General features: G+C 35.3%; 3 protein-coding genes and 3 long non-coding RNA genes across 6 annotated transcripts in view; 4 read left to right on the top strand and 2 right to left on the bottom strand.

Moving 5' to 3' along the window:
• LOC146916157 (uncharacterized) overlaps positions 1-442 on the top strand; it is a 5,531-nt gene extending 5,089 nt beyond the window's left edge. The window contains exon 5 of the long non-coding RNA XR_015014898.1: positions 140-442. This is a non-coding gene — a long non-coding RNA (uncharacterized LOC146916157). The remainder of the gene's footprint in view (positions 1-139) is intronic.
• A 3,248-nt stretch (positions 443-3,690) lies between these two features.
• LOC146916158 (uncharacterized) lies at positions 3,691-7,008 on the bottom strand. Its single transcript, XR_015014899.1, has 4 exons — positions 6,564-7,008; positions 5,720-5,913; positions 5,270-5,572; positions 3,691-4,090 (listed from the first exon to the last, which is right to left on the bottom strand). It is a non-coding gene; the product is annotated as an uncharacterized LOC146916158 (long non-coding RNA).
• Positions 7,009-7,510: 502 nt separating this feature from the next.
• LOC146916159 (nucleolar complex-associated protein 2-like) lies at positions 7,511-10,357 on the top strand. The gene is made up of 6 exons (XM_085718318.1): positions 7,511-7,693; positions 8,158-8,181; positions 8,439-8,492; positions 8,836-8,927; positions 9,028-9,171; positions 10,043-10,357. The coding sequence occupies exons 3-6, from the start codon at positions 8,442-8,444 to the stop codon at positions 10,104-10,106; spliced, it is 351 nt and encodes a 116-aa protein (XP_085574444.1). The 5' UTR covers positions 7,511-7,693; positions 8,158-8,181; positions 8,439-8,441; the 3' UTR covers positions 10,107-10,357.
• Positions 10,358-17,588: 7,231 nt separating this feature from the next.
• Positions 17,589-21,515, top strand: LOC146916160 (vesicle-associated membrane protein 722-like). The gene is made up of 5 exons (XM_085718319.1): positions 17,589-19,087; positions 19,761-19,944; positions 20,453-20,549; positions 20,625-20,675; positions 21,066-21,515. The coding sequence occupies exons 1-5, from the start codon at positions 18,892-18,894 to the stop codon at positions 21,186-21,188; spliced, it is 651 nt and encodes a 216-aa protein (XP_085574445.1). The 5' UTR covers positions 17,589-18,891; the 3' UTR covers positions 21,189-21,515.
• Positions 21,516-22,859: 1,344 nt separating this feature from the next.
• Positions 22,860-26,580, bottom strand: LOC146916161 (uncharacterized). Its single transcript, XR_015013743.1, has 2 exons — positions 26,234-26,580; positions 22,860-23,268 (listed from the first exon to the last, which is right to left on the bottom strand). It is a non-coding gene; the product is annotated as an uncharacterized LOC146916161 (long non-coding RNA).
• An 18,992-nt stretch (positions 26,581-45,572) lies between these two features.
• Positions 45,573-46,366, top strand: LOC146916162 (uncharacterized). The gene is made up of 2 exons (XM_085718320.1): positions 45,573-45,809; positions 45,885-46,366. Exons 1-2 carry the CDS (start codon positions 45,704-45,706, stop codon positions 46,232-46,234), a joined length of 456 nt encoding a protein of 151 aa, XP_085574446.1. The 5' UTR covers positions 45,573-45,703; the 3' UTR covers positions 46,235-46,366.
• Positions 46,367-72,089: the final 25,723 nt, after the last annotated feature.

Below are 72,089 nucleotides of genomic sequence, written 5' to 3' on the forward strand. Positions count from 1 at the left end.
ATTATTTTAGACATGGTTAATTGGGATGGTATTTGTTCACTCTTGAACGTTAATTTTGGTTCGGATTTTATTGGAGCTTAAAAAATTATTTATTGGTTATCTTTTTTCTAACTCGCAATTCATATTTGATTTTTTTCAGTTGTGGTATGAAAATATGACGGCAACACAGAAGACAATGGTTCTAGGTATCATGTTTTCTATGATTCCGGTTTTTGTTGTTGCTACATGTCCCGGTTTCAATTGTGGATGTTAAGAGCAGAAAGGATGATCGTGAGGTCACACAATCTCTCGTTTTTTTCTTGGGAAATTAATATTTTTCAGTATTTTCTTGTTCTTATGCACACTATCAGGTGGATTTTTGTTTTCTTGAGAAACTAAAATAATTTTTTGTGGTGAATTCTGTTTAATTTTGTTGTGTGGAATTATTTGTATCCGTTTTTTATTTTCGTCTCTTTGCTGAATTCTGCCTACTTCATAATTTAATTGGGATCATAAAGATTAAATGTTATTAAGCATTCGGATTCCTATGAATTACTAGTGCACATTGCGTGTTGATTTTATGCATAATACTTGAATGTATAATTGTTAAGATGTAACTTTCTATGGTCAAATTACTTTGCCACCATCTATGATACCTCATTTCATAAAGTGTAGAACAAAAGCAACAACTCTTAGTTATGTTCGACATCTCACATTGTGAAGGTGTACGTACCTTTTTCTTTATGAATAAGTCTTAGTGTTTTCTTAATAACACTATAACATTTTTTCTAGTCTTTTATTTGGACTATAAAGATAAGGCTCAAGAGAATATACTTTTATAACACACTGCTTTTTTATAATTCTGCCCAAACTTTATAAAACACTACACCCAACACAGTGAAGGTGTTGGATGCTGCAATGAAGACAACCCAAATAACGCACTTAGACAAATAGGGGCGGACCACAATGAAGGTAGAATTTCCAACACACAAGCTTGTTTCCGTCATTTGATCAATAAGTGTTATCATTCGATCATTATGTAATTTATTGATCCAAATGGTAGAGAACAACGATTGTTCATGGTAACTGACTAATTTACTTGTCCACATAAAAGAATGCTTATAGACATCTACATTTTTTTTAGGAAACATAGAAATATCTACTTGATGTGATTTAATTGGATGTATATGTAAAAAATATAAAATTATTCTATAGGTGCATAGAAATCAATCTCGGTTTCATTTCAATATGTTTTATAATATTTAAAAACATATTTTTTTTTCATTGGAAGTTCACTGTAGGTTGCACTTTATTAATTTATGAATCTAAGCCATTGAATCTAAACCAAAAATTCTTAATTTTGCTACAAATTTGTTGGAATACAAATTTAATATATAATTAAGCAATAGGTTCATTTGCCCTTTGTCTATGTACATAAGGCAGCAAATGGAACATATCAAATTGAAATACCTAGACTGATCACTACAAGAAATTTGCCATTTACCAACGGCAAAAATCTGTCGGTAAAAGCATAGAAACCTGTGGTATAGGTCTTAAAAGCTATACCAATGGACATTTGCATCCGTCAACTTTTATTCGCTGTTGAAACAAAAAAAATCGTCGCAAAAGATTTTGGCAACAATAGTTTTCACCCGAAAATGGTTTGCAATATAACATTCAAATCTTCCCAAAATTATCGATTTTCTACAAATTATCACCCTTTAAATAAATACCAACAAAATGTGAAGATTAGACTAAATCAAGATTGTCAAAATCGGGATTTTGCTTCAGGTCGAAAGGGAATAGAAAAATCGCAAATCGTAATATCGCAATCAAAATCGAAGGATTTTACACAAGGACATATGTAAAATCGATATAGGTTAGAAAAATCGCAATCAAAATCAAGGATTCTACCAAAACAAAAATAATGCTAAATAAATGTGTTATAAATTGCATATAGTCATAAATGACTCAAAGTTCAAAGTTAACAAAATACATATACATAAATGACTCAGCCTAGATGCCAAATATTATTTGGTAGTCATAATAATGCTAACCACTACTAAAAAAAGTTGAAATACCGACGGAATTTAGAGACGGAATTATGTTTGTCTCTAATAGAGATGGAATTGGAGACGGAAAAAAACATTGAGAGACGGAAATTATAATTTATGTATCTGTGACGGTTTTAGAGACGGAAATTTCAGTCTCAAAAATTTTCCGTCTCTGAGGCTAATGTATTCCGTCTCTGTGTCCGTCTCCAAATGGTCAAGTAGTTATTAAAATAGTCAAACTTTTCTTAGAGACGGAAATTATCCGTCTCTGACAATTTCCGTCTCTGAATTCCGTCTCTAATAAAACTTTTCATTATTTCCCAACTATTTCATTGTCGTCCACTTCTTTTAAAGGAGACCGCGATTTTGGTTTGCTCTTTTTCTTTAATAATATAATAATAAGAATAAAAATAATAGTAATAAAGATTATCTCTTATAAACACTTCACTTCCACCACTCTTTTACATTTACGTTCTCTCTTCTCCCTTTTCACTACAAGAAAACATCAAACGGAGACGGAATTTCGGGACGGAATTATTTTCCGTCCCAAAATAGTTAAATTGGGACGGAATTTGCGGCGCTATTATGACACAAATATTTTATTAAATATATCTGAATTGTTTTGGACGGAATTGAAATTATGTCTCAAATTTGAGACAGATTGTTGTTTCTGTCTCAAAATTGGAACGAAATTGTCATTTCCATCCCATATTTGAGTCAAAATTTATATTTTAGTTCAAAATTTTGCGAAAAATGAGGGCAGGAATTTTGTCATTTATTTTGTAAGATATTAAATTATTTTAAGAATTAATTTTATTATTTTTAAATTAAAATTCTTGGTAAAAAAAGTAAATTAAAATTCATAGTAGTTTTAATTTTATAGTAAATAAATTAAGTTTTTGCATATAGGAAAATTTTAAATATTTATAAGATATTGTAAAAAAAATTATGTACTTTCTTTTTTTGAAGGAGAAAAAATTATGCACTTTCGAAAAAAGAAAAGAAAATAATATATAAAACTTAAAAAAAATAGTGAAGAAAACCTTTTTTCTTGGTTGAAGAAAGTTTAGGTGGATTCGGCTCCGGTCACCACCAGGGTCCGGGCAGGCCTTCGGACCCAAAGGACACTTACAGAGGTACTTACAGATTATATCACTACAAGAAATGTTGCATTTTGCCAGGGGCAGAAGCCCTGGCAAAATGCAGAAATCCTTGGCAAATGGACGTTTGCCAGGAGTTTTGCCAGCCCAGCAAATCTGCTCATCGCAAATGACCCTGCCAGGGCTTTAGCTCCTGGCAAATTGTGTGGGGCCCATTCCCTGGTACAACCCCTGGCAACTTTTCTGACGCGTTCTGAACCACTTTTCAGAGATCAAATCAAACGCTGACAGGGGATCTGTGAGGGGTTAACCCCTGGCAAAATGCGTACGAATTTTAAAAAAAAAAACATTTTTTAATTGTTTAAAAAATCAAAATATTAAAATTTAATAATTAAAATAATTTTATAAAACATTTTAAATTATTTTTACGAAACATAATTAAATTAAATTATTAAAATAAGTTTAATAAACGTTTTTAAATTGTTTTTTATTTATTTGTTTTAGAAAAAGTATTTAACAATGCAAATTAAAGTAATAGCACACATAATTCAGGCACATTTAATACACGGATAAATTTGCAAATTAAACATCAATTTGATCAAAAACAACTTAACATAATATTCTTTAAAAATTAAACACAAGCTTTCTAATTCATAAATTACTAAAATCATCTGAATTTGGCATATTTAAAATCATCAATCAAACAAACACTACATGCTTAATTTGATGGCTTCTTCAAAAATCAGAAAATATATAAAAGTCCTAAAAAATAAAATACCGAGCATACTACTTGTGTCTTCTTCATTTGAAATTACTTGAGGTTGTTTCAGACAAAGAATAAATTCCACTGTACTTTATCGGTGTTTGAACCACCAGCTGCATCTGTCTTCAACCTTTTAGCCATGGGCATGCTGCTTGAACTGGCTACTTCATCCTTGAAGTTTTGATCACTGACCTCTAACATGCCAAATAAAAAGAAAATATTATAAATATCACAACCTTATTCATGGGCAAAAAACTATCACTATAATAAAAAGAAAAACAATTGAACAACCTAAAACATCAGCTACAAAGAAATAGCAGCAGCCTGAAGCGACTAAGGCGATATCAGAAGCTACTCCAAACTAAAGAGGAACCAGAGTGCAGTTCCACTAACAGAGAAAACCCCATAAACACTGCAGAACCAAAAATACCGGCCAACCCAAAAACCAACTGGGTAGTAAACCAAGTCAATAGATCCACAACAAAGTGATTTCAAGATAGAAAACGATTCATTTTCAACTTTGCAGTTCTTCTAACAATAAGTAGTTTCCCATCTGAAGATAACATATCCCATATAAGAGTTTGAAAATTTAAGTATTACAACTTTGGAGTTCTTCTAATGGTTCACGGATCCTTAGCTAAGTTCACAAATGACTAAACTGGCATCTAAATGTTCCAAGTGTTTGAAGCAAAGATATGAAAGGCAATTACCTATAACAAGTTTTGTTCTAAATTCACATTTCTCTATATAGTCAACACTAAAATCAAATGCTACTGAAAGACTTCAAAGATGTGTGCTATTTTAATCCATTTAACAGAAATGCAGCCACTGTCAACCTAATCTATATCAACCAAATTAAATGCAACATGCAAGTATTTGATTCCACTACTTCAGTTCAGACTGCCATGTTAACATAATTATACATTATAATTGCACGGTCCCCATGGATATACAAATAAATACTTAGACAAACTGTTCTTATTAAAAAGAAATATTTCATTACATTCTTTAATGCTAGAATTCCCACTTAAGATATAATAACACATCACCACATGAATAAAGACTAGAAAAGGACATGCAAAACTACAGGACATCAAGGCCAAGTTACAGTTTGAGTCAAGATACCATATGATAAAAAAACTAATATTTCATGTTTCAAATCTTTGTAGGATACATGTATTTCTGAATTGAGATAACAAAACAACTAGAATTGTATGTCTAAAATCTAATAACATGCAAACAGAAGTAAACTCAAATTGATTCTTAGAGTTAAAAATAACGCATTCAATTTATCAAAGATCACACAAAAACTTGAGAGCACAATTAAACAGGAGCGAGCTAACAATATTCAAGGAAATGAAGAGGAGACTTACTAATATATCCATCTCTGAGGCCACCAAACTTCTCCTATCCGGCAGTATCCCAACAGGAGAAGCGAATCTTGCAGTAGTTTGTGAAGACAGCCAATGGATGCACTTCCACACCAATGTTTGTTGCTTACCACCAAATCAAAACAACAAATACATCACTTGAATGAGATTGAATTAAGAAAGAGTATAATCACTTAAACGTGTGTATATGCATATATTACACTAAATTAAATTAAAAATAAATCTTACGTTCATATTTCTTCTCAAACTCCTCAATAAGATACCTTTCCACGGAGGTTGTTTTTTCTGAAAATGTTCAATACACGATACAGTTCAAATCTTAATCTATGATGAGCTAGATCGTTGCGAATGAAATTCACTTTTAGGATCTTAATCGATTAAAATATGTGTCAAAAATAAATAAACAAACAGGGCATCACTTAGCTAGAGTACCTCAAATGGTACTGGCTTTTCCTTCATCATTCATACCGTCTCCAAGAGAATAGAACGCAGGAGGCAGTGCCTTTCCAATACGCGTAAAACTTGAGAAGTTGAACTCATACGGATTGATTTCTCAATCACCCTTGTTAGGCAACAATGCTGGAACTGCCCTGAATCAAAATAACTCCCGTTTTGGTCCTGCATCACTGTCAAACCTATATATTATTACAGTAACTTGAACCATATCCTGTTAATAGTAATTTTATTAATTTTTGTTCACAAGCCATCTTGTTAAAAAAACAATGTTACAATGGACGAGCAAAGAACTTGTAAGTTAAAATGATGCCTTAACAACATGAACCTCACTATCTCATCAAAACTGAATCTCTTTATATCTCTAATCAATCAAAACTATTTGTTAAAAAAACCCAAAAAGTTTAATCTTATAGATCTATAGCCCAAAATTAAGTATAGTTGTCACAAATTAACTTGAAAAATCAACATGGTGCAATGATACTGCATGAATGTCGTCATATAAAGATTATAGGAAACTTCAATGAGAAAAATGTCATCACATCTTCACGTGGTTACAAGAAATGAAATAAACCCAATTTAATTACTATATATTTTAATCCTTTACCACAGTGTATAGATCAATTATGAACACAAATCTTTCAATAACTTAAACATTCAGAATTAGGGTTTGGGAAATCAAAATTGGGGATATTAAACATTTCTTCAACCCATTAACAGACATTAGCAGCAGTAGAATCGAATTAGACATACAATTGAACAAAATAGAACAAAGATGAAAGATATGAAAACCTAGAGAGTGGAAAGGAGAAGGAATTAAAACCTGACAGAACTTCAGAAGTTGAACCCAGCCCGGTGAGGAGGAGAACCAGAGAAGGTTGGTTGGGGTCAGGCAGCGATGGAGGAAAGGAAGAAGAGAAAGGTTTTGCTGTTCATACCGTGTTGGATGAAAAAATGTGTGAAGACGAAATTGTTCAAATCACGAAATCATTCAGATCAGTAGAAAGCTTAGGTGATAAGGATTTCAAAAGTGGTCTTTGTTTTTTCGATCGGTGTTTGTGGCGGCCGAAAATGGCATCTGAAGGAGGAGAGTGGGGCGAAGGTATTTGAGGAGGAAGAAAGATAGTACGCTTCTCTTTCTTTTTCCTTTGGATAGAATTATTAAAACAAAAAAAATGATATTTGGGTGAGGATAATAAAGAAAAGGGCAAAAAGTAAGTGGGCCCTTTCAATTTGCCAGGGGTAATGGCAGGTTGCTCCTGTCAAATGCAAGCCAGGGGTTATGCCAAGGTCTTGCTCCTGGCAAATTTGCCAGGGATGTTTGCCCCTGGCATAGTTTCCTGGCTAACTGCATGATTTCTTGTAGTTTACCCACCAACACCGTTCTCACATCGGCAGCGGGAATCGAACACACAACCAAATGTCAAATGCCAAACATACTTACTATATAATTTTTATGCAAAAACATACATCAATGAGCAGCTTGTATAGAAAATAAAATCTAAATATAATTATGGCTGGTTATCTTATTAGCGTTAGATATAAATTATCTAAATAATGTTATTGAAATAGATTCCTCTAGGTGCTATTTTTTTCCTATTTTTTTATTATTATTTTTTTAAGTTCTTTGTGAATGAACTCAGCTTTGAAAGGAAAATATTTTTTTATCTTATAATCTATTTTATTTTCCCATGAAAATTAAACAACTCACTTAACAATATTATTGTAAAAAAAAAAAAAACTCACTTAACAATATCAAAATAACATATATCAAACTCACTTAATAATACTCGTGATGATAATTATCTTTGTGTGTTCTTAACCGAACTCAGTTCTATCCTTTTTTCTTTCTCCTTTTTCCATCTCTCTCCACTGCTTCTTCTCTTCCCCCAACAATCACCACCGAGTAAAGACTCCCCGATCTTTCGATCCCAGTTCGTCTTAGTTTATGAGGTATCAATTGTTTTCTCTTATTATTATTGTATATTTTTTAATTTTTTCATTTGGTTTATTGTTTTTTCGATTTACGCCGTGTTTATGCAATTCTTTCAGAATTTCCCATTCGATTTTGCGAAAAAACGATTTTTTTTGTTGATTTTCAGTCATGGGTATCTTAGATCTATAGAGGTATGGCTAATTAGGTTTTCTTAGATCCAGAATCGCCCCCTTTCGTTATTTAGGTTTTCTTGATTCGAAAAAATTATTCTTTTTATGATTTATAAATAATGTCATGACTGGTTTCAATAGATTTACATTTCAGTTCATGAGATATTTTTGTTCAATTTAATTTAGTTTAATTTATTGTTTATATTGATATTATTTTTTGAATTCTGTTTAATTAGCAATCCTTTTTGTTTATATTGTTTGATTTTTAATTTTTCATAATCAATTTCTAATCTTTGTTGTGTTTCTTGCAGCTCCAAGGAGAAACCCACTCTCGGGTAAGATTTTTACTCCACCGTCCTCTTTTAGCTGTTCTTTATAAACTATTTTTATTGAGTTTTATGTTAATTAGATTTGAAAGCTGATAGTTTTGCACTCATAGATTTTTACTTAACTCAATTATTTCTCTTACATAGGGAACCCACTTAATTAATTTATTCTCTGTGAAGGGCTTATGTATATAATTTTGCACCATTTTATGCAAATTGTAGATGACGTTTTTTCACCATAGCTAACTATTATTCTCTGTGAAAAGCGCATGTCGATTTCCTTTCTACCTAATGATCCTGCGGCATCATCTTTTCTTGAGGTTTGCTCAGATTTTCTCTTTACTTTTGAGGAATGAGTGAGAGTATTGATTGTTTCCTTGTTGGATGAACACTATCGTATGGTGGGAATTGAGTGAAGTCATTTTATTGATGTTTAATGTTTTTGTGTTGTCATTTTCTTTTCCTTTATTTTATTATATCGAGTGTGTATAGATTATCGTCCCACTTATTTCACGCCTCAATGTCAACAACAACAACAACCAAGCCTTATCCCACTAAGTGGGGTCGGCACTTTACTTTAAATTACGCCTCAATGTCACTTTACTTTAAATTAAATGCTCATTTATATTTGAGAATTGTAAACAGTCAACTTGATTTTGATAGGATGAGAAGTCAGCCTCTAGTGCACTATCAAAGTATGTTATAACACTCCGCCAGAGAGCAAAACAAAAAAACGACTCATTAAAGGAATCCAGGTTTGAATTTTAAAATCACCTCCATTCACATGGATTACTGTGTCCAACATGCATACATCATTATCATATAGGTTTCTTATATAACTTAAAAAATTTCTAGTGTTCTTGTTGGAGAAGAATCCTCTATTTTTGGTGATGAAGAATCAACAAGTGATGAGGAGGATACCAAAGAGAACGAGGATGCCAAAGAGAACGTGGATGGAACTGCTGCATTTAGCACATCCTGGTTACCCGGAAATGACAAGTATTGCTCTTTTTCTTTGTTCATCTTACACTGACAAACCCAGCTGCATACACAAACACACGTACATTCGTGCACATACTACACGATGACATTAACACAGATTTCTTTTTACTTTTTATCTGAGGAATGCTTTGCTTTCGTAAACCTCTAGGTAATTTCAATGGAATCTTATTACATTTCTGCTACTTTTGTTACAGTTTTATGTTTTTGATTTTTGTTATTTACTCATTAATCAAAGAAGAAGATCATTTATGGTTATTTGCTAGCTATGTAATATGATTTGGTTTGCTGCCATTTTTCTATCCCCTCGTTGCTTAATCACATTAAGCTATTTGCTAGCTATGTGTTTTATTCAATTCATATATATATATATATATATATATATATATATATATATATATATATATATATATATATATATATATATATATATTATATGTTGATGTTGCATTTGGAGTTGGGATGTTGAACATGATTAATTTTCTGCATTTTTCAATAATATGGTTTATGTAAAGGACTTTAAGCACTCTTGTTATTATAGCCCTGCAATAATCACATTAAGCTATTTGCTAGATATGTATTATTGATTTGGTTTATTTCCACCGTGTCTATTTCCATAATTGCTTGATATGTATTTTATCCAATTCTTATTGAAGTTGGGATGTTAAACATGATCAAGTCCATATCCATATTTATTTGAATGCTTTGCTATTTGATTTTCTTGTACCCTCTTGCTATTATCAATATGAGAAACAAAAACACATAAATTTATTAACAACCATATTGAATGATAAGAGTGATGGGGAAAATGCAATTAATTTGATTTGTTAGTATTGAACATTATGTGGAATTCATTCTTTGTTCCATGCAGTCTGTTCATAAAGGAATGCTTGGAAGAGTTCTATATGACATATGACGGTAACAATTTGAGATGAAATGGTGCTGATCTATTGACGAGGGTTGCACAAAAGTTTGTAGGAGAGAACAAAACTATTAAACAGTTGGAGTTGAATAAGTTTTATACATCCTTTGGCGTTTAAAGTTGCTGCTATGGTAACAACGAGGTGGATGAATTTTAGTTTGATTACTTTTGTATATTTATTTTTTTGTTAGATCAAACAATCAAGTAGTGATGTTTTGTTGGACAACTTTATATTTTGATATCAAGTGGTGATGTTATGTTGTATGAGTGTTTAGGATCAAGACTTTCATGTCATTTTTTGCAAATTTGATGTTTATCAAAATATAATTGTGACATTCTTGAGAGTTAGATCAACATAATTCATATTATAAACATTATTTTAGTGCTAAATATTTAGAATATCAAGGTAGATTTTATTTATAAAAAAAAGGTTTTTAGAGACGGAATTGCGATCTGTCTCCGTAGAGACGGAAATTTAATGAATAGAGACAGAATGTTAAATTTTTTGACAGAGTTTAGAGACGGAATTATATTAGATTGAGACCGTGGTTTCTGTCTCTAACTGCGACGGATTTTCAGCTTCTTTGATTTAGATGTTAGCGACGGATTTTATATATTGGAGACGGATTGTTTCCGTCTCTGATAGAGACGGAAATCTAAATTCCGTCTCTAAAGGCTTTAGAGACGACGAAAACAACGACAGACCTATTTCCGTCTCTGATTCCGTCTCAAACATGTTCAGAGACAGATTTCTCTCGTTTTAGAGACGGATTTTGCCCGTCTCTATTCCCAATTTTTCTAGTAGTGAACGTAGACAAAATACTTTAAGGAAAATCCTAGATTCCTTACAAAATACTTGATCATAAATGAGTAATTGGCTATTAAGTTTCAAGGCAAAGACTAGATGCCTAACAAAATACTTAAAGGCAAAGTCTATATGCAATCATAAATCACGAAGAAATCGACAATTATATGGATTATCCCCATCATATCAACATGTTCATCTTCATCAATCTCATCATTTCCTCCATCTTCAATAGATGAACCGTGATGAGGAAGTGTGATGTGAAGTGAAAGAATGAAAAAACATGGCCTTTTTGGTATTTATAGAATCAGGTCATTGGTACAAATCTGGTCATTAGACAAACCATGTCAAAATTTGACCCGTATCAAAAAATGGACAAAATCTTTTAAAATCCTGCGAATTTTGAACGGATTTCACGATTTTGTGCAATTTTTCCTTTTTTGGGATTCTGCTATATATGGATTTGATTAGTTGTAGTTAAGTAAAGTCGCAAAATCCTGATTTTGATACTTAAGTCGCGATTTTCACAACAATGCGAAGGTGAGAAAAACACAAGAAGGGGGGGTTGAATTGTGTTAGATTTTTCTTCATTTCTCCTAAACTAAAGCACACTGATCAGAAGCAAAGTGAGACAGCTTCTGAAGTGATATTCAAGATCTAAATGCAGCGGATAAAAACAGAGAGAGAGAGAAGAAGAAAGACACAAAACAATTATATTGGTTCCTTCCACAAACTAGAAGTAGTCCAGTCCCCCTTTCACTTCCAAGGAGAATTCACTAAAATGTAATTTCTGATTACAATTTCTCAAGCACATAGCAAGAGACTTCCTTTGCCCAAGCACACTTTGCAAGAGTCTTCCTATGCTCAAGAACACAATCAAGAGACTTCTATGCTCAAGCACAACTGCAAGAGACTTCTAATCAAACAAGATTACAAAGAAAAATGTTTGAGGTTGAACACTTGATATACAATCAGTGGTGTTCACAATACAAATCAGATACAGACTCTTAAGACTTTAGAATTTCTAAGATATGAACTTGAAAACAGAAATTCTAAGTGACTTTGAAAGCAGGACAATTTCAGCAGAGTTTTGGCGCTTGTAAATTGTAGTTGACTCGTATGTTTTGCATTGGTTGCCAATATCTAAGTCTTCACTCCTTTATATAGAGGTGTGAAAGAGACGTTGTGAAATTGCCAGCACATCAAAAAGAGTCGTTTGAAGCTTTGATCAATCACCAATGATCTTTTGCCTGATATGGTTGATGTCCTGTGAAGAACCAATTTGAAATCCATTCCTATTGTGAAGGAACATTGTTGCAGGCAGAGCTGTATTATGGAGCTATTTTCTTGTCTTGTAGCTTGGACACTGCAGAGTAGTGGAGATAGTGGTTGTACACTTCGTACACTTTGTACTTTGTCAGCACTTTTTGAAGATAAGCATCCAATGCCTTCAAATCTTTACAAAATGATCGTTGCTTTGTATTTCCAGTCTTCTGCATTGCTTTCGAATCCAATAGACAAATTTTGAAGTGTTAAATCTTGAATCTTCAGCTTCTAGTGATTTTCAGCTTCTGATGCGGTTGCTTCTGAGTAACTTGCTTCTGATGAACTTCAGCTTCTGATGACGTCATCATCTTCAGGAGCACTTTGTCTTCAGGAGCACTTTTGACTTCAGGAGCACTTTTCTTCAGACGCTTTAAAGCTTCCTTTTCTTGATTCCTTAGCTCTCTTTTGTTCTTTAGAACCTTTTTATGATGTAACTCTTTTAACTATGGTCCTGTACACTTGTACAAATATTAGCTAGTCCAATTGTCAATTTTTAATACCTTGTTATCATCAAAACTCTCTAAGGTTTATTGTTAAACACATTTTGTTCAAACACAACGGTCTAAATCAACTTACCAACCAAATAAAAGAAACAACAACATACAAGCTTCAAAATCAATCAAAGTAAGTTGATGAGTGCTTCTAACTTTTGTCCACCTGCAATATTACATTGAATTATAAAAAGTGAAAACTACACTAAAATGTAAACCAAATATTAGGATAGGTAAACAAATAAAGTAGGGATTGAAGAGGGACACTATGTACCATCTTATTATGTGGTTGTGAGGGTCAAATGAAATATAGTTATAATCATGTATATACTTAAGATTCAGACAAGAAGTGGTTCAGTACATAGAATGTAAGTAAATTTGTTTCTGGTGTTGAAGTAGATATCACCTGCAAAAATGAAGCCACATTAGGCATTATCCAAATTCATCTCACATTAGTTGAGTATGATTTTTCTGCAAACAATTATAAAAGGCTTAAATTGATTTTTATGTTTCAATAAGTATGATGGGTGACCACATCTGCCGTTGGAGGATGAACACCAGGTGTTCATGGATTTAGGTTATTTTGATGAGGATGTTAAGGATAAAAAAATTTAGTATAAAATTAATTTGAAAACCCATTTTCCGTGAAAAAGAGCTTTTTTTTTTCTTCTACTTATGTAGAACGACAAACCCACTTGTTCCAGCTATACTTATCCGACGGCCAAACTCCTGTTACCGAACCGCTCCGCTTCACCGAAAACCGAATGGTTAACACACAAAAAAATCATCAAACAAAAGAAAAATATACAAAGCATGAGAGAAACAAAAAGAATTAGATAGCAAGTGAAAAATGAAAACCCGGAAGAAAAAAGAAAAAAAGAAAAAAATGGAACAGCTGAGAAGTGATGGAAGAGAGAGAGAGGGTACTGGTGGTGGAGGAAAGAGAAAGAGAACATGCAGATGAGTGAAAAAGGTTAGGATTTGGAGCTCCATAGGGAAAGAGAATGACACATAAAATGTTGAAGCATATATAAATGTGAATGAATGGATGAAAAGGAAACTATATGATAGTATAATGATACTAATTTATAATCTTCTCACCGGCACTAAAAATTAAAGCAAAACATTTTTTTTTTGACAAAAACAAAGGATATTCATTCATTAATATTGATAGAATACATCAAAGCCAATAACATGATCAATATCGCTAAAAACGTAAAGGGTGAATCTGCGAACAAACTCACAGCACCCAAGTTAATAGCATTCAACGGCAAAATGCCTACAAATAATATGATAAAATCTAAATCACCAGAATACTCATGCTTCTGGATCTGCAACGTTGACACCCAAATCATTGATTGAATTTGTGATTGTCTTGATCTTTCAATACGAAGCAAACGAACACCGCACAACAAAAGATGCGAAATCAAACAACGCCGCACAAGACGACGAACAACACAACGTCGCACTAAGACGACGAAATCACGAAAAAACACAAAAGAAAAACTTGATGTATGTGGAGATCACTTATTAAGATTGAAAGAAAGGGGAAAAGAGATGCATAGGGGTGATTCTAGGTCAAAAATTGACCTAAAATCACCCCTCCTCGATGTGTGAAAGAGGAAGAAAACTTAGAGAGAAGACAAAGGTTCTCTCACTAAAATTGAGTATTTGGCAAAATTATTTTAGTTGTGCTTGACTATTAGTAAGTTAAATTAAAGCAAAACATGTCACATATATAAATTGATAATAATTTATTATAATGGTTCTCCTTCAATTTTTTTTTTATTATAATAGTTTTACTGATAATTTAATAAATAACTTAATTAACAAGTTTAGTGTTTGTCGTTAACATACAAAACGTAACACCTGCGAATAATGGAGTGTCTGGTACGATTCTTACTCATAAAAAATGATAATAATTTATTATAATGGTTTGACTAATAATTGAATTAATAACTTAATCAACAAGTGTAGTGTTTGTCGTTGGCGTAGAGAGCGTGATACCTCCTAGTACGATTCTTATTCATAAAAACGTGATCTCGAAACTTCTCACATGAACTTACATTTGTGATGTGAAGCAGTGACTAGCATTGGAATTTGGATTGTGCCTTATAGCTACGTCATTTGGCTTGGAGTTACGGTTCTGGTGTGAAGCCACGTGCTTGGATAAGAACCAGGGTTCTGCTTTGTAGCCATGTAAGTGGTTTGTGTTGAGATAATATTCATAAATCCTCTTTTAAAAATTGTTTTAAAAATGATAAAGATATATTTAAATTTAATTATATTTATTGGATGGAAAGCCTTCTGTGAGATTGATGAGTTCATCTACTCAGGCTTGGTTCAAAAATTCTATCATTCAGCTACCATTCTTGAAGGCCATGACATAATTTCAGCTGATGTCAATAACTCAAATATTCTTATCACTACTGACATTCTAGCTAAGGTTTTTAAAATTCCAAATTCTGGTGTTCAGCTATTTGGTCGTAAGTGGTATGATATTGCTGGAGTAGATAGAAACACTGTCATTAGAGAAATGTTTGAAAATGTTCAACCTGGAAAAGATTTTCCTGTCACTGCACTTAAGAATGAGTACAAGATTTTGCACAATCTTTGTACTTATAGCTTGATGCCAAGAAGTAGTGCCAAATATCGTGTGAATGACACTGATCTCATGGTGCTCTATCACCTAACCAATGGAAAGAGAGTCAATCTTCCATACTTGATCATTCAACACATGATCTCTGCCATACGTGACACCAATGGTAAAGGTGGCCTCCCTTATGCTATGGGACTCACTAAGATTTTCAAGGAATACAAAATCTCCTTTATAGGAGAAGATGTCAAGAGAAATTGGAAGCCTTTCACTGCAAAAAAGATCTCTCATATCAAAGTGAATGATGGGCCTGAAGCTTTGAGAATCCATCAGATTCCTCTTCAAAGAGAGCCTTTTCTTAGGAAGGAAGCAGAAGAAAGCCCTCTTCTCAAACTCGTGAATGCCATGGTTGTTCTTGGACACCAGATTTCTCCCTCATCAACATCCATCCACTCTCATGAATCTCCAAAAATATTAGATTCACCTCCTCCTCTTGATCAAAATGTTTCAACTGAACTCCGTCTTTCAACTGGTCTTGGTAATTCACCCTTTCAAATCTCTCCTATTCCACTTCCTAGCGTTAATAGCTCTGCTCTATTTGGTTCAGATTTTTTGAACAAATTCCTCAACTCTCCAATCAATGATTCACCTCTCAATGAGATTCCACCAGGTCCATCTCATTTCAGCTCTTTTGGAAGTTATAAATCGACAGGAACATCTCCTAGAAATGAACCTCCTGTTGAAACTAAGAAACCTGTCATCACAAATGAAATAATCCTCACTGAACTCACTTCTGTTCATGCAAGTGTGAATCATCTGCTTGAATGTTTTGAAAGCTTCATTTACTCCTGCTATGATATTACGCCCCCTGTTCCTGGTTTTTATGCCTCTTCCTCCAATCCACCTGGAAATAATCAGTAGCAAGCTTCCTTCAATCAACTTCTGTTGTGCCCTTTTTTTTGAGAATGACAAAATGGGGGAGAAAGAGTGTGCCTGTGTTGTTTAACACACACTCTGTTATGAATTTGAAAAATGCCTCTTATATATGTTTTGGTAGTAGACTGTTTGGCCCATGTGCCTATTTGTTTGTATGCACTTAAGTGTATTTCTTTATCCTTTGCATCTTTAACTTTAGTCTTTTGTATTTTAGCAACTTATTGCTAAATATGAACATTAAGATTGTATGCAATCTATGTCTTAGTTAACTATGCTGGAAATGGAATGTTAATATTAATGTTTCAAAAGTTGCTCTTGTCTATTATAAATTTGTTTTGATCATTTCATCATTATCTGTCAAAAGAAAATTATGCTTTGATACTTAGATTATCAATTTGAGGGGGAGCCTCTTTTAAAAACAATAAGGTTATTTCAAACCCTCAAGATTTATATCATATTGAGGGGGAGTTTAATCGGAACACATTTATAAAATCAAATTCAAATATATTTTGTCATTGTCAAAAAGGGGGAGAATGTTGAGATAATATTCATAAATCCTCTTTTAAAAATTGTTTTAAAAATGATAAAGATATATTTAAATTTAATTATATAAATTGATTTCTGATTTTTGTATTTAACATTTTGGTTGAGTATTTTTAGTGCAGGAACTTATACTCAAAAGAAATGATAAAACAAAGATTTCTAACAATTTATTTGAGACTTATACAATGGACAAAGCAAGACATTAGTAGATAAAATGCAATGGATAAAAGTTGGATAAACTTGCCCAAAATCAAGGACACGATGACACACATATAAGAGGTTTTGGTTTTGGTTTTTGATTCATGGTTTTGGTTTTAATTGTCTCCAATACCACTACATATCTAATCAAAGGAACAAAGGAAGTACAAACAAATTTGGTCTTTTGGCTAAAAATTGGAAAGAAGGAAAAAGGCTGTCTTGCAATCAAAATGGATATTTTTCTCTTGCATCCAATCAACAAGAAGCACGTGGAAGGAAGGAAAGAAACACATGAGCTGTTTTGCTCTTCTTAAAGTCACGTGAGAGAAGGAAAGAAAGCATGATATGGATCCTTTGAATCTACATAAGACATAAGGGATATTTTGTATACATGGACACATGGCATGGTAAGAATGGTTAGAAAATATACAAGGTCCTTTTTGGTTGGCTATTTGAGCATGTATGGGACCCGCAAAAATTTGAAGAAGGTGAAAGAAGAAAAACAGGCTTGAGACACACGCTCCTCATGTATGCATAGGTGGCAAGAGGCAAGCAACTTCCTTGGCCTATAAATAGCAAGCCTCTCACAAGATTATATGCACCGAATTTTTGAGAAAGCAAAGCAATATACACACAAGCAAAAATACACAAAGCTATCTCTTTTTATTTCGAGTGAACTAGAAATTGCTCTTTTGTTCTTGAGCTATTTTTTAGTAAAGCACTACTCAATTTTATTTGATATTTGGTCCAAGTAAGAATTTATTTCTTATTGGGTTGTAAAGCTTGTAGGTAACAAGTGTGTAAAAAACAAGGGTTAAATCACTCGTTTGTAGGGATAGATCGGGTAGATCTAGCAAGGGTGATTTGTACTCGTTTGTTGTTTGGTTGTAAAAGCAAAGGTAGATTTACTCGGTTGCAGGAAAGATCAGTCGGATCTAGCAAAGAGTAAAAGTTACTCATTTGTGTAAAAAGAAGATAAAAGAGGAGTTGTGGTTAACGTTACTTAACACAACTACCTAGTGGATAATCTCACAGGATTGTGGGGACTGGACTAACCCATATTGGGTGAACCAGGATACTTCTTGTGTGTGATTTTCTTTTCCCTATCTCTTTTATTTTTGTCTCACACACTTCACAATATTATTCTTTTTATTAATTAACATACTAACCTAATCCAAGTATATATATACTTGAGAAATTTTTTATCAGGCATATTTTAAACAGGTCACAATTCAAACCCCCCTTTCTTGTGAAAATAGTTTACTTCAGTTTGTGGCCATTTTACTTGCATTGAAATTACAATTTTACCCTGAAGCCACATCGCTTTGATCAAAATTTTAATTTTGCCCTCAAACCACACGTCACTTTGATTGGAATTATAGTTCTACTCTGAAGCCACATCACTTTGAATGAAATTACGTTTCTACTCTAAGGCCTTGTCACTTGGATTAGAATTGTGGTCATGCTCTAAAGACACATCACTGGAATTGAAATTATGATTTTAATATGAAGTCATGTCACATCGTGTCCTCGCAAAAAACATAGTCAATGTATCATTAAATAAAGGAAATAGAGGAATTCTTAGTTAAATTAGTCAAGATTAATTTCCAATTAACTAGTTCTTTTCTGAGTTGTCACGACGTAAATAGATTTTTGAAGAGAGGGATAGGTTGTTACAGAATAACCAGGAATCTCTCTTTTTCTTTGTTGTTAAATTCAACTAAATTAATCATTGAAAAAAACAACTAAATTTTAATTGGCTGTCCGTCATTTCAGTATTTACAAGAAAATTAGAAATCCTTCCTTCTAACTTTGCGACTGAACCCTTACCACCGTCGTACATTCCTCATTTCTTCATCTTCTTCACAACATCATCTCTCTAAAACTCTCTCTCTATAACAAAATGGAACAAAGATCATTGTTGTACAGTGCTGTAGCACGCGGGAGTGTAATTTTGACAGATTACGAGAACCATAATTACTCCGGCAATTTCGGTGATGTTGCCGGATGGTGTCTCAAGAATGTTCCGTCCTCGAACAACAGAATCTCTTACCATGGAAACGGACATACTTTTAATTTCCTCACAGACAATGGATTGAGTAACTTTCTAAACCCTTTTGTTTCATTTATTTATTTACATTTTTTATTTTGATTTTAATGTTTGTTAGTCTCTAAACTCTTTTCTTCATTGATTTGCTTTTTTTCTTTTTTTTGTCATTTGAATGTTTGGTAATTGTTACGAATTCGATATGCAAATTGTAAAATGATATGAAAAATGTTGAAGGAGGTTAGAATTTGTATTCAGCGTTGCATGATTTGATTTTGTTACATTAACTTTCAAGATCGAATTGATTTGATGTGCAAAGGGTATAATGAAGTAATACATGGAAGTATGTCATTCGAATCAAATTGAAATTGTTAGATTTTTGGATAAAAGAGAGTGAATGTGACTGAACGTTACAAAGTTTTCTGTGCGTCTTTGTCACACGCACCTTCAAATTGATGTCTCAGTGCTACACAACTTGTACTCGGCGTAGTTGTTCCATTACTTACAAGGTTAAAGAATAACATTTAAAATTTTCGTAAGAAAATCATTTGTTTATAAAATGGAAGTTTCTTTTTATGGACCTATTTAGATTTATTTGAAAGTTGATGCATAAATGGTGAATTAGATATTCTTTTATTGTTAGCTTGATTGTAGATTTTTTTTAATGGTGAACTTTGTTTTTATGTTTCTATAGTTTGGAACTGACTCGAAATATGATTTTGTAGCTTACTGTGTCGTGGCTGTTGAATCAGTCGGAATTGAGGTTCCCTTTGCTTTCCTGGAACGTATTCAAGAAAGTTTTATCAAGAATTGTTCTGTAGGAAAAGCTGAAGATGCAGCTTTTATCAAGAATTGTTCTGGAGGAAAAACCGAAGATGCAGCTGTGAAGAGTCTAAATGACAAGTTTAGGTAAACAAAATATCACCCCGAAATTGTTTATATATAGTTTGTTTTTGACAAGACCAAATTGACATGGTGACCGGTACACAGACTATACTACCCCTGCCTGGCTAGCATATCCCAAACCCAACTGTTTATATATAGTTGTAAAATGAAAGTTTAAACTCTGTCATGCTTGATAAATTGTTAGGTAACTCTTAGCAACAAACATGAAGCATAAATCTAAGCTTCTTTGATGCATTTTGACATGACCTAATAAGATCAAAGCTAACCCTCATTTTGATAACTTATATGAATGTCTATCTAACCCCTTATCGTCTCACCCTAGATAAACCACTTTAACTCCTCTACTACACTTTTCAATTTAGTTATTTATTCCTCTCCTTAGTGCATAATTATTACTCTATATTTCTTAATATAAAATATTATATCTTAGATAACATTTTTTTTTACAAAAGAATCGAGGGTGTTACAATTTTGTATTATGACATTCATTAATGTGAAATATTTGTTGTAGAGATAAAATGAGGAGGCAGATGCAGTACTGCGTCAATCATCAAGAGGAGCTTAGAAATCTTGATGTCAAAGATGTTACGTGTGAAAATATTAAAATGGTAAAACATTTATATTTTTTTCATTATCCCTCCTTAATGTATGGAATTTTATATGACCTTTTTTCATTCTGGCAGATTCTGGAGAGCGAGGAGAATATTAAGCTCGTAGTAGATTTTCACCATTATGTAAGTAACAATTCAACAAAGACTCAAATATGCATATTTAGTTAATAGGCAACAAAATTTCAGAAGCAAACATTATATGTCATAGTTATATGGAATGTTGTGATAGGTATGTAATTCATGTGTGGTAAAAAATACATGTTGAAGTCTCCTTTGGTGTGCGTATGGTTGTAAATACAATTCATCAATATGACAAGCATGTAGATATCTATTACACTGTCATAGTGTCGGTAAATTTTTTGAGATGGTTTAAACTCTATTTATTTTAGACATGCTACTGTTTTTATCTGTTTCTTTAACTTTAAATGTTAAGTTTGATTCGGATTTTATTGGAGCTTAAAAAATTATATTTTTGGTTATCTTCTTCTAACCCACAATTCATATTTGATTTAGGAGCATTGGGCTGAAAATATGACTCTAACGCAACGGCTATCAGTTCTGGCTATCATGCTTTGTATGGGTCTAATTTTGCTTCTTTCAATCTGTCCTGCACTCAATTGTAGAACTGAATGTTAGGAGCGGGAGGAAGGTCGTGAGATCACGAAATCTCTTGCTTTTTCTGAGGAAATTAATATTTCAATATTTGCTTGCTGCTATGCACACTATCGGTTGGTTTTTTGTTTTTGGTGAATATCACTCTATAACTATGTTATTTGTATTTTTTAGAAACTAAAATAATCTTGTGCTGAATTATGTTTCATAATTTTTTTTTTTTGCGACGAATTGATAGGGGTCATGAGATCAATGGGGTTATTAAGCATTCAGATTCCCATGGATTCCTATTGGTTTTATGCATAATACTTGAAAATATAATTATTTAAGATGTAACTTTCTATGGTCAAATTTCTTTGCCTCCAACTATGATACCTATTTTTTCATAAAGTGTAGAACAAAAGCTTGAGGTCTTAGTTTTTGTTCGATATATGCCACATTGAGAAAGTGCATCTTTTCTTGTGAACAATACATTCTTCATATCTTTGTTTTCTAAATGACACTATAACCTTTTTCCCAGTCCTTTATAACACACTGCATTTTTTCTTAACGCTAGGCTTTCATTTTTAAACATGTCGTGTACTCTTTTTTTTTCCTTTTAGAAGGGGTGCATTGAACTCCTTAATAATGAACTAATAAAATGATGAATTAAAGTCTCAAGTTGAAAATGGATCTCAACAAAAACAGTGAGAAACTAGGACAAAGTTAGAATTTCATGGTTTGAAACAATGTTGTTAATTTTGTGAGAAGAAACCAATTAAAAAGCCTCAGATGCATCAAAATTTTCTTGTATAAGTTAGGCATTTATTACTAGGATGAATAAATAGACTATGATCCTTCCTTGGAAACCAAAACCGACAAAACAACTCAAGGGCCTATGTAATCAAGTGTGTAGCTAGCCTTTAGACATGGCGTCCAGTTACCGAGGATCATGTCCCCCAATCCCATCCACAACATACTCACAATAAATACTAAGAGAACAAACGGTCATATCAACTACGAGGGCGTCGAATAGCGACACTAACTCGTGAGCAATAGTTTTAACAGACACAAGGTAAAAACTTCTACTGAGCACCATTCTCAAATATAATTTTACTGGTTTTAAGCGAGCTAGGTCCTTCTAAAGGAATCTAATTTGCACCTTACGATCACCTCTTTGAAACAGCTCTCTGACAAGCATCATACTCATTCGCTCTCGGTGAACTTAATTCTTTTCAAATTAATCAGCTCCATGCGAGCACACAATAAAAAGACACTCCAAGTTGATTGTCAAATCCATTAGTTTCTCAGAAGCACCATCATTAAAACAACTCTATATGAGTAAGGTTCTTCACTAGCCCTCGATTCTTATTACTCCTAAAACTTGAAGTTCTCACACAAATTACAAGTACTAGGAGAGCACCACACTCTTCTTAATGTTAGTTTATATCACGATTAAACAAAGAAGCTAGAGGGGAGTTGAATAGATTTTTTTTGGATAAAGCATTCGCGAAAGCGCGTATTTTTGAAAACCTTTAGAAAATATTTATAACTATTGGATTTATGCCAATGATTCAAACGATAACACTAAATCAATGTGTAATAACTACAATTTAGCTATGAATTGTATTTTCCAAATCAACAATCAGTAGACAATTCAAATCACCAAGCTAAATATCTCCAACCAAAACAATTTTGATAACAAAACACACTATCTAAGAACATGAACACTTGATATACAATTGAATTATTTAGAAGTTAATTTCAAAGTTTAATTGTGACTGACTTGAATGCTTATAAACCTCAATCAAGGAAGCAAAAGGAAAAGGGAAAGAAGAACACTAAGATTTATAGAGGTTCCCCATATTTCGTCCTCTCTATACGGGTACATCCTCTCTTCTAAGAAGAAAACATTTCTTCAACGGCTTCCACTATGATGGAAATGTTTACATGTGATTGATTACAAAGATCTAATCTTTAAGACCTCTTGAAATTAGACAACCATAAGATCTTCAAATATCAAACTTGCATGCAATCCTCACATCTTCTACTCTAAGAAATCATCTTCGCTATGCCTCCGCTTTGATCCCTTGAACCTTGAATCGTTGAGAAACAACCCCCCACACTTACCGAGTTGTCACAAAAGTTGAATAGAATCAGAAAAGTCTTGAATCAATTTAACAGTGCAAAATATGAAATCTGAGTCGTTATGAAGATTGAATAGAATAAGAGAATCTTTGGATCGTTTCAAAGAAATCCAAATGAAGATTGAATCAATTCAAAGAAATTTTGACTCGAATCAAAACTTCTGGAACAACCATGAATCTATTCAAAATAATTTTATTCGATTCAAATTCACTTTTCATGAGCCAAATAGTTGAGAGCTTGAATGATTCGATTCAAGAAACACATGAATCAAATCACTAAAAAATATATTTTGAACAAATTTTCATGAGTCAAACACAAAACATCTTGACTCCAATGTGATCTAAACTGAACTCACGCTTTACAAAAAGTGATGACATCACTGAAAACATAAACTACTATTTAATCAAATGATAGAAACAACTTTCATTCTCACCCTTTTAGATGATGTAAACTTGAGCTATTTTTATACAACCTTAGAGCACAGTTCCCCCGTAAACTTAGCATAAGATAAATAAAAGCAAGTAACACAATATCCCCCTTTGACACCAACAAAAAGGGAGATACAATAATAATGGATAACAATAATAAATCTAGGAAATCTCATTTGTAAAACAACATTGAACAGCTTGATGAAAACCATACATAGATTATGTCAAAAACTAATTACAAGTATGCAATTACAATTGAAAACAAGTAAGCATGCAATATAAGCGCTTTCGATATGAGAAATCGTGCAACATCAGACAGATATGCACACAAATCAGATGCACAAAATAAATAGGCACAAGCACAATATAAGGTACCATTATATGAAACAACTACACAATTAAAGGTACAAGCACATAATATAGTATTCACACACAGATCTTGGTTGTTAAAATATTTCAAAATTAGAAGACAACCTCTCTGTTTGGTAAAAAAAAAATAACGGATAGTTGATAACCTAGTGGATAATTGATAATATCGATGATTGAATTCGTAGTGTTTGGTAAAACAAATAATTGAACTAAATTAAGAGAAAAATAATAAACTATAAGTTTTAAGCTATAAGAAAATTAAATAGCTTAATAAAAGAATATTATAAGATGGTAAACAAAAACCCATAATGTCACAGAGAAAAATTGTTACCAAACTCACATTTTTTATAATCTATTAACTATGTACGTTGTGAACAGACAAATGGATGGGGCCGGGAATCAAACTTCGGTTATGGCGTCTGATTTAGTAAGTTTAGTTTTTTTAACAGTCAAATTAAGGCTTGTGGACCGATGGACATTAGGGTTTTCGGTTTAAGGTTTAAATTGTCAATTGAAATGCCAATCTCATCGGACTTTAAATCTTCAAAATATATAAAACCTAGTAAACACATTTTGGGTTTATAGTGAACAACCAACCCCCAAATCTTTGAAAAAAACAAACGGAAAAAAAAAAAATTCATGTCTAAATTTTTTTTTAATCAAATTGAAACGCCAATTTGTACTCAACAAAAAAAAAGCATCGTTATGGTGAAATAATAAAAGGAAAATAAGGAAAAGAGAACGTGTAAGGAATTTTTGTTACCTAAAAAAAAAATTTGGCAATGTAGAGACAAGAATAAGCACAACTATGTTGATCCTACACAAGTTTAAAGATGAGATGGAAATCTAACAAGTTAACAAAATATTGAATCACTTAACTAACTCCTGTCATAATTAACAAGTAAAGTTTATCTTGTATTCTTGTTTCCATTGGGTCGGACTAAACCAGCAAGCCAAAAAAAGCCCTCTCTCTATGAAGCACGGACACTCCTCGGATTAGGCAAGTCCCAGTGTCGGACATGTGTCGCGTCCCGGTGACGGACACGTGTCGTGTCCAACACCGACACTGACATGACACCGACACTTGTAATTACACTTAATTATTTTTTCAAATTATTAGCTGTGTCGGTGTGTCAGTGTCCGTGTCGTGTCCGTGTCCGTATCCGTGCTTCATAGCCCTCTCTTTTTATCCCTTCCATTGTGCAAACCACCATAGTTGGGGCATCTTTCATTTATAATAATCAAAACCCCCTCTTTTTACCCGTTTTTTTGTCCAATGCAGGACTTGGTAACTGTGATTCTTTCGGAACAATGGTTGCATACAAATTTCAATTAAAAAGCTGATGCAATAACTAGAATTTTTTGAAAAATCTGATGCAAATAGTAGCTTAGTCCAACTAATATACTCGGGGAAGGTTAAGGTGGATTTCAACCTCTCCCTCGACTATGTCTTGTTCCTCCACTTTGGATTGCCATGTTAAGATATCTAGTAACAATTTGATCTTGTTAATAAGTTAAAAAAGACAATATTGTAACATGAGTTTGATGGAAAATATACACAATTAAACAATGAAAAATCAATATAATTTGCAAAGGTTACAACATATGATCTGATCTAAATAATTCCAAATAAAGATAAGGTTATAAACAACAAATTGAGTATGAATCATATGGTTTTTTATCTAAGAATTCATCATGTTCACCGTATTAATCATCATTGATGAATTGGTCAATGAATGGAACGTTCATTGTCATATCTTCACTCAAGATTATGAATTCAAACGCACAAGCTAAAACTATTACACAAAATCAAACACAAGATTTCTCATCTAATCTAGAAAACCTTCCAATGCCTCCACCACGAAATAATCTAATCTAGAAATAAGATTTCTTATGTATAAACTTAAAAATATAACCAAAATCAAACACAAGCCAAAACTATTACACATGTTAAATTGCAAAATTAACACATTGAGTCTCTTCAGAAAAAACAACAAATTATGTTGATTAATCACAAAAGAAACTTATCATCATATCGTAATAACACAAAAATCTAATAACCAAAGTAGATGGAATCAATTACTACTGAATATTTGTATGATAGAAAAGAAAATTTGGAATTATCATAGTTTTACATATCAATACCTTAGATTGACAGCGTATATCAAAGAAAATTTGGAGATGTTGTGAAATCCACTGTGAATCATAGATCTATTGAGTTAGCATTCAGAATCAGCAATTAGGTTTCATGAGAATGGTGCGAATAAGAACGATTCACGATTCCGAGAAACATACAGTGCGGATAAGAACCAACTGGTGCGATTTTGAGGAATGAGTTGCGATTATGAGGAGCAATTTTACGATGAAGAATGAGATATGGATTCTGAGATTGCGTTGAAGAGGATGAAGAATGAGTTGCAGATTTTGCGATTGCAATGAAGAAGATGTCGACTGATTTTGAGACTGAGATGAAGAAGATGAAAACTGATTTTGCTATTTGGCAATTGTGCAAAGAAGATGAAATGAGCTGTGAATCTTTCACTTAGGGATTGATACTGTTAGAAATTTAGGACTTGTTTGGAAATAAGTAATTTCAAATAATTTTAAAAAACAATGTCAATAGTGCACACCATTTTATTTCTCCCTTCCATTTTTCCAAACCACCTGCACATCAATTTTCTTGCCCACTCCATACAAACATGCTATATAGTGTATGTGAACACAATATTCTTATTTTTGTATACTTTTTGACAAAAACAATGCTCTAATATTGATTTTTTATAACATATATTTTATATATGTTTCCACATCAAAGAATATACTTTACCTTGGTAAAACTAACATTACATTTGTCTAAATGTTTGTTCTCCTTCGGGGATTCACGGTTGGCTTGTAGTATGGATTTATCTAAAGTCATTTCTGAAACTGATTTATTGGCAGCTGCGATCATTAGAAGATCAATCTCTATCTCCTATCTCGAACCTCAAATTTAGGAGGTTCTCAGTCTCCCCCAACTTTTGTTTGCCTTAGTTTGTAATTGCTTTCGCGAGGTTGATGTGTTGATTCCTTAGTTCACCAGGATCATAATGTAACTTTTTTTTTGTAGTTTACTTTATTACTATTAGTCCTTTGTTTGAATTATGATTGTAATGATCCTTAATTTGTTCCTCCTAGTTTGTTAATTTCATGCTTTTTTTTCATTAAAAAAACCGAATCTTGGTAGTGGGAACATTATTTTGGTCGGACCTGTAAGTAGGAAGAGAGCTGCTTCGTGATCGCTTCCCCCATTTCTTTTCCCTTTCGAACCAAAAGGAATAGAGTATGGGGGATATTATTCGGGGAGGGAGATGAGAAAGAGAGTTGGGGGTTGAGTTGGCGGAGCGAGCTGTTTGTTTGGGAACGGGAGCGGTTGGATAAGTTGAAGGGGGAGGTCGCTAGGGTGGTTTTTGTAACACCCTATTCCTAATAAGCGGTAAAACGCGCGAATATACAAACATATTCTAGAAATAGATGCTACGTCTTCGAATTCAAACACACATGCATAAAGATCATGTTACATAACATAGCAGCGGAACATACTTATAATTCATAACATCTTCAAATCTCAACATAATACAAATGTATCCTCCAAATAACAAATAACATCTCAACTCCGAAATACATAGTCAAATAAAACAACATGCAAGAACTACCCTAGATCAGAGCCCTAATCTAGACACTTGAATATAAAAGAGGAACTCCACTCCTCGGCAACGTCAAGCAAACAAACTAAGCATCCTGCACTCCATCTACCCGTCCATACAGAAATGTAGGTGGTAAACCACTGAGGGTTAGCATTACATCATTATAATCCATATAAGATTAACAAGAACTTTGAAAATGAAATATATAGTCAAGGATAAAGAATGATAATTCATACATGGTTCCACAAATATTCACAACACATAAATAATCCAAGATCATTCAATATTATCATTCCAAGTACATATCCACAAATGTACCATACACAGATCACAATTTCTATCATGATAATTAACGATTAACAAATTCACCATCATGCACAAACAAATGCTTTTCAAATCACCAATAATGTATGCAATGGCTCTAGACTCATCTAGATGCATGTGGTACCAAATCACCTCAAGGTCGTCACCTCCGATGCAACAAAAACATCGTAAATCACCTCAATTGGATATAAAATCCACCACCATCAGTCATGAATGCATGAACATATGACTCAACTACAATGCATATGTTCACACAAACAATTCACCTCACCATCACCAATACTTGTATATATGCAATCAACAACAATTCACCACCAATTTAACATATATACAATCACCAACAACATCCAAAAATCACACAACATGTAGTTGTCACATAAATACACCACCAATCATCTTCATATAAGTTATATCAAATATCCATAAAGGATTCACAAGACAATTGGCTCTTAAAACTATTTCCCACAAAGTTCGTCTCTTAAGATCACAACATTAGAAATACGTGAGCATATAAGTCAAAACCAAGCAAACAAGTTCAATTGCCTATGCCATGTATTCTCACAAGTCACTTATGCGTGCAGTAGAGATTACATAAGCATTTCATTGGCCAAATATGACAAATTCAATAAAAATTCAAAGTTCGTCTCACTTTATCATTTTTCACAAAAGCTCTCATTTTCAAAGCAAAACAAGTTCAAGCTTGGTGAAACCAATCACAACCATTTTTAGAAATCATATAAATAATATACAACTTTAATCCCACCTCAAATTCCGGAGAAAAACGAGTTTTCGGAAAAATCAACGTTTGGACCGTTTTTATAAAAGTTAGACGATTTTCACAAATTCAAGTCCAACCCAAATCAAATCATGTTCCAGTAGGATTAAAGGCATAAACAAAGGTTAATTAAGTCCAAAGTTATCGGATTGGTCCCCAAGTGCTCGAAAACAAAAATCAAAAGTTGCTGAACTAGGGCTAGGACGCTTAAGCGTCCTCTGCAGGCTTAAGTGTCCTAGTTCCAGTAACTTCTGGAACAGCATGCTTTTGGCACGCTTCTGGGATGCTGGTGGGATGCTTAAGCGTCCTATACCAGATTTCCAGAACTCTGTTACGGGTTCTAACCCAAATTCATCCCAAAATCCCATTTTCAATCCCCCAATTAACCAAAACAAGTTCCAGAAAGTGTTTATAGGTCAAAATAGGTTCAATACACTTAAACACATACAAGTTTTGGAATTAAATCATCAACATAACAAAATTCACCAAAATATCATCACTTCCTCAACTTTCAACAACAATACAAAATCTCTCCATTAATTCACCAATCTTAATACCCAAAGCACCAATTCAACAACAACATGTCTCAAATCAATAACCACAACTAATGAACACCAATTCATGCATAATTCAACACCACAACGTCAATTCTCATCAAACTTGCTCAAGAACACTAAGCACCAACAACTATGCATTTAACCATGTTAATTCACATACTAACATACAATTATCATATACATCATGTTCTCAAACATAACAACAACAATCACGCACGAATTTTACATCAATTAAATTCAATTCATCAATTTCACAAAAATGGGTAAAGAGAAAAAGATATGAATTATGGTTGAAATCTAACCCTCATACCTCTAGCACCAAGAATCTCTAACTCAAGCTTCAATTTAGTTCGCAGATGATGAATCTCCTCTTCTAGCTCTAACCCTTGTTCTTATTCTTCTCTCTAGCCTCTATCTCTTCTCTTCTCAAATGAACAAATGTGGTAAAACCCTATTCCTCTACTAACATTAGTTTATATAGGCTCCCTTAATTGGGCTTAATTCACAGCACCTTAATGGGCCTAAACCATTTCTATTCTAACATCTAAAAATGGTTTAACTCACTTAACGGTAAAACATCACACTAACGGTCACTTACCGGTAAATAAAATAATTACTACACCCTCTAGCACTTAGTAAAATAACAACTCTCACTAAGCACTAAAAATAATCCTCAACCAAAATTACAAAATTACCCCTACTCTCAAAATGACCAAAATGCCCCTAAGTCTAAAATGACTAAAATACCCTTCTAACACCGAATTCTACAATTCCCAACCAAAAATACACACAGAGGCAAATAATCACATAAGAGCACATATAACACACATAAATAAATAATAAAATAAATCTAGCGAAAATTGGGCTGTTACAACTCTCCCCCACTAAAAAGAATTTTCGCCTTCGAAAATTACTTGAAGGAAACAACTCCGGGTACGAAACCTTCATCCTACTCTCCGATTCCCATGTGGCACTCTCACCAGTCGGTCCAACCCAAATCACTTTAACCAAACCGATTTCCTTGCCACGCCAACGCTTCCCTTCACGATCCTCAATCCTGACTGGCCAAGTCTCAACGGTCAAATTATCTCTTACCTCCAAATCATCCACTTGAATCACATGAGACGCATCATACACATACTTTCTCAACTGAGACACATGAAACACATCATGAAGATTCGACAAAGATGGCAGTAACGCAATCCGATACGCTACAACCTCAACCTTCTCAACAATCTCAAAGGGTCCAACAAAACGAAGAGTCAACTTCCGACACTTCAAAGCACGACCAACACCGGTTACAGGATTCACTCTCAGAAACACATGATCACCAACCTGAAACTCAATGTCCTTCCTCCTCTTGTCATGATAACTCTTCTGCCTACTTTGAGACGCTTTCATCTTCTCTTGGATCATCTTAACCTTTTTCGTAGTCTCTTGTACAACATCCGGTCCTAACAAAGCACTTTCTCCTGTCTCATACCAACAGAAAGGAGTCCTACACCTCCGACCATACAAAGCTTCAAACGGTGCCATTCTGATACTAGAATGAAAACTGTTGTTGTAAGTAAACTCAATCAACGGTAAACATTCAACCCAATTGACACCTTGCTCCAACACACAAGCTCTCAACAAATCTTCCAAACTCTGAATAATCCTCTCCGTCTGACCTTCAGTCTGCGGATGATAAGCAGAACTCAACCTCAACTTAGTTCCCAAAGCGTCTTGCAAACTTTCCCAAAACTTAGAAGTAAACCTCGGATCCCGATCCAACACAATACTAGAAGGAATACCATGCAATCTAACAATCTGTTCAATGTAGATCTCAGCCAACTTCACCACAGACATACCGGTCTTGATAGGAACAAAATGTGCCGACTTCGTCAACCGATCAACAATCACCCAAATAGAGTCAAAACTCTTAACAGTCTTGGGCAACGCTCCAACAAAGTCCATCGATATACTATCCCACTTCCACTCCGGCACAAACAACGGTTGCATCAAACCTGACGATCTCTGATGTTCAATCTTAGACTTCTGACAAACCAAACAAGCATACACAAACTCTGCAATATCCTTCTTCATTCCAGGCCACCAAAACAATTTCTTCAAATTCTGATACATCTTAGTCGCTCCTAGATGAATACTCTAACTACTTCTGTGACCTTCTTCCAAAATCTGCTTCTTAAGCTCAAGAACTCTCAGTACACAAACACGATCACGAAACATCAAAACACCGTTCTCATCCAACCTGAAGTCTCCTCCCTTACCTTGGTTAACCAACACCACACGATCAACCAACTCCAAATCTTCCTTCTGGCCATTCTTAATCTCTTCCAATATATTACTTGTCAGCTTCAACATTCCCAACCTCACACCATCTGGCATCAACTCACTAACCAAACTCAAATCTCTAAATTGCTCAATTAATTCCAACTCTTTCACCATTAAAGCAGACATATGCAATGACTTCCTACTCAATGCATCAGCAACAACATTCGCCTTCCCAGGATGGTAACTCAACTAAAAGTCAAAATCCTTATGATACTCCAACCATCTCCTCTGCCTCATATTCAACTCCTTCTGATCAAACAAGTACTTCAAACTCTTGTGTTCACTTAACACTTCAAACTTTGAACCATACGGATAATGCCTCCAAATCTTCAATACATACACAACAGCTGCCAATTCCAAATCATGAGTCGGATAATTCTTCTCATGCACTTTCAACTTCCTCGAAGCGTAAGCCACAACCTGACGATTCTGCATAAGCACACCACCTAGACCCATCTTAGAAGCATCACAATACACAACAAACGATTCCTTCGGATTCGGCAAAATCAACACTGGAGCTGAAGTCAACCTCTTCTTCAACTCTTGGAAACTCTTTTCACACGTAGCATCCCAAACATAAGCTTGTCCTTTCCGAGTCAACTGCGTCAATGGCAACGCCAACTTAGAGAACCCCTCAATGAACCTCTGATAATAACCTGCCAATCCAAGAAAACTTCTAACTTCAAAAACAGACTTAGGTGATTCCCACTGCAACACTACATCAACCTTCGACGGATCCATGGCAATACCACCTTTAGAAATCACATGACCAAGGAAACTCACTTCCCGCAACCAAAACTCACACTTCGAAAACTTAGCAAACAACCTATTCTCCTTCAAAACTCCCAACACAATCCTGAAATGCTCGGCATGCTCTTCTTCAGACTTCGAATACACCAAAATATCATCTATGAACACCACCACAAAACGGTCCAGAAAAGGATGAAATATTCTATTCATGTATTCCATGAAGACACCTGGCGCATTAGACACTCCAAATGGCATCACAGAATACTCATAGTGTCCATACCGCGTTCTGAACGCTGTTTTGGATATATCTTCTGCCTTTACTCTAATCTGATGATATCCTGATCTCAAGTCAATCTTGCTGAACACTTCTGCATCAACCAACTGATCCATCAAATCATCAATCCTCGGAAGCGGATACCGATTCTTGATTGTCACCTTGTTCAACTACCGATAATCCACACATAACCTCATGCTTCCATCTTTCTTCTTAACCAACAACACAGGAGCACCCCACGGAGAAACACTCGGCCTGATAAACTGCTTCTCGAGCAACTCTTCCAACTGCTTCTTCAACTCACCCAACTCTGATGCAGACATCCGATAAGGCGCAATCGAAATAGTACTCGTTCCAAGTACCAAATCAATTGCAAACTCAACTTCCCTCTCCGGCGGTAACTCGGTAATGTCGTCCGGAAAAACTTCTGGAAACTCTTGCACTACCGGCAAATCACCAACTCCTTTCTCACCACTTTCCTTCAAGGAAGCAAACATCATGAACACACTAGCTTCACCGTCCAAAGACTTCTTCACTTGCTCCGCGGTTAAGAACCTTCCACCTTCCTCGGCTACTAGCTTAGAAAACGTTACACTCTTGGTCAAACAATTAATGTTAACACCAAAAGTCAACATCCAATCCATACCGAAAATCACGTCCATATGCTTCAACGGAAGACACACAAGATCCAACTCAAAATCTACATTACCAAAACTAACAGGACACTTAGCACACACAAAAGAAGTAGTCACCGAACCACTAGTTGGGGTGTCAATAATCATCCCTCGAGACAACGGAGTCACAACCAAACCCAAATGCTCAACACAACTAACCGCAATAAAAGAATGAGTAGCACCAGTATCAATAATTGCAATCAAAGGAGTACTATTGATAAAACACATACCTCGGATGAGATTATTCGGATGCTCCACCTCTTCCGCATTCAATGCAAACACCTTTACCGCCGCCTTCTTCGGCTTGGTACACTTAGTACTGATATGCCCCTTCTCACCACAATTGTAGCAAGTGATCTCCTTCTTGCACTCAAAAGCCTTGTGACCTGCCTCTCCACACTTGTAGCATTTCTCACCACGCTTGCAATCATTAACAAAATGACCCAATGTACCACATTTGTATCACCTCAGCAACATTCACCTTAGAGCCTCCACCAGATTCTCTCTTCTTGCCTTTGTCCTTGTTGTACGGCTTCCCAAATCCGTGACTCTTTCTCTTCTTTTCATTCTGAGCCTTGTAGTGATTAACCTTAGCCCTTCCAGTATCATCAAACATACGACACTTATGCACCAAAGTATCAAAGTCTCAGATCTCTTGAATACACATATACTGATAGATGTCGGCCCTCAAACCGCTTTCAAACTTCACACACTTAGAAACCATAGCATCCTCCGCATTGATGTACTGACAAAACCTCGAAAGATCCTCAAACTTCGCTGCATACTCAGCCACCGAACGGTTTTCTTGCTTCAAGTTCAAGAATTCCACTTCCTTCTTGGTCCTCAAATCCTCAGGAAAGTACTTCCTCAAAAACTCAGTCTTGAACCTAGCCCAGGTCACAGCTCCACCAGCTTCAAGCCTTCCCTTAGCATTGGTCCACCAATACTCGGCCTCCTCAGCAAGCATATGTGTAGCCAACCTGACCTTCTGATCCTCACTAGTCACCATAGCATGAAATATCCTCTCCATAGCTTGTACCCATGACTGAGCTCCATCCAGGTCATACCTACCCTTGAACGTCGGCGGACTGTTTCGCAAGAAACGGTCAAGCCTCCGCTCTTCTGCCTCACCAGGATCACGATGACCAACCGCCGCCTGCTCATTAACCTGAGCCAACACCTGAGCCATCGAAGTCAACGCCTGAGCAATTGCTCCATCATCTCTACCACCGGCCATCTCACTTCTACACAAAACCAACCAATAGATAAGAACAACAGCAAAACAACATAAGAACAAGTACCGAAGGTAACTCATTACCATTCGTATACTAACAGGGAGTATCAACATACACTAGTCTACTAGCCCAATAGTCTATTAGTCCGGACAAAACTAACCAGGCTCTGATACCAACTTGTAACACCCTATTCCTAATAAGCGGTAAAACACGCGAATATACAAACATATTCTAGAAATAGATGCTACGTCTTCGAATTCAAACACACATGCATAAAGATCATGTTACATAACATAGCAGCGGAACATACTTATAATTCATAACATCTTCAAATCTCAACATAATACAAATGTATCCTCCAAATAACAAATAACATCTCAACTCCGAAATACATTGTCAAATAAAACAACATGCAAGAACTACCTAGATCAGAGCCCTAATCTAGACACTTGCATATAAAAGAGGAACTCCACTCCTCGGCAACGTCAAGCAAACAAACTAAGCATTACCCGTCCATACAGAATGGTAGGTGGTAAACCACTGAGGGTTAGCATTACATCATCATAATCCATATAAGATTAACAAGAACTTTGAAAATGAAAGATATTGTCAAGGATATAGAATGATAATTCATACATGGTTCCACAAATATTCACAACACATAAATAATCCAAGATCATTCAATATCGTCATTCCAAGTTCATATCCACAAATGTACCATACATAGATCACAATTTCTATCATGATAATTAACGATTAACAAATTCACCATCATGCACAAACAAATGCATTTCAAATCACCAATAATGTATGCAATGGCTCTAGACTCATCTAGATGCATGTGGTACCAAATCACCTTAAGGTCGTCACCTCCTAAGCAACAAAAACATCGTAAATCACCTCAATTGGATATAAAATCCACCACCATCAGTCATGAATGCATGAACATATGACTCAACTACAATGCATATGTTCACACAAACAATTCACCTCACCATCACCAATACTTGTATATATGCAATCAACAACAATTCACCACTAATTTAACATATATACAATCACCAACAACATCAAAAAATCACACAACATGTAGTTGTTACATAAATACACCACCAATCATCTTCATATAAGTTATATCAAATATCCATAAAGGATTCACAAGATAATTGGCTCTTAAAACCATTTCCCACAAAGTTCGTCTCTTAAGATCACAACATTAGAAATACTTGAGCATATAAGTCAAAACTAAGCAAACAAGCTCAATTGCGTATGCCATGTATTCTCACAAGTCACTTATGCGTGCAGTAGAGATTACATAAGCATTTCATCGGCCAAATATGACAAATTCAATAAAAATTCAAAGTTCGTCTCACTTTCTCATTTTTCACAAAAGCTCTCATTTTCAAAGCAAAACAAGTTCAAGCTTGGTGAAACCAATCACAACCATTTTTAGAAATCATATAAATAATATACAACTTTAATCCCACCTCAAATTCCGGAGAAAAATGAGTTTTCGGAAAAATCAACGTTTGGACCGTTTTTATAAAAGTTAGACGATTTTCACAAATTCAAGTCCAAACCAAATCAAATCATGTTCCAGTAGGATTAAAGGCATAAACAGAGGTTAATTAAGTCCAAAGACACATTTTAGAAGTATCGGATTGGTCCCCAAGTGCTCGAAAACAAAAATCAAAAGTTGCTGAACTGGGGCTAGGACGCTTAAGCGTCCTCTGCATGCTTAAGTGTCCTAGTTCCAGTAACTTCTGGAACAGCACGCTTTTGGCACGCTTCTGGGACGCTGGTGGAATGCTTAAGCGCCTAAGCACGCTTAAGCGTCCTATACCAGATTTCCAGAACTCTGTTACGGGTTCTAACCCAAATTCATCCCAAAATCCCATTTTCAATCCCCCAATTCACCAAAACAAGTTCCAGAAAGTGTTTATAGGTCAAAATAGGTTCAATACACTTAAACACATACAAGTTTTGGAATTAAATCATCAACATAACAAAATTCACCAAAATATCATCACTTCCTCAACTTTCAACAACAATACAAAATATCTCCATTAATTCACCAATCTTAATACCCAAAGCACCAATTCAACAACAACATGTTCCAAATCAATAACCACAACTAATGAACACCAATTCATGCATAATTCAACACCACAACATCAATTCTCATCAAACTTGCTCAAGAACACTAAGCACCAACAACTATGCATTTAACCATGTTAATTCACATACTAACATACAATTATCATATAAATCATGTTCTCAAACATAACAACAACAATCATGCACGAATTTTACATCAATTAGATTCAATTCTTCAATTTCACAAAAATGGGTAAAAGAGAAAAAGATATGAATTATGGTCGAAATCTAACCCTCATACCTCTAGCACCAAGAATCTCTAACCCAAGCTTCAATTTAGTTCCTAGATGATGAATCTCCTCTTCTAGCTCTAACCCTTGTTCTTGTTCTTCTCTCTAGCCTCTATCTCTTCTCTTCTCAAATGAACAAATGTGGTAAAACCCTATTCCTCTACTAACATTAGTTTATATAGGCTCCCTTAATTGGGCATAATTCACAACACCTTAATGGGCCTAACCCATTTCTATTCTAACACTCAAAAATGGTTTAACTCACTTAACGGTAAAACATCACACTAACGGTCACTTACCGGTAAATAAAATAATTACTACACCCTCTAGCACTTAGTAAAATAATAACTCTCACTAAGCACTAAAAATAATCCTCAACCAAAATTACAAAATTACCCATACTCTTAAAATGACCAAAATGCCCCTAAGTCCAAAATGACTAAAATACCCTTCTAACACCGAATTCTACAATTCCCAACCAAAAATACACACAGAGGCAAATAATCACATAAGAGCACATTTAACACACATAAATAAATAATAAAATAAATCTAGCGAAAATCGGGCTGTTACAGTTTTGACGGAAGCGGATGATGCTTGGGTGTGGAAACTTGGTGAGGAAGCGAGTTTTTCTGTTAGGTCTGCTTACAAGATTACATGAGGGAACGAGGTGGGGGGCATCGGAGGAAAAGGTTTTTGAGGTTCTTTGGAGGAGTGAAGCACCATCATAGGTTGTAGCATTGTCTTGGAAGGTGCTTTGGGATCGTATTCCTACCAAACAGAATTTGCCCAAGAGGAAAGTTATAGATGTGAATGACTCTAAGGACTGTTTATGGTGTGATGGAGTGGGATTACTTTTATAACCCCGCATAATGTGTTTGCACAGGTGGAGTGTTGTTTTACGGCCCTGAGAGGAAAGAAGGTTCGTAGGGGTTTTTGGCTCATTTGGCACACGACCATTTGGGTGTTGTGGAGAGTTAGTAATGATAGGTTGCTTAAAGGAGGTGGAAGAGGCCTAGTGGATGAGATTAAAGTCCTCTCTTGGAATTGGGTGTTGTACCAAACTAAGGCGTTTTCGAGTATGTATTTTGAGTGGTGTTGGGATCCCGGGGAGTGGCTTAGGCGTTAGGGAAGTGGCAGGTCATATTTCCCTCTGTTTGCGGTTGTTTCGGTGTTTTTCTATCAGTAGCATTTTCCTTTTAGGTACTGCCAGCATGTTGTTGCTGCATTCTGTTGTAGCTTTTTCTGTTTAGGTGCTACCAGCATGTTGTGGCTGTGTATTTTTCTGTTTTGTTCAGTTTGGGCTTGGGTAGTTAATCCAGCTGCTGATTTTTCTGGTGTATGTTACTGTGCTGCGCCTAGGTTGCACTTCTTGTTTAAGAAATGTATTTTTTATTTTTTAAGGGGGAGTAATGGTTTTATTTCGCTAAATATAATGGTTTATTTTTAATTAATTAATTAGTAAATATATATTATTTGGGTACAGAATTAATAAATAATTTTATTAATAAAAAAAATTAATTAATAAAATCATTTTTCGAGTGTTTAAAACAAGAAAACCCTAATCCACATGTGATTAGTACGTATAAAATCAATAACTAAGATTGTTAGCGTGATAATCAAAACCATAATCTCTTCTATTCTCTCTTTGTTGTGTCTTTTACTAGCTACATCCTTCATGGTGGAATGATGACATGCTCTCATTACGTAATTTTTAGGACTTATTGTGACATTTTGATAGAGTTCTCATGCAATTTATACTATTCTGGAGTGCAAAAAGCTTAAATATTGAAGTCTGTTCGAAGGAAATCGCGCCACGCCAATTTCAAGCCGTGCTACGATTTTTGAAGCAAAATTACATCCTCCCTGTTTGAGGGAAATCGCGGCACGCCTATATACATGGCGCGGCGCGATTTTGACGGGTCAGGCCCATGACTTCTATAAATACTGCACTCAATCTGAAGAACAAGGGTTACAATTTTGGAGAGCAAAGTGCGATTTTGAGACATCGGAGACGGCTAGAAGGGCGATTTCTTCATCCTTTTACCAATTCATGTATGTTTTAATTATTTCATTGATTATGCTATTTGTAAACTCGATTATGAGTAGCTAAATCTCTTAGAGATTAGATCCGAGATGAATCTTTGTAACCCTAATTGACACATGTTGCTGTGAAACTCTATTTTGTTTATGAATTCAATTCTAGTTTATTCAATTCAATTGTTCTTAATGCTTTTTATATCTTGATCACATATAACATGATTTCGTGAGAATGAATGACCACTGACCATGGCTTTCAACTTATACCTAATTGAATTGTTCTAATAAACAGGGTTAGTCTAGGAATAGATAATCGTTTGTTAGTGATAATAGGTTTACGTTCGGTAAAACCTTCAAGAATTATTAGACCACCTAAGGAATTAGGGGCTGTAGTTTAAGAAGAGGGTCCTAACTCAAGGGATTGATTAGGGCTAATTTGTTAATCATCGTAAACTAGAAGAGGGTTCATAACAAATAGGTGCAGTAGACCAATTAGGGGAACTTAGAGGATTCGACGGATCTGATCTCATCTTTCTCTCATATTTTCTTAATCAAATCTAATTTCTATTATTTGATTTCATAAAATCAAACCAAATCTTCTGCCTAGTGGCAAACTAAAAATAAACTTTACAATTATATAACGAAATTGAATTATTGAAGTTAAAAACAGTCCTCGTGGGATCGATATTTTTACTACTTCGATAGTATTTGGTGCACTTGCCAAACGTCTATCAAGTTTTTGGCGCCGTTGCCGGGGACTGTTGAATTATTTCAACAAGGCAATTACGTTATTATTTAGGATTTCTGTCTTTTATATTTTTGTATATATATATTTTAAAAAAAATATTATGCTCTTTGTTTTCTTCTCATTGTACTGTGCTACTGAAAAGTTTATCCAAGTTTTGCAGCTATGATAGACAGGGTACTCCTCTATGACACAGAAGAGATTTCTAAGTTGCAGTATGAAAAATATATGCTATCTTTTAAGATCAAAATTTTGGACAACAAAATCTCGAGTTGTGATCATCATGAGGAAAATCAACCAGGTAGTGATGGTGAAGGGAAGAAAGAGATGATCAACATCGATTACAATACTCAACTTCAGAATATTTTAGATGATTTCTTGGTGTCAAATCAAGTTTCATTTGAGAAGTTTGATGTTCAGTGTGGTGATCTTGTTGAGAAAGCAAATGAGTCTCAGAGGAAGCTGATTCAGATGAAGAGTGAGTGTCACACGGTTGAGGTGGAAGAAAAACCCAAAGTGAGGAGTGTTGATATATGTTATACCCTAATTTTGGACCTAAAAATACTTGTTAAATTCTTCTTTTCTTGCATTATAAGCCATTTGAACTGTCTCTGATCAATTGCTTTTTTTCCTTGCATTTTATTTCAATGTTATTTGCAAAATTCACATGAAAGGGTATTTTAGTCATTTCCTGCATTCAATTCATTTTAATCCTTGAAAATTGTGTGAGTCTTTTAATTTGGTTTGTATAAGTCCTTGTTTCAACCTCATGTCAAAATTCATTTCAAAAATATCAGTTGAGTCATTTTTTAGTCAGTTTTGCCCCTAGGGGCATTTTTAGTCATTTCCTATGTTAAAATTTCTTTCAGTCCTTTAAAAAATTGTTTGAGTCTTTTCATTTGATTTGAATGAGTCTCTGTTTCATTCTATGTCAAAATCCATTTCAAAATTTGCATTTGAAGTCATTTTGAGTAAGTTTTGCCCCTAGGGGCATTTTAGTCTTTTCATGTGTTAAAACCCTGTTTAAAATTCTAAAAATTGTCTCTGAGTCTTTTAATTCGCTTGTATAAAATCTTGCTTTAATCCCTTGTTAAAAAATCATTTTAAAATTGCATCTGAGTCGTTTTTAGTCGTTTTAGTCCCTAGGGGCGTTTTGGTCATTTCACATAAAAACTCTCGTCTGCTTCGTTGTTTTTAATCATCTCGCTTTACGTTAATTTTCAATTTACTTTTTTAATTCAATTTTAGTTTTAATTTTTATTTTAGTCCTTGCACTATTATTATTTGCATTTTAATCCCTTTTTTAGTTTGTTAGAGTCCAAGTGCCACGTGTCCAAATGCTATTGGTCCACAAAAGTTTGTTACAAGTCAAGTCCATGTGGCATTTCCTCATTGGTCCAAGCATCCCTTTCATCACCTATATAAGTCAAAGTCTTGGTCAATTTTTCACCACCAATCATTTTTTTTACAAAATCCAAAAAAAATCACAAACTTTTCTCATTTTTTTCCCTCCTTTCTTCTCTCACGTAACAACCTTCTCCCCCACCATAACCACTTCTCTCCACCACTTCCTCCACCACAACAAACTCTCACCACCACCCAAAACCACCCTAACTAACTCCTCTAACCTCCATAACCACCCTAAACCACCACCACAATTCACCTCTAACCACCATAACCTCCACAAAATCTCCACAACAACCACCATAACCGATCCATTGATCCAAATACAAGCTTCAATTTCAAGATCGTCACAACCTTGCTGCTTCCTTCGGAGTGGCTGCATCCGCAAGCTCACAAAACTCTCGCAAATCCTCACACATCAGGATTCACCAAGCACCTCTCGACACATCAATCGGAGCTCAAATCCGAGAACGAAACGGCAACGTAAGCGGTGCAAAAGCGAATCTGTTCGGATGATTCGAAACCGCATTTCCACCTCCGTTCTCCGACTGAAACGCAGCTGTAGAAACAACGGAACCGTACGTGAATTCGAGAGGAGACCGCAGCAAGCGAATTGAACTCGTAACAACGGTAACGAACTCGGATCGTGTGTAGCACTTTCAAGGCTGTGCGTGAATCGTACATAGCACTGTCAAGCCTGTTCGTGAAGCTGTTCTTGAGGTTGTGCGCGACACTTTCGAGGCTGCACGTGAATTCAAGAGGTAACATGCTTTCTTCCTTTCTCCTTCCGATCTGCGCTGCTGCCATTGCTCTTATGTGAATCTGAGTTCATGAAATGGATTTTAATTCCTTCCATATTTCCTCTTTGTTGAATCTGCACTGTGTTTTTCGTTATTGTATGAATCCGAATGCATGTTTGGTTGAAGAAGAGAGGGAGAGCGAAGCTTAGAGAGTAGGAGAGGATATGTGAGTTTGGGGGAAAACGTTTTTTTGTGAAGTGAAGAAGAAAGAACCCGTTTCTATTACCATGCCCATGGGTTAACCCGCTCCAAGCCCAACGTTTTTGTTTCTTTTTCCAGTTTCGCTTTTCACACCCCCCTTTCCCAGCATTTCTTGATAAAAACTGCTAACTACATCCCCGCACGTTTCAAAATCTTTGATAAAATTCCTAAAAAAATTTCTACGCATTCTTGAGTATTTTCTTGACATTTTTTTGGTGTTGTTATGTGTTAAATCTTGATTAAAAAATATGTAGTGTTTTCTTGTTAAAAGTTTACCATTTTTTTTGTTAAAAATTGTGAAATTTTGCATGTGTTTGTGTCTAAAAATTCTCTAAAAACTCCAAAAATTTTCATGCATGTTTCTTGATAGTTTTGTGGTATTGTTGTGATAATTGTTGCATGTTAAAAATTGACAAAAATAATGTGGTTAATTTTCTTACTATTTTGTGATATTTTGTGCTAAAAATTGATGAAAATTTGCTTGTTTCCAATTCCAATCCTTGATAAATGTTTGTGGTTCATGATGGATGATTTTATGAGGTTTTTACTACTGTTTGAATGTGTTTTTTACTGGACATGTGCATGTGATGATTGGGTGCTTGCTTGGCAAGTTTTGTTTTGTGAATAAATGGTGCAAATAGGTCTAAGTTCACATAAAAATGCAAAGTTTACGATGACACTTGGATCCTCATTTTAAAACCTGGATTTTTATGCCTTGAAAATATGTTGAATTGTGAGGATTATAGGTCATACTCAAGCCTTGCATTGGTGATGAGATTTTAGGCCTATTTCACATTGTTTTTGCTTGTTTTTTATGTTAATTTTCATTACTTTTGTTATGATAGCTTTGACTTGCTTTATATCTTGTGCTACTAACCATTTGTTCATTGTTTCATACATCATGAGCATTCCATATCTCATCCCTTTCTCCACTTTAATTTCTTGCACTTTAAGTTTCAATTTCATGCAAAAATTAGAATGTAATAATTAGGAGTTTTTGTAATATTTTACTTTTATGCCACTTTTAATTTCTTGGCAAAGAGGCCATAGAATGTATCTAGGGTATGATGTAAAGGACAATGGACTCTAATAATGTACACCGACACAAGCACCGACACATGCACACACATCACTATATAGCTAGAATATGCATGTTTAGATGTATGTTTAGGATTGTATGTTTAGATGAATGTTTAGGCTTTATACTTAGAAAAAATCAATTTCCAAAAAAACTTGAACAAACTTCACTCAAATCATTTTCAAAATAAACCTTGGGATCAAAATCCCATTGAATTTTTCTTCTTCATTTTCTTAATCAAATTTCAATGAAAATAATCAAACTTAGACCCTTTTTGCAAATGACTAATTCCACCTCACTCTTTTCATAATCTCATGCCTTTGAGGCCCCTTTCTATTCTTCAAACTCCAATTTTCAAACTTTAAAATCAACCAACAAAAACAAAAACATTTTTGGAAGAGAACTACGGTGGATTTGATCCCTTAAACGGGTACGTAGGCAAGGAACAAAATTCCTTCAATTCAACTAAAATAAAAATCCAAAAACATTCTTCTCCCTCCAATTCTTCACTTAGAAATTCTTAGGTGTAAATATCATTTCAAAATAGCATTTAAAAATAAAGCGCGCGCGTAGAAATTAAAGACGGTTCCTATAGGAAACTATAGTCGTTGTGGGTGCCTAACACCTTCCCGTAGCGAAAACAACTCCCGGACCTCGATTCTCAAGGGTTTTGCTTACTTTTTCCCTTCCCAAGAAAAAATAAGATATCACCGGTTAAAAGGTTCAAACTTAATCAATGTTTGACACCCGAAAACCAAGATAAAACAGCTGGCGACTTCACTGGGGACATTCGAGAGTTACGCCTAGTCTTTATTTCCACGCTTGCGCTTGTATTTTTACTTGTTCTTTTACTTGCTTTCCTATGTGAATAAATGTTTAATTTCTTGCAAACGTGTGGGGTGAGAATATCAAAAGTCCTGCACCCGGGCTGAGTGAACTTAGGATTTAGGAGGGATATAATCGACAATTCATTCTGGGGGTTGCCTCGTGTTTTGGATCATGCGATCAATCCCACATAGCTAAGGCATTTTAGGGGTGATGTTGTCGGCGCGTGTTGTCGCGTTTAGGCACTTTACTTCTAATTGTTCTATGACGCTATGAACCGTAGATAACCAAACCCATCCATGGCCATTTTCTAGGATGTTGTGCGGAGGCTAAACCGAGTGTTGTCTCGAGTTTTAGTCGTCACGCGATACTACACTCAAGTTAGACCTTCCACGTATAATCATGGAGCGAGTGCTGTCTCGTGACACCGTGATATACGTTGGAGAGGTTGCAACTTGGGAACCTTTTTAGAACCCGGTTACTATATCCTAAAGCCCTAGATTCACCGGACGCCGTGTCCACCCATGACTCCTCGACTTTGAACTTCAACCCACCATGTTTTCTCCGAACTTGAACATAACCATGCATTCATGCATACATGCATACATGCATAAACTTTTTTTCCATGCATTTATCGGAGGACTTAGACAAGTCATCTTTTGAACATCACGGATGTGAACACCAAGTGATACCATCTCAACTAAACTGCTAGTTTTGCTCAAGATTTTCAAATAAAACCGTGTTTCTCCGTGATGTTCACAACCACTTTGACAAAGTCCTCTGACAAAAAAGAGTCTTTTCGCATTTGCATATCATGCATCATATGCATCATTCATCGGTCACAAATGGCTTCCCGTGCTCATTGTCTCCTGGTTCTTCTGCCGCAGTCTGAAAGGTGGCTCGTGCTCGTAAGATTTACCAACCAGCTAGAATTCATCAGAAAAGATTGTACGAGAGAAGAAACATGGCTAACCTTGAGGAAAAGAATGCCAGCCCCTCGGGCCAGCCCATTGAAGAGTCTAATCTGGATGAAATCCTGAGGCTTATCAAGAAAAGTGACTATAAGATTGTTGACCAACTGCTACAAACCCCATCAAAGATATCCATCTTGTCTCTGCTCATGAGCTCAGAGGCTCACAGGAAAGTGTTGATGAAGATACTTGAGCAAGCTTACGTTGATCACGAAGTCTCTGTGGAGCAATTCAATGGAATAGTGGGTAATATCACTGCTTGCAACAATTTGGGATTCGGTGATGATGAACTCCCCGAAGCAGGGAAACACCACAACTTGGCTCTGCATATCTCGGTGCACTGCAAGTCTGATATGATATCCAATGTGTTGGTGGACACTGGATCGTCTCTGAACGTAATGCCTGAATCCACTGAGGCAATTAAGTCATCATGGGATCTCCCTGAGGGGTAGCAGCTATCTGGTTAAGGCTTTCGATGGATCCCGCAAAGATGTTCTCGGGGAAGTGGACTTGCCAATTACCATTGGTCCTGAGACGTTTCAGATTACTTTCCAAGTTATGGACATCAATGCTTCCTACAGTTGTCTCCTCGGAAGACCATGGATCCATGACGCTGGAGCGGTAACTTCCACTTTGCATCAGAAGCTCAAGTTCATGAGGAACGGTAAGATCGTCACTGTGCATGGTGAAGAAGCATATCTAGTTAGCCAAGTATCATCTTTCTCTTGTGTTGAAGCAGGGTCCGCTGAAGGGACGTCGTTTCAAGGATTGACTGTTGAGGGTGCAGAACCCCGGAGGGCTGGTGCTAGCATGGCTTCATTGAAGGATGCCCAGAAGGCTGTTCAAGAAGGGCAAGCTGCTGGCTGGGGCAAAGTGATTCAGATTTTGGAGAACAAGCGCAAAGAAGGCCTTGGATTCTCCCCAACCTCTGGCGTTTCAACTGGAACTTTCTACAGTGCTGGGTTCATCAATGCTATTGCCGAAGATGCTGCTGGAAGTAGTCACGTGCCTACATTTGTTATACCAGGAGGCACTGTGAGAAATTGGGAAGCCATTGATGTTCCTTTAGTCATGCATGCTTCCATGTAATGTGTTTTGTTGCTCATGTTTTCTTCGTTTTCAAAATAACAATCCTTTCGCTCTGCCCAAGGCGAAAGTGATATCATTGTAAGGGCGTGTTTGTTTCGGCATTGCCGTTATCAATAAAAGTTGTCGTTTTTCTCACGACTCTTTGTTTCTTTTACTTTTTAGTGCCTTTTTATTGGAAATAATGGTAATGCCAGAAAAAACCAAAACATCTGTATTTTCTTATTAATTTCAAAAATCTGCATGAAAAAAAAAACACATTTTTCTAAAATCATCCCAATCATATTATGCAGATTGAACCACAATAAACCCGTTGAACACAGTGACCCTATGGTTTCTCCAAATTTTGAATTCCCTGTATATGAAGCTGAAGATGAGGATGATGATGAAGAAATACCGCATGAGATCACTCGACTGCTTGAGCAAGAAAGAAGAGCCATTCAGCCTCACCAGGAAGAGATTGAACTCATCAACCTGGGTACTGAAGAGAACAAGCGAGAGATCAAGATCGGTGCTGCACTTGAGCCACAGGTGAAAAAGAAGATCACTCAGCTTCTCCATGATTATCCAGATGTCTTTGCATGGTCCTATGAAGATATGCCGGGTCTAGATCCCAAGATTGTGGAACATCGGATACCGATAAGGCCTGAATGTCCTCCTGTCAAACAGAAATTGAGAAGGTCTCGTCCAGACATGGCTCTTAAGATCAAGGCTGAAGTACAAAAGCAAATTGATGCAGGTTTCCTCATGACAGCTGAATACCCTGAGTGGATTGCCAACATCGTACCAGTACCAAAGAAAGATGGGAAAGTTCGAATGTGTGTTGATTACAGAGATCTGAACAAAGCCAGTCCGAAAGATAACTTCCCATTGCCTCATATTGATGTGCTTGTTGACAGTACTGCTCAATCCAAAGTGTTCTCCTTTATGGATGGTTTCTCTGGCTATAACCAAATACGAATGTCACCGGAAGATAGAGAAAAGACGTCCTTCATCACTCCATGGGGAACGTTCTGTTATAAAGTGATGTCGTTTGGCTTGATAAATGCTGGTGCTACCTATCAAAGAGGTATGACAACTCTGTTTCATGATATGATTCACAAGGAGATTGAAGTATATGTTGATGATATGATTGTGAAGTCAAGTGATGAAGAGCAGCATGTTGTATATTTGAAAAAGATGTTCGAAAGATTGAGAAAGTACAAGCTGCGGTTGAATCCTAACAAGTGCACATTTGGTGTAAGATCTGGAAAGTTGCTAGGCTTCATTGTCAGCCAGAGAGGCATTGCAGTTGATCCTGATAAAGTCCGAGCCATCAGAGAAATGCCGGCCCCTCAAACTGAAAAGCAAGTCAGAGGTTTCCTCGGACGTCTGAATTATATTTCAAGATTCATATCTCATATGACTACTACTTGTGGTCCAATTTTCAAATTGCTCAGAAAGAATCAGCCTGTCGTATGGAATGATGAATGTCAGGAAGCTTTTGATAGCATTAAAGAATACCTGTTGGAACCACCTATCCTTGTCCCACCAGTGGAAGGAAGGCCTTTGATTATGTATCTGTCAGTGTTAGATGATTCTGTGAGTTGTGTTCTCGGTCAGCAAGATGAGACTGGTAAGAAAGAGCATGCTATCTACTATCTGAGCAAGAAGTTCACCGACTGCGAGACTCGGTATACAATGCTTGAAAAGACATGTTGTGCTTTAGCCTGGGCTGCCAAACGCCTGCGTCATTATATGGTGAATCATACAACTTGGTTGATATCCCGAATGGATCCAATCAAGTACATCTTTGAGAAACCTGCTGTCACTGGAAAGATTGCACGTTGGCAAATGTTATTGTCTGAATATGATATTGTGTACAAAGCTCAGAAAGCAATCAAGGGAAGCATCCTTGCTGAGCATCTTGCTTGTCAACCTCTTGATGATTACCAGCCAATTAAGTTTGATTTCCCCGATGAAGAAGTTATGTATCTGAAGGCAAAAGACTGTGAAGAGCCACTGATCAATGAAGGGCCAGACCCCAATAGCAAATGGGGATTGGTGTTTGATGGTGCTGTTAATGCTTATGGTAAAGGAATTGGGGCCATCATTGTAACTCCACAGGGGCACCACATTTCTTTCACTGCTCGAATAACTTTCGAATGCACAAACAACATAGCTGAATATGAAGCATGCATCTTGGGCATTGAAGAAGCCCTTGATCTGAGAATTAAGCATCTTGACATCTATGGAGATTCTGCACTTGTTATTAATCAGATAAAGGGTGAATGGGAGACTCATCATGAGAAGTTGATCCCTTACCGTGACTATGCAAGACGTCTGTTGACGTACTTCACCAAGGTTGAGCTGCACCACATCCCTTGGGATGTAAACCAGATGGCTGACGCTCTTGCTACTTTGTCTTCTATGTTTCGTGTCAATCACTGGAATGATGTGCCCGTAATCAAAGTGCAGCGTCTTGATAGACCCGCTCATGTGTTTACTATTGAAAATATGCCAGATCCAGCTGACAAAGATGTGAATGACAAAAAGCCTTGGAATTACAACATCAAACAATTCTTGCAGAATCGTGAATATCCACCCGGTGCTTCCAACAGGGATAAAAAGACCTTGAGACGATGGGCTAGTAAATTCCTTCTGGACGGAGAAATCCTATACAAGAGGAACTATGACATGGTCTTGCTGAGATGTGTGGATAAACAAGAAGCTGAGAAATTGATGCATGATGTACATGATGGTACCTTTGGGACCCATGCTTCGGGTCACACTATGTCAAGAAAACTGTTAAGAGCCGGCTATTACTGGATAACTATGGAGCGTGACTGCCACAAACATGCTAAAAGATGCCACATGTGTCAAATTTATGCTGACAAGATTCATGTGCCTCCACATGCCCTCAATGTTATCTCTTCCCCATGGCCTTTCTCTATGTGGGGCGTTGACATGATCGGAAGAATTGAACCAAAGGCTTCCAATGGACATCGTTTCATTCTAGTGGCAATTGACTATTTCACCAAGTGGGTTGAAGCTGCCTCCTATGCCAATGTGACCAAGCAAGTGGTTGTCAAGTTTATCAAGAATAACATCATCTGTCGATATGGTGTTCCCAACAAAATTATCACTGACAATGGTTCCAATCTGAACAATAGCATGATGCAAGCTTTATGTGAAGAATTCAAAATTGAACATCACAACTCTTCTCCTTATAGACCTCAGATGAATGGTGCAGTTGAGGCCGCTAACAAGAATATCAAGAAGATTGTTCAGAAGATGGTCACTACTTACAAAGACTGGCATGAGATGCTACCTTTTGCCTTGCATGGTTACCGTACTACAGTACGCAGTTCAACCGGGGCAACTCCCTTCTCTTTGGTGTATGGTATGGAAGCAGTTCTCCCTCTGGAAGTGGAGATTCCATCTCTTCGAGTAATCATGGAAGCAAAATTAACTGAGGCTGAATGGTGTCAAAGTCGGTATGATCAATTGAATCTGATTGAAGAGAAACGTATGGATGCCATGACTCATAGACAGTTGTATCAAGTGCGAATGAAGAATGCTTTTGACAAGAAAGTCCGACCTCGAGAATTCAAGGAAGGCGAACTTGTATTGAAAAGAAAGATAAGTCAGCAACCCGACCCAAGGGGCAAGTGGACACCTAACTATGAAGGTCCTTATGTTGTCAAGAAGGCTTTCTCTGGTGGTGCTTTGATTCTTACACACATGGATGGTGTTGAACTCCCAAATCCTGTTAATGCCGATGTAGTCAAGAAATACTTTGTCTAAAAAGAAAAGAACAGCGTGGTAGGTCGAAAACCCGAAAGGGCGGCCTAGGCAAAAATGCGCTTCCCGGTGGATCGAAAACCCGAAAGGGCGATCCAGGCAAAAGTTAGGGACAAAAAAATGAATATGAAAGAGCTCGCTGAGATTGTACACAACTCAGGCAAGAATGAGCGCCTCGATGAGCCGAAAACCCGAAAGGGCGGTTCATGCAAAAATGAGGTTGACAATGAAAGACAAGTAACTATATCTGGCAAATCACTATCACCCCTTTGGGCATCTGCAACTGTCAATGATCGTCTTCATCAGAGGCTTCTGTACTTGTGGATTCAAAATTTCTATGAAATGTAGCGGTCATCGTGTTCAATGTATCACCAACCAATAAAATTACCATTTTCCAAGCTTTGTAAATCCGTGAAGTCATGCCCTTGGCTGACTTTCACTCTTATGCATCAATTTGAGCCTTTCTATTGTTTGAAACTCTATTTTTCTTTCTACTTTCAACGCTATATACAAAATACTTTCCTTCTATTTTGATAATGGCAATGTCTGAAACAAACATCTTTGAAAACTAAAAATCTTTTTCTGTCTATTTTGAAAGCAAACCTGAGCAACAGGGTACATTTCAATGAAACATGCATGAATGAATGAATGTCAATGTCTATTTCAACACATGTTACAAGCAGGTTACTCCCCAGGATGATCTGTGGTCAATGGCAAGAATGAAAAAACAGAATGAAAACGAAAAATGATGATGAAAATAAAAAGCTCGCTAAGTTGAAAACCCGAAAGGGCGGCTTAGGCAAAAATGAGCACCCCGCTGATTGACAACCTATGAAGGCAATTCAGGCAAAAATGGGGCAATGAAAAGAATCTTTACTCCCCGGTGAATCGAAAACTCGAAAGGGCGGTTCAGGCAAAAGTGGGATTGAAAAATGAAAAATGGAAAGAATTTAAAAGCGTTGACCACAGATGCGAACATCCAATGTTTACCCAGCACTGACACGCCTAGCAACGGCGACCTGTATCCAAGAACCTTCCAAGGGTCCTCCTTTACAAGTTTTATTGCCCTCAGCCATGGTTTTGATACGTCTCTCAAACGACGGTCTCTCCAAAGAGGTTTTCCCCTGTGAATATGTCGCAGCACGAGCCACTACGTGCCCAATCTTCCAATGTCTCGTCTGCCTTTGTGAAATTTCTCTGCCAAATTGCCAACCAATCATGCATCTCAAGCATTCATACATGCATAATCATGCATTTTATGTGCTCATACATCCAATAATCTTGCTATACCATACATACATGTTGCATATCCAACTGTCAGCTGTCAAATGTCAATGTCAATATTCCATGTCAATGTCAATTTCAATGTCAATTTCAATGTCAATGTCAATGTCAATGTCAATTTCAATGTTAATGTCAATATCCAATGTCAATGTCAATATCAATGTCAATGCCAATGTTAATGTCAAATGCCAATGCCAATGTCAATGTCAATGTCAATGCCAATTTCAATGTCAATGTCAATGTCAATGTCAATTTCAATGTTAATGTCAATATCCAATGTCAATGTCAATATCAATGTCAATGCCAATGTTAATGTCAAATGCCAATGTCAATGTCAATGTCAATGTCAATGCCAATGTCAATGTCAATGTCAGTGTCAATGTCAATGCCAATGTCAATGTCAATGTCAATGCCAATGTCAATGACAATGTCAATGTCAATGTCAAATTCAGCGTTCAATTCAATTCAAATCAATGTCAATTTACTTTTGGGCCAACAAAAATGGTCATGTCTATTTTCAAATCAAGTCAATGACAATTTACCCTCAATTGGTATCTTGTTAAACCAGACTTTCAATCTGTATCTTGTCACTGGTCAAGTGCCAGGTTCGATCCAAAAAGAACCACTTGTACCTGCTTACATACTTATACTTCCGGACAAACGGCAAGTTCGATCTAAAAAGAACAGTTTGTACCCAGCTTATGCTTTGTTATCGGTCAAACGGCAAGTTCGATCTAAAAAGAACAGTTTGTACCCAGCTTATGCTTTGTTATCGGTCAAACGGCAAGTTCGATCTAAAAGAACAGTTTGTACCCAGCTTATGCTTTGTTATCGGTCAAACGGCAAGTTCAATCTGAAGGAACAGTTTGCACCTACCCACATGATGAGGTGATGATCCAGCGGCAAGTTCGATCCAAAGAACAGTTTGTATCAACCCTTTTGTCTATATCGCCGGCCAAACGGCCAGTTCGATCCAAAGAACAGTTTGTGTCTGCCTATCTGTTTGTATTTTCAATCAAGTGTCAAGTTCGATCCAAAGAACAGCTTGTATCTGCCTATATGTCTATGTTTCCGGTCAAGTGCCAAGTTCGATCCCAAGAACAGCTTGTACCCATCTCTTGTTTGTATCTCTCGGTCAAGTGGCAGGTTCGATCCAAAGAACAGCTTGTACCTGTCTATTTGTTGCCCGTTCTTTCTACCTTGATGTCTATAAATCCCTTGGTGGTGTGACACGGCCCGTAGATTCCGGTTCGATTGTCTTGCATTCATAAATAAAATGTTGCATGGCATTCATGTTTTTGAAAATCTGAAAACGTATTTTTATGTCCAAAAGCAGTGCAAATGTTAATATTTAAGTATCTTCGTCCCGTCAACTCAAAGACTTCGTCTCTTGACCCTCCGGACAAAGAAACTTAAATAGGGGCAGCTGTTATACCCTAATTTTGGACCTAAAAATACTTGTTAAATTCTTCTTTTCTTGCATTATAAGCCATTTGAACTGTCTCTGATCAATTGCTTTTTTTCCTTGCATTTTATTTCAATGTTATTTGCAAAATTCACATGAAAGGGTATTTTAGTCATTTCCTGCATTCAATTCATTTTAATCCTTGAAAATTGTGTGAGTCTTTTAATTTGGTTTGTATAAGTCCTTGTTTCAACCTCATGTCAAAATTCATTTCAAAAATATCAGTTGAGTCATTTTTTAGTCAGTTTTGCCCCTAGGGGCATTTTTAGTCATTTCCTATGTTAAAATTTCTTTCAGTCCTTTAAAAAATTGTTTGAGTCTTTTCATTTGATTTGAATGAGTCTCTGTTTCATTCTATGTCAAAATCCATTTCAAAATTTGCATTTGAAGTCATTTTGAGTCAGTTTTGCCCCTAGGGGTATTTTAGTCTTTTCATGTGTTAAAACCCTGTTTAAAATTCTAAAAATTGTCTCTGAGTCTTTTAATTCGCTTGTATAAACTCTTGCTTTAATCCCTTGTTAAAAAATCATTTTAAAATTGCATCTGAGTCGTTTTTAGTCGTTTTAGTCCTTAGGGGCGTTTTGGTCATTTCACATAAAAACTCTCATCTGCTTCGTTGTTTTTAATCATCTCGCTTTACGTTAATTTTCAATTTACTTTTTTAATTCAATTTTAGTTTTAATTTTCATTTTAGTCCTTGCACTTTTATTATTTGCATTTTAATCCCTTTTTTAGTTTGTTAGAGTCCAAGTGTCACGTGTCCAAATGCTATTGGTCCACAAAAGTTTGTTACAAGTCAAGTCCATGTGGCATTTCCTCATTGGTCCAAGCATCCCTTTCATCACCTATATAAGTCAAAGACTTGGTCAATTTTTCACCACCAATCATTTTTTTACAAAATCCAAAAAAAATCACAAACTTTTCTCATTTTTTTCCCTCCTTTCTTCTCTCACGTAACAACCTTCTCCCCCACCATAACCACTTCTCTCCACCACTTCCTCCACCACAACAAACTCTCACCACCACCCAAAACCACCCTAACTAACTCCTCTAACCTCCATAACCACCCTAAACCACCACCACAATTCACCTCTAACCACCATAACCTCCACAAAATCTCCACAACAACCACCATAACCGATCCATTGATCCAAATACAAGCTTCAATTTCAAGATCGTCACAACCTTGCTGCTTCCTTCGGAGTGGCTGCATCCGCAAGCTCACAAAACTCTCGCAAATCCTCACACATCAGGATTCACCAAGCACCTCTCGACACATCAATCAGAGCTCAAATCCGAGAACGAAACGGCAACGTAAGCGGTGCAAAAGCGAATCTGTTCGGATGATTCGAAACCGCATTTCCACCTCCGTTCTCCGACTGAAACGCAGCTGTAGAAACAACGGAACCGTACGTGAATTCGAGAGGAGACCGCAGCAAGCGAATTGAACTCGTAACAACGGTAACGAACTCGGATCGTGTGTAGCACTTTCAAGGCTGTGCGTGAATCGTACATAGCACTGTCAAGGCTGTTCGTGAAGCTGTTCTTGAGGTTGTGCGCGACACTTTCGAGGCTGCACGTGAATTCAAGAGGTAACATGCTTTCTTCCTTTCTCCTTCCGATCTGCGCTGCTGCCATTGCTCTTATGTGAATCTGAGTTCATGAAATGGATTTTAATTCCTTCCATATTTCCTCTTTGTTGAATCTGCACTGTGTTTTTCGTTATTGTATGAATCCGAATGCATGTTTGGTTGAAGAAGAGAGGGAGAGCGAAGCTTAGAGAGTAGGAGAGGATATGTGAGTTTGGGGGAAAACGTTTTTTTGTGAAGTGAAGAAGAAAGAACCCGTTTCTATTACCATGCCCATGGGTTAACCCGCTCCAAGCCCAACGTTTTTGTTTCTTTTTCCAGTTTCGCTTTTCACACCCCCCTTTCCCAGCATTTCTTGATAAAAACTGCTAACTACATCCCCGCACGTTTCAAAATCTTTGATAAAATTCCTAAAAAAATTTCTACGCAGTCTTGAGTATTTTCTTGACATTTTTTTGGTGTTGTTATGTGTTAAATCTTGATTAAAAAATATGTAGTGTTTTCTTGTTAAAAGTTTACCATTTTTTTTGTTAAAAATTGTGAAATTTTGCATGTGTTTGTGTCTAAAAATTCTCTAAAAACTCCAAAAATTTTCATGCATGTTTCTTGATAGTTTTGTGGTATTGTTGTGATAATTGTTGCATGTTAAAAATTGACAAAAATAATGTGGTTAATTTTCTTACTATTTTGTGATATTTTGTGCTAAAAATTGATGAAAATTTGCTTGTTTCCAATTCCAATCCTTGATAAATGTTTGTGGTTCATGATGGATGATTTTATGAGGTTTTTACTACTGTTTGAATGTGTTTTTTACTGGACATGTGCATGTGATGATTGGGTGCTTGCTTGGCAAGTTTTGTTTTGTGAATAAATGGTGCAAATTGGTCTAAATTCACATAAAAATGCAAAGTTTACGATGACACTTGGATCCTCATTTTAAAACCTGGATTTTTATGCCTTGAAAGTATGTTGAATTGTGAGGATTATAGGTCATACTCAAGCCTTGCATTGGTGATGAGATTTTAGGCCTATTTCACATTGTTTTTGCTTGTTTTTTATGTTAATTTTCATTACTTTTGTTATGATAGCTTTGACTTGCTTTATATCTTGTGCTACTAACCATTTGTTCATTGTTTCATACATCATGAGCATTCCATATCTCATCCCTTTCTCCACTTTAATTTCTTGCACTTTAAGTTTCAATTTCATGCAAAAATTAGAATGTAATAATTAGGAGTTTTTGTAATATTTTACTTTTATGCCACTTTTAATTTCTTGGCAAAGAGGCCATAGAATGTATCTAGGGTATGATGTAAAGGACAATGGACTCTAATAATGTACACCGACACAAGCACCGACACATGCACACACATCACTATATAGCTAGAATATGCATGTTTAGATGTATGTTTAGGATTGTATGTTTAGATGAATGTTTAGGCTTTATACTTAGAAAAAATCAATTTCCAAAAAAACTTGAACAAACTTCACTCAAATCATTTTCAAAATAAACCTTGGGATCAAAATCCCATTGAATTTTTCTTCTTCATTTTCTTAATCAAATTTCAATGAAAATAATCAAACTTAGACCCTTTTTGCAAATGACTAATTCCACCTCACTCTTTTCATAATCTCATGCCTTTGAGGCCCCTTTCTATTCTTCAAACTCCAATTTTCAAACTTTAAAATCAACCAACAAAAACAAAAACATTTTTGGAAGAGAACTACGGTGGATTTGATCCCTTAAACGGGTACGTAGGCAAGGAACAAAATTCCTTCAATTCAACTAAAATAAAAATCCAAAAACATTCTTCTCCCTCCAATTCTTCACTTAGAAATTCTTAGGTGTAAATATCATTTCAAAATAGCATTTAAAAATAAAGCGCGCGCGTAGAAATTAAAGACGGTTCCTATAGGATACTATAGTCGTTGTGGGTGCCTAACACCTTCCCGTAGCGAAAACAACTCCCGGACCTCGATTCTCAAGGGTTTTGCTTACTTTTTCCCTTCCCAAGAAAAAATAAGATATCACCGGTTAAAAGGTTCAAACTTAATCAATGTTTGACACCCGAAAACCAAGATAAAACAATATATTCCCAAAGTCTGAACCAACGGAGGTTGAGGAAATCACTCGTGTGCAGATGGATGCACGTCCTTCTCTACGGTGGGAGAGCTTAAACTCTAAAGGTTTAACAGTGAGAGCATGGGAGCATCTACTTCTTTGCTACAAATTCATGGAATTCCTACTAAACAAGAGGAAGAAGAAGGATGATATATTCTTTCTGACATATTTGCCACCCTAACAGTGGTTGAAGCGTCAAGCTCAATGACGTAAAAGAAAGCGCTGGGTGGGAGGCAACCCACTATTTAATTTTCAGGTATGATTTTATTGCTTTCAAAAATAAAAACACAAAAATATTTTTCTTTTCTTTTTAATATGAGGCAGGAAAGTTTTCGAAAAATTGTTCTAGTACCTCCTATCAAGAAAATCATGCAAGGTACTGATGTCTTGCATGATTCTCTCTTCAAAAGTTTTTCAAAAATTCAATAAGACTCAGGCATTTTTCAAGAAAACAAGTTTTGGCATGAGAGAACTCCCTGTTTCTACAAAATCGCGCCGCGCCTGTATATGGCCGCAGCGCGATTTTTCTCTTCAGCCTATAAAAACCTCACTATTCATCATCATTTTCATTCCATTTTTCCTACTTTTCTCTACCAAAAATTTCCCTAGACTTCCCATTCACGAATTTTTCCCATCTTAATCTACCTTATCACTTCATAAACATCATCAAACCACAATCCAATCACAAATTCATCAATCCAAACCATTATCATTCACAATCCATCATAATTTTCCCAAACTTCACAAAACTTCCTTTTCACCATCTTCCTTAACCACAAATGGCCTCCAATCCACGAAACACCCGCTCAAAGAAAGCCACCAACCCCAAGCCATTCACAAGCAAAGCCAAACGCCCTCGTACCGCATCCGAACCACCCGAAAGCACCATTCATTTTATCAACGACCAAGCCCAAGAGTTCCACAAAGCTATGAAAAGTTTTGAAGTTGTGGGGGAGAGGAAGTTTGAATTCACAAAGCTTGTGAATTATCCGTTCTTTGAGGCTGAGTTACGAAGGAGAGGGTGGACGAAGTTGAATAAGATGATCGATGAAGCGAACAACAAAACCGTGATCGTCGAATTCTTTGCAAATGCACGGGTTTCCGATACACCCTTTCAATCTTTTGTTTGGGGCAAGATCATTGATTTCAGCCCTGAAGCCCTTAATGCATTGCTGAATGTTCAACCGCCGGAGGAGTGTTGGGTTGAGAAACTGAGGAGGGAAATCACTGACGATTTCAATGCCACCAAGCAAGATCAAGGGGATGGCATCTTTGAAGGATTGAGGACACCGGGGGCTGGACACTCGGATGATAATGTGAACATGGGCTGATCTACTGATGGATTAGCATTTTCTGCTTTGTATTTTATTTTCAGTCATTTTCTTTTGATGTATTTTTCTTATTTTCTTTTTATGTCGAAGTCCATTGAACAACTTATTTCCCTATTGTAATTGCTCCTGCACTTGTTTATTATTAATGAATTTGTTTTGTTTCATGTGACCTATTGCAGTTTAGTAACAGTTGTTTGATGAAACGGTATTCCAAAAGTTCTAAAGGAGGGGTGACTTGATTCAAAGGCGAAGTGTACGGCGTTGCTAGGTAGTCACATACTCCCAGAAATCTCAGCCATAAGGTTCATTGCCAAATTTTGTTTTTCAATTTACTTATATTTAGATTAGTTTTCCATGCAACTACATTTCTAGAACTTGCATTGTTTCTCTATTATTGATTGGTCTTTGTTAATTACACACTGAGGCAAAAGTGCTTGGTCCTGTGAGCCTTTTTGAAGCCTACCCTGTTTTAATTTGTTGAATTTATCCTTTCTTAACCAATTGTGAGCCGGTAGGATTAGAACTTTTTGTTCGGTGACAAACTACATTACAAGCCTAGAGACTTTTAGGACTTGTCCCTTAATGTATTTTCTGAGTTAAGGCATTGTAGAATGTTGCTAAAGATTAAGTTTGGGGTTGCTATTGGAATTTGCAACCAACTAAGTTTGGGGTGGGGGTACTAGAGAATAAGAGAACAAAAATGAAAGAAATATGAAATTGACATGCAAAATACACACAAAAATGGTGTATCAAAAAAAAAAAGAAATGAATGATGAAAAAGGGACAAAACATTTAAAATCCGAGTAACTTCAAACTCGATTGTCCCTAACTGTTAAAAATATTCTCTAGTACCTTTACATTGATTGTATTTCCACAAGGTGAATGATTAAAGGATTGAATTTTGTGCTTTAACTTCCGTAGGAATGCCTAACTCAAATTTTGTGTAGCCTACTTATCCAAATATATCCCACCTTTCACCTAAGCCCCGTTATAACCCTAAAGACCTCAAAAGTGTGTAATGATATTGACTTTGATTGATGTTTAGAAACTTTTCAAGCGTATGGTAATATGTAGACCTGCATGTCGACTGGTAGAACCCTATTTCAAATTGATGCGAGGAGTTGTGAATTGGTGGATGCAAACAAGTCAAACTAGCTCATCTTTAGCTAGAAGGAGAATGAACTTTTGGGTGCTATCGTTTTGTCAGGTAACTGTTATTTTACTGTCGTTTGTCACTGTTGCAAGCAAATTCCTTGAGGACAAGGAATGGTTTAAGTTTGGGGTTGTGATGACATGCTGTCATTACGTAATTTTTAGGACTTATTGTGACATTTTGATAGAGTTCTCATGCAATTTATACTGTTCTGGAGTGCAAAAAGCTTAAATATTGAAGTCTGTTCGAAGGAAATCGCGCCACGCCAATTTCAAGCCGTACTGCGATTTTTGAAGCAAAATTACATCCTCCCTGTTTGAGGGAAATCGCGGCACGCCTATATACATGGCGCGGCGCGATTTTGACGGGTCAGGCCCATGACTTCTATAAATACTGCACTCAATCTGAAGAACAAGGGTTACGATTTTGGAGAGCAAAGTGCGATTTTGAGACATCGGAGACGGCTAGAAGGGCGATTTCTTCATCCTTTTACCAATTCATGTATGTTTTAATTATTTCATTGATTATGCTATTTGTAAACTCGATTATGAGTAACTAAATCTCTTAGAGATTAGATCCGAGATGAACCTTTGTAACCCTAATTGACACATGTTGCTGTGAAACTCTATTTTGTTTATGAATTCAATTCTAGTTTATTCAATTCAATTGTTCTTAATGCTTTTTATATCTTGATCACATATAACTTGATTTTGTGAGAATGAATGACCACTGACCATGGCTTTCAACTTATACCTAATTGAATTGTTCTAATAAACAGGGTTAGTCTAGGAATAGATAATCGTTTGTTAGTGATAATAGGTTAACGTTCGGTAAAACCTTCAAGAATTATTAGACCACCTAAGGAATTAGGGGCTGTAGTTTAAGAAGAGGGTCCTAACTCAAGGGATTGATTAGGGCTAATTTGTTAATCATCGTAAACTAGAAGAGGGTTCATAACAAATAGATGCAGTAGACCAATTAGGGGAACTTAGAGGATTCGACGGATCTGATCTCATCTTTCTCTCATATTTTCTTAATCAAATCTAATTTCTTTTATTTGATTTCATAAAATCAAACCAAATCTTCTGCCTAGTGACAAACTAAAAATAAACTTTACACATCCTAATTATATAACGAAATTGAATTATTGAAGTTAAAAACAGTCCTCGTGGGATCGATATTTTTACTACTTCGATAGTATTTGGTGCACTTGCCAAACGTCTATCATGGAACAAGTAATTAATTCAGGAGGTTTACTATTTTGGACGAGTATCAACTATCAAAGGGATCAATAAAGCAAAGAAGCGTTGAATGAAATATCAAGATGGCTTTCGACCGACACCGGAAGTCATCTCAAAAGTCAAGCATTACATTCACTCGATAACGAGACACTATCAATCAAGCCTATTAAAATTGTATAACTTCCTGTCGGTGTATACCCGTTTATGAATTAGCATCCGATGGAGGAAATACACTTCAAATAGGTTTGATCGACGCGGTATGATTATCTGCATCATCATGAAGGACGTAATTGCCATGCATGATTTGGTCAGAATACAATTTCTGATGAATTGCGTGCTTGTTTCCCTCACACTTGGCATTTCTAATCTCTTTAATACTGACTTCTTTCTTTCAGTCAAAAGCCTTTCTGATATTTCGTTTGATTTCTCTTTCCTATATTTAATGTTCGATAGTAAGTAGTAAATTTATGCGATTGTGACAATCTTAAGAGGATATCTATGGTAATGTATGTTATTTTATTTAGCAAAATTATGTTGATTGAATCCATTGTTAAATACATTACTATCTTGATCATTGAAGTTTGTTGTCTTCTTTGCAGGTACCACACCCTTGCCATGTTTATCAATAGCTTCAAATTCTGGCAAAACCCATTTTCTGCATTCAATTTCATAATTGCTTCTTTTAAGTTAGTTACATTATATGTATGTTGATAGTTACTAATAGCTCTTTTTTTTTCTATCAAACTAATATACATTGTTGATGGTTTTTCTTTCGCAGGTGTGGTTGCCTTGGTGGTGCTTAAATTTCTTATTCTGTTGAGGTAACTGTGTATTAATATAAATCATTTGTCAAAAAGTTGAGCATGAAAAAAATTGATCATAGCAGAAGTTTTTTCTGAAAGTTGAGCATAGAAAGAATTTCCTAGGATGTCGTGTTTCTTCTAAAAAGATCAACTGAAGCCATAGTGAATCCACCAACTACAATATGCCGTTACTGAATATGCTATTGAAATTTCCATTATTTTTAACGTAGGAAAAAAAACTCATCATTACTTCAACTGATTCGAGTACAAATGTAAGACTTGTCTTCAACAACATAACAAATTCTCTTTATGATGTCAACGACACTAAACATATTTAACATGGTCACAACAATCATCAATCAAAGATGATGGAAATTTTCAACAGCTGATTTACCTAAAAGAGAGCGTGGCAAATATCGTTTGTATCAAACTTCTTATTGATGGACAGTTCAAGTAAGAAATAGAGTTGGAGTGATTGAAGTACCGCAAGTTCAACAAGAGGTTAAAATGATTCACCTTCTCGGGTTGTTTTGCTTGTGCATCTATAAGTATGCTCCTTATACTAGCTGTTGTAATTTGAAACTATTACTATCCTCCATCATTTAGCTACCACATCAAGAAAAGGGCACCCCAAAAGCCAAAGCCTGTGGACATCAACCTAAACTGTTCAAGTAACTGGTTTGGCATATCACAAAATTCTTGTGAAATTGTAGGAATAATGGGATATTTAGCAGTAGAGTACTAAACAAATCATAAAAACACGTAAAATGCGAGAATGGCATTCATCAAACCCATCAGCTAAGCCCAATAGTTGGAGCCCATTTACACAAATAATCCAATTACATATTTTTATTTCACAACAAAAAATTGGAAGTTTTACCCTACACCCTTACATTTATCCTCTCACCCTAACATTTTACATAAACTACCCATCTTACCCTTTATATTAAATAAAAAAAAAACTTCATTTTTTTTTCATTTGATCGACCTAATTTTTTCACACCTTTCCGGTAGAATTGTTTCTGGAAAAATTCAAAGAAACCCTTTCTTCTTCTTCTTCTCCTTTGTTGACATAAAGATTTATCAACTATCATACTACAATCCAAAAAACCAGATCTGATCCACTACCACCGCCATCACAAATTCCGGATCAACCATCTGAATCACTTCATTTTGTTATTCCGTCGTCGTGCCTTGGCTGATGTGGTCGTCATCGGCCACCGCCGCTCCTATTACATGCGACCTCCGCCATGCCAGTTCTGAGTTCAATTCTTTTTGAAAGTTCACATATGAATTCATTGGTTCATTGCACTTTTTTTTATCATATATATGAATGCAAAAAATTGAATCTTTGGGGTCAATTACTTTCTGGTGTGGATTCATATCTGTCTGCACTACTTCCCTTCCCTGCACTATTTTCTTTTTACATGAATGATCTTAACATAATCATATCTTCTGCGGGGGAATGGAACAAACAATTTGCAATTGGGACCTAGTTGAATCCAAAATTAATTTTGTCTCAGAAATTAAAGTAACCATCTAATTCATTCCTAATCATTTTTGTTTTCAGAACCTATGTGTCTTACTTAGGCTTACGGTATAGTTTCTGTATTCAAGTTTTATCTGTTTTTAGAAAATTAACTAAATCGGAAATGATTTAGAAAGTATTCCGAAATTAATGTGTAAATTAGAAACGTTTATCTGAGAAATATTGTATGTGGGGTGAACTCATGTTGTACGAAAAAATCTTGAAAGTGGGGTGAACAAATAAAGATATAAAAAGTTAAATGATAAAAAGGATAATTTTGGAATTTTTAGTGATTTGTAGGGGTGAAAGTACGAACGTTGGGGTATAGGGTAAAATTTCCCAAAAAATTATAATACAAACAAATAAAATAAACAAAAAAGTAACAGAAAAATTTGAAAAGTAGCTTGCACTCTACCTTTCTTTCCCAAAAAATGATCTAAGCTTTCACCAAATCTACACACCATCAAAAGGTTTTATCACTTCGTTCCTTCTTTGTCAATGTATATCCATTTTAGTTTTCTGCCAACACAAACAAAAATCCAATGTACAATTATATCTCATGGTCACAAGGATTCATCATTGGCATCTATAAATTGAGAACAAAAATCATAAAGAAGGGGAGAAACATAACCCAAAAACATTGAAGAAGAGAAAATGTAGAGATTCATAGACTCATCACCTCCATTCTCACCATTTTCTATAAACAACAGCGCCATCTAAATCCTCAACACAAAGTTTTCCTTCAAATCCAACGAAACCCACACCTAGACCATTCAAATAATTGTCTCTATTGAAAAAATAACCAGCACTATAAAAAAAGGAAAAAATGAGAATAGAATGAGTAAAAAAATAACTAGCACTACAAACCTCTCTTCAATTCCCTTTACTAATTACTCTTGGCTACAATCACCGTCGTCTCCGACCAACCTGTCTTCATCTCTCTCGCCAGCCCTTCATCCTCTCATACTACCTATATCTCACTCTTCTCCGCCACTATCATTTACAACATCCACCACCATGAATGCCGCCGTTTGCATCTTTCACCTACAGTTTTGAAGTATCGTACAATCACTACTTTCCCTCTCTGATCCTCCCTCACATTTTACCGTTGTTTCGGTCGATACAAAATTCAACCGCCTTCTCCGAAACATTAGTAGTTGTGTTTGAGAATAAGATGAAAAGAAACAATAGAGAAAAGAGAATAAGAATGAAGAGGAATGAGTGTACAAGGACCAACAGAGGGAAAAATGATGCTTCGTTTCTGTATAGTACTCTTTTTCAAATCCTTTCAAATCCTTAATATTTTGGTAAATTTTTACCATTTGTTGCTATATTTTTTTTTAACTAACCTTCTAAGTCACTATATAATCTTAAAGTTGATGACTACGTCGAACCCTCTTTTGGTTTGATGAACGCAAAATATCAATATCGAAGACTATTCCAAATCCTCTTTTCATTGGTTATTAAAATATCTCAACGTTGATAACCACTTAAATACTTTAAGGTTTTGATGAATTAGGATTGCATGAAGAGGCACCAAAAGTTGTATTAGAAGGGTTGAGACCAAGCCTTGGACAGACTTCTGATATGAACCATTCTCGGTTTATGTGTTATTTTATACGACTATGATCATATTCAACAAAACTTCCAATCCAACATGAAAAATCGTAGTTAAATAAAACAAGCATGGTAACAATAGTACGATAATAATTAAATTAAAAGTAAAGAAAAGGTTTATAGAAAAAGAAAGAAAGCTAATGACTAACCATTATCGGTCTGTCTCTGACAGCACATGCAGAGGCTTTGGTTAAGTTCAGTACTACTTTAGACTTCGAAATTGGTTTATCCAACGTATGGATTACGAGATCCCCTTTCTCCGTAAATGATGATTCAATACTCCAGGTATAATTTATCGAATCGATGTCGCTGGGAATCCTAAGGGTGCGTTTGATTTGCAAAATGATGGATACTGGACAGAACAGTACAGGACAAGTGTCTAAGTTACAGGACAACTTTTTGTACTCTCATGTGTTTGATAAATTGTGCACAGAACAAGCAGTTGTGTACTGTACCTTGTTTGATATGTTAATGTACTGGACAAAATAATACAAAATTGACTATAATACCCTTTATAGTGAAATGTTTGATTTGCACTATGTAAAGTTTATAAAACAAAATTTTTAAAATTTTTCAACTATTTTATATATTATTATATTATAATATTATTATAACACACTTGAAAATTATTAAAGCAATATAAATTTATTAATATACAAACATTGGCAAAAAATATTATTAAACAAAGAAAGTAGTAGCATGTGTAAAAGAGAAGTAGCAGGGTATGAGTATGACGTGAGAGAAGTGAGATGAAGAAAAAAGCATCGAAATTGTTACCTGACAAACAGAGAAGCAGCCGCACTCAATTTAGCAGGAAGGACGTGAACAGTGTTGTGAAGAAGTGAGACAGCGAGAAAACCTAAAATCCAAAGGATAAAAACGTCTTTTTGGGTTAGTAATCCGCTGGACAAAAAGTTGTCCCCAACTAAAGTGGTGGACAAAAAAGCGGCTGCTTGTCCTGTCCTTGCCTATTTATTTTGTGCTGTCCTTTTTTGTTTTAATAAATCAAACGCGGTACAAATATTTTTGTCCTGTCCAGTCCCTTAATTTTTAACAAATCAAACGCACCCTAAGTTTTGCATAAAGTTAAAAAGACATCACTAATTTTCTCTGCTCCTGCGTCCCATACTTCAGTGGATAATTTCCCAGCAGTGAATAGATTGTAAGATTGAAGACTGATTCTTAGAATCTTGTCACTGCTGCGAAGTTATCCATTGGAGGCAAGAGAAGAGAAAATTGGTGAATATTTTAAACTTTATGCAAATGTTATGATTCGTAGCAACGTTGATTCAGTAAATTAGTAAATTATACCCGGAATATTGGATCTTAGGATACGGATCAAGGGGATCTTGTAATTCGTTAGATAGACCAAATTTGAAGTCCAAAGAGTATTGAACTTAACTGAAGCTTCTACATGTGCTGTCAGAGGCATAGCGATAATGGTTAGTCATTAGCGTTATTTATTTTTCTATAAACCTTATGTTCTTAAATTAAGAGTGTTGTGTTTTAGTTTTAATGATAATGGTTGGTCATTAGCGTTATTTATTTTTCTATAAACCTTATGTTCTTAAATTAAGAGTGTTGTGTTTTAGTTTTAATTTTATTATTATCGTACCATTGTTATTATGCTTGTTTTCTTTTTCTACAAATTTTCATGTTGGATTTGATGTTTTGTTTTATATTATAACATGTGTATAAAATAACAGATAAATTGGGTTGGACTTTTCTACTAAGAAATTAAAGCTTAATCTTTGTTGTTTTGTTAAGAAATTGAAGCAACATGACAATGAGGTAAGCTAATAGTTTGCATAAACCAAATGTTATTTTTGTTTTTACTAAAGGTATACATATACCAAATGTTGTTCAAGAAGATTTGTGCAGTGTTCTTACAAAACACCTCTATAAGATAAGATAAAAACAAATATCAAATACATCAAATCTAGACCTATGTAACATAACATACCAGAATAAACTAAATTTGGAGAATCATGAAATGATAGAAATTAGTGACTGCATCTTCAAGCCCTGAGTATTCAAATCCATACAAAGATTTAGTCAAAGACATGGATTTCCATAATTTAAAGCAAATCTGTCTTTGTAGCCATTACAGAATAACAATGAACTTTCTGCAACATGAGATAGTTTTTCAAGAGCTACTAATTTGTTCTCAAAATTTCCCTAAAGTAATCACCTTTAATATAAACGAACAATCAGAAAATAAATGTTACAACAACTATATTAACTTCCTTTGAGTCTCAAACATATCTCTTTTAATATAAATTTTCCCAGATTTTAGTTCAATTTAAAAATATGAAAAATACACTAGACATGATATTATTAACTATTAAACCCTAAAATTTTAACAACTTTAAACACCTTTTTCAGAAGTCTTGAAAATGTTGCACTAACAATGTCACAACTTAGACAAGCTATTGGTTTACAAGCATAAACATTGGTATATTCCAATTCAACAACACGTTGTCTTGTTTAGATTAGGTTGATTCATGGATGTTTTCCTATAGAATCAAAGTTCCATCTTTGGTTGACCAGCCAACAACACAACAACACCATATTTATGTTTTTGATGTCTTATAAAAAAGGATGTCTAAATAACAAAAAAAGCAACTCACTCTTCCCTATTTCGCACCACAATACAAGAGGTGAATTGTTAACTTCTCTCCCTTTCTCTCTTTAATCTTCAAAATATCTCTTTTATTTTTCATCTCGATCAAAGGCCATTAGATCCAGTGACTTTGTAAAAAAAAAAACATAATTAACTAAGGCAGAATCCTTACCACAACTAGCTCCGGTTTCGTTTTTGATTACTATTACACCCGAATTATTGATGAAGTTTAGAGTCATCACCCCTCAAGCATTGTAGGTGGTTTCGTCAGTGTCTCCGATGACGGTAAAAGCGGCTTCATCGCTGTAAAGGCTATTTTGTTTGGTTTGTCGCATAGTCACATAATTCGTGGTTCGTTCGGTACGCGGTACGAATTCGGGTACGCGGCACACAACTTTTAAAGAATTCAGTACGTAGGGGGTATACAGAGACGGTACTTGTTCGGTACGTTCAAATATAATAATCATATTTATGAGTTAATAAATTATTTAGTTTAGAGAACACATAAATAAATTAAAAAAAATTTACATAAAAAATAAAAATAAAAATAAGGAGCGTTGTAAATTTATTGTGAAATAGCAAGAGACAGCTCATCGGTGGAAAAGAGGTTTGCACGTGTTCTCTTTTTTAGGGGAATAGTAAATAATTTACGGATTTTTTAATTGAATTAAACCTAATCTCTTAGAAAAAAGAATAAACAAGTCCCTACTCATTCTCTTTCTTATCCCTTCATCTTCTTTACCCTTTCACCATTTTTGCTTATATTTTGCAGATCTTGTTTCTCCCTTGACATTATTGCAATTAATCAAAGAATGGTGGAATCTGAGAATAAATCCCCTTTTTTTCGTTACTCTAAATTGAGATTCAAGACTAGAAAGTGAAAAACTATGAGGTTTTTTTACGGGTTCCCTCTTTCAACTAGTTGGTTCTTTGTTTTCTGCGAATTCCAGAAGAATTTGGACGAACCAATTCGCAAAAGTACCGCGAATTGGTACGCGCGAATTGGTTCGCGGTTCCCCTGTTGATGGACGAATTCTGTGACTATGGTTTGTCGTAGGCATTACAATGGGTACTCCATTGAAAACATTTGGACGAAATAAGAATGCCCATTGCAATGCTAGTTACAAACAAGCAAATGAAAAAAATCAAAACTTCGGACATTGATGCATTTTCCACCAAATAAGAGAGGCGATTGCAATCTATAAAGAGAGAAATTGAGCCATTAATGACACTGGTAAAGAGAGATATTGAGCCATTAATGAAATTTATTAATACAACAAAAATGGGCAAGTAGAAGAGAGACGATTGTGGTCCATTAAGATAGGTATTTAGAAGGGTTCCAAAGGCCTTGAAAATAAGGAGATCCAGGTTAAGGAACTTGAGACTTAAAAACGTATACTTGAGGGTCAGGTAAAGGAGTTTGAAGCAATCAAAGGGTGAATTTGAAGTCCAAGTGATGGACTTCAAATCACTTTCAATATTTCTGGTTCGATGTGCTGCACTCGGCCAACAAAATTATCCTTTGGTTGACTCGATTTCCTAAATCTGGATCATCGTTGTTTTCAAGGCCCTTACAACACTTTTCAATATCTTTCATGGACTGCAATAAGCTCAAATAAGGTATAGAAAATCCGGCCCCGAGTTACAACATGTCCTAACACAAATGCAATTGGATGGTTCTGACCTCGTCAAACAAAAAACAGGGTAAAAAATATGTGATAGGACTGAAAGAGGGACCGGGTTCGGGTTAACCCTCATGTTATTTTTCCCGTCTCAATTTAATTTGAGGTCAAAAGGTTTTTTCAATATTATTTTACATACTCTCTCAAACTCGGTCTCTCAAACACAACTTTTTCACTTCCACTATACTCACTTTCTATTTTGAAACTTAACGTAGGGTTCAATTCACACGTCGCCGCTCCTCGCCTCTTATTACTCATGTCTTTGCTTCTCCCCCTCAGCTTTACACCGTCGTAAACTATTAAATTGTTGATTAATTCTTTTAAAAAAATGGATGTATTGGCGACTTTTCTTGGGACAAACCCGACCATGTCTTCATATTGTCCCGTCCTTATTGGACCTTAACCTCATCAGGTTTGATCGGGTTCAAGAACAGGTTTGGGTATAAAAATTGGTCTAATCTAACGTGAGGACCAGGTTCAGGCCACGTACAATCCAACCTAACCTAACCCGTTTTTTTGTGCGTACCCTTACCTCAATTCTGCTATTGATTGAAACTAGGGGGCTATTATAAAACTGTAGAGAATAAAACCAAAAGTTCCATTAAGCCGACAAATAAAGAAAAAAGTGGTTTTAGTTTAAAGTGATCGATAACTATAATGTAATATTGAATGAAACTTATTTTAAACAGAATAACAAAAATTGTACGAACTGAACACAAACAAATAGAAGTGTGGGGGTGGAGAAAGGCACTTATTCAGTCTAGTGAAGAATATTGTAGTTAATGTAACCTATACAGATGTAAAAGGCACAGTCTTGTAAAGTTATCTAGACAAAGCACAATTGTGGGCAAAATGTAAAACAACTAAATAAGTAATTCCAAAGATCTCGTGTTAGGCTTGATATTAAAATAACAAGATGTCAAAACGTTTGATAACTCTTGTAAAAAAAAAATTGATTCATACATACTAACAAATAAAACAACTGCTGAAGTAAACTTGTATCACATGATCTTGATGCTATGCTATGTAATGCATATAAATATTAGGTAATATTGTAGTAAAATATTGACATAAAATTATCTCTAGACTCTAGAGGATAACCAACAAATAATTTCAGCTTCAAGTACATATTATTTTAGAATAAAATACATTAGGGAATATGTGAAACTTATCAAATTGGCTTCTGACACAACTTTATCAACATTGGGATTAAACTTGTTGACAATTTTCCGCGTGATAATCTTGATTAATTATGAAGACCTGCAAAATGAACAAATAGTGAAAGTATTGGCAGAAAAAAACCAAAACATCAAGATTTTTTTTTTTGGAAGGATTCAAGATTGTTGAATGTGTTAATTTTTTTGAAGGATTCAAGATTGTTGAATCTGTTAATTTTGTTGAGGGTGTATTAGTATATATACCCAAAAATGGATGATACGTTGGATGAGAAAATTAAGCCGTTCACCAAGCTATTATCATGATTACGTGCTCAAAGCAATACAAAAATTAGTTAGCGAAATACGAAAACAACAAAAACACGTGTAAAAAATAATTAGACCAAGTCATTGGTTTTTTTTTTTTGAGAGAGAAGTCCAAGTCATAGGTGTTGTTATAAGTAAGTAGCGTTTGGACGGACACGGCACTCTATACATGTAACATCTCAGATTTTTATCCTTGACATTACTTGAAAAATTTCATTTTTATAAAAATTATGAGGGTTTTTTTTAAAAATAACCTAGTAATAGACCCGTGCGGAAACATTACGGTAATCATATAAAAAATAATTACATTGTTAAAATTGTCAAATGTTTCTTTTGAATATTTATTTCTTATATATAGAAAAATATGTTAAATATTTGAATCGCATATGTTGCGGATTTTATTTTCTTATGTACGCGAAAACAAATTTTTATAGAATAAAATATTTTTTTTTAAAACTCAAGTTTATTTTCAAAATATTAAAATTAATATAAAATATTTTTTTAAAAACTCAAGATTATTTTCTTATGTACGTATTGAACCCACACGCATGTAAGAGTACACCTTCACTTTCGTATTTCACCAACGCAATGTAAAAATACACCTCCATTTACGTTCTTCATAAGATTAAACATGACTATGAATGCATGGGCTTCAAGTAAGAGTCGACAATGCACCTAACACCAACTATACAATCACCAAAGCAATGTAAAAATACACCTCCAATTACATTCTTCATAATTCAACATCATTGCATTATCAAGTTTTACATCCACACAATCAACAAGTCATAATTCAACTAGAGTTATCATCAAATTAAAATTACCAAAGGAATCATCATCATAATCATCATCAACAACTATCACCCCAAAGGAAGAATACCAATTCAAAATCACATTTTGCATAAAAGACGGATAACTAACTGCATCATGACATTTATCACATTAAACAATCAATCAGTGATTAATTCTCAATCTATCCTATTGTCATTAATACAAAGCCATTTGCAAGTTAACCAATCGGAAAATCTTATTTTGTCAAAGTTTGTATATTTTCACAAAAACCATCATTTTCCAAATAATTCCCGAAAACAATGTATTCATGCTCAAACACATCAACAAAATATTTTCATACATAAAATAACATTACAGTGGCTCATACATATCCACATCATAGCTCAATTCTGATTATTTCCTAAAATTTACTAAGTTCATCTCATTTTCTCATTTTCCAAAAGTAATTCATTTTCAAAGTAAGATGATGAGCCAATATTCAGTCCATTTTTATGCGTTATTTAGTTTAGTTTTATTTAGATTTGATTTTATTTTATTGCAATTTTATTTCCTTTTTGAATCTTTTTACTTCAATTGCATATTTTATATTTCAGGAACGAATATTGGATGGAAGGTGTCTTGGAGCAAAAGAAAGGAGTCTGGAGCTGATTTGGAGCGAAAATACGAAAGATTCGGAACAAAAATATAAAGCCCCCAAGTCAGAAGCTTGGCACGGCCAGTGCCAACATGTGGCATGGCCGTGCTACCCTCCAGGAGTCCTTTTGCTGCTTTTCTTCGAGCCCAAGTTACCCTGTTTTAGTTTTACCGAATAGCCCTTGTAGTTGCTTAGATTTTAAGTCGATTGTAAAGCTATAAATAGAGTAGCTCTTCATCACAAATATTCATCTTTTCTTGGAATCAATAGTGACAATTGTTTTCTAATAAAAGTTCATCCTTTATTTCTTTTACTTTCTTGTTATTTATTGCTTTCTCTCTTCTTCCCCCATGTATACGATGAACATGAGTGAGTAGACTTCTCTTGTCTTGGGATTGCTGGATAAGTCTAATGACGTAATCCGGATCAAACCAAGCCTTAAACCTTAATCTTATGTAACCCTAATTTCTAATCTAGATTCACCGTTTTAACATGAATTAACAATTATCAAACTGTAGAAGCGAAAGTGGAGGGTTTGATAATTGTTAATTCATTATCCCAAATATCAATTCATAAAACGAAAGTGGAGTTTTGATATTCGAACAAGTGAATCTAGACAAGGATTGCGAAACATGAAAATAGTCTAGAAAACCTAGAGACATATAAAGTTTCGAGCTTCAAGGATTCCAAAGGCAATCACCCATGAAAATAGGTGTGGTTGTTGGAACAC

Source organism: Medicago sativa, chromosome 6 (assembly GCF_051527215.1).
Source record: "Medicago sativa cultivar Bolivia chromosome 6, Bolivia_mono, whole genome shotgun sequence".
Taxonomy (NCBI): Eukaryota; Viridiplantae; Streptophyta; class Magnoliopsida; order Fabales; family Fabaceae; genus Medicago; species Medicago sativa.

Excerpts from the sequence above, each read along its gene's own strand:
- LOC146916159 (XM_085718318.1), top strand. The coding sequence starts at position 8,442 with ATGTCGATTTCCTTTCTACCTAATGATCCTGCGGCATCATCTTTTCTT. Across the intron at positions 8,493-8,835 it reads CGGCATCATCTTTTCTTGAG|GATGAGAAGTCAGCCTCTAG; the intron begins GTTTGCTCAGAT and ends TGATTTTGATAG. Across the intron at positions 9,172-10,042 it reads TGGTTACCCGGAAATGACAA|TCTGTTCATAAAGGAATGCT; the intron begins GTATTGCTCTTT and ends TGTTCCATGCAG.
- LOC146916160 (XM_085718319.1), top strand. The coding sequence starts at position 18,892 with ATGGAACAAAGATCATTGTTGTACAGTGCTGTAGCACGCGGGAGTGTA. Across the intron at positions 19,945-20,452 it reads AGTCTAAATGACAAGTTTAG|AGATAAAATGAGGAGGCAGA; the intron begins GTAAACAAAATA and ends TATTTGTTGTAG. Across the intron at positions 20,550-20,624 it reads CGTGTGAAAATATTAAAATG|ATTCTGGAGAGCGAGGAGAA; the intron begins GTAAAACATTTA and ends TCATTCTGGCAG.
- LOC146916162 (XM_085718320.1), top strand. The coding sequence starts at position 45,704 with ATGGACATCAATGCTTCCTACAGTTGTCTCCTCGGAAGACCATGGATC. Across the intron at positions 45,810-45,884 it reads GCTCAAGTTCATGAGGAACG|GGTCCGCTGAAGGGACGTCG; the intron begins GTAAGATCGTCA and ends GTGTTGAAGCAG.